General features: G+C 33.5%; 1 protein-coding gene and 1 pseudogene across 2 annotated transcripts; both read left to right on the forward strand.

Annotated features, from left to right (window-relative positions):
• Positions 1-16,363: 16,363 nt before the first annotated feature.
• Positions 16,364-36,094, forward strand: LOC120085608 (cycloartenol synthase). Of its 2 annotated transcripts, none has more exons than XM_039041678.1 (19): positions 16,364-16,702; positions 16,954-17,139; positions 17,394-17,483; positions 17,942-18,136; positions 18,215-18,299; positions 18,943-19,109; positions 19,998-20,186; positions 20,414-20,527; positions 23,302-23,424; positions 23,502-23,624; positions 24,274-24,372; positions 31,034-31,090; positions 31,176-31,222; positions 31,310-31,453; positions 31,682-31,859; positions 32,658-32,738; positions 32,893-32,976; positions 33,633-33,771; positions 35,745-36,094. In XM_039041678.1, exons 1-18 carry the CDS (start codon positions 16,478-16,480, stop codon positions 33,744-33,746), a joined length of 2,301 nt encoding a protein of 766 aa, XP_038897606.1. In that variant the 5' UTR covers positions 16,364-16,477; the 3' UTR covers positions 33,747-33,771; positions 35,745-36,094. The 2 variants fall into 2 exon arrangements, with proteins under 2 accessions (XP_038897606.1, XP_038897607.1); XM_039041679.1 differs by having other exon boundaries at positions 35,862-36,094.
• LOC120085609 lies at positions 24,387-31,020 on the forward strand (annotated as a pseudogene).
• Positions 36,095-72,089: the final 35,995 nt, after the last annotated feature.

Here is a 72,089-nt window from a genome sequence, read left to right on the forward strand (position 1 = left end):
TAGTGACAACCAAAGCTATATGGAGGAAATTCATTATATGTACGATATACCTATTGTTCCTCCACCAGCTCCTAGACGTATAGGACCTGTTCGGGAAGAGGATGAGTTTGATGAGGTTGCACATAATGTGGAAGAGTTGCCCCTATAATGCAGATGCAGAGTCAAACTGATTATATTAATCTGATGATGATGATGCCAGTATTTGGTTTAGGACATTATAACTCAGAGGCTGGTCCTTCTTCTTCATACGTGCATGGACATGGTCGGGGTCGTGGAGAGCATAATGAATATTTATATTATGAAGCGCCTGCAGAGGCAACAGAGCAACATCAAAAAGAACCCAAGCAACCTCAAGTTCGAAGTCGACGACGAACAAACCAACCCGAAAATCGACGATGTCCCTTGTGTTACCACATCAGATTTTCGATAATTATTTTTATATAAATAATATATTTAATTTACATTTTTTTTTATTTTTATGAGTTTTTTTTTTAATTTATTCTTTTTAGAGTTTAAATAAAATAATAAATTATTTTTAGAAATTATTTTTATAAAATGAAAAGTTTTTTTTAAAAAAAAGGAAGAAAGAAAGAAGAAGGTGGAATGTGTAATAATTAAAAAAAAAGAGAAATTTGTACGGTATTCTCGCTCTCGCTCACGCTCAAAATCTCGCTCTCTCAAACTCTCGCTCTCTCATAATCTCACTCTCGAATTTGATTGTGAAGTTCAGTGGCAAAAAGAAGGAGATTCATTAGCTCGTTATTTAGTCAGACTTGCTGAGATGACATAATCTGTTAAAATTATTCAACAAGCTTTGGAAGGAATTCCAGGGGGACCTTATGAAAATTTAGAAATACGATCTTTTGATAGAGAAATGTCTCCGGAATGATAATTAAATAGACTCAATAATAATGTTAGGAAGGGCAAGGTCGAGGTTTCAAAGTTCGACGTACAAATGAAAGGAAGGTCGAGGGTTCAAAATTCGACCTATGTCGAATTTTCAACCCTCGACAATAAACAATATTTTCCTAAATAGTTTATAAAAGGACAATATCCTTTTAATTTTCCCGTAATGTAGATGTCCATTATTAGCGTAGGTCACTTATCCATTACTCCATGTGTTGTGAATGTGTCTAAATATTACACACTACACTATTAGTATCTATATAATCTACCTCCTACTTGTCAAATTGCCTAACATTTAATGGATTTTGGAAGACACAAATACATTGGATAAAGTTCATGAAAATTAGAGAAAGTTGAGAATTTAGAGAAATTTCTTATTTTATATTTTGTTAATTTATTTTGACTTATTTATTTATATATTATGCTTACTTTATTTTAATATTTAGTTATTCTATTATTCTATTATACTATATTATATTGGTATCCGTGTTCTCGTTGTGCTCCTCAAGTTCACAACACGTTATCAGCAGAGCTTCTATAGTTTTCCTCACTAAAGATATGTCCTAAAAGTATGTCGATTTTTTTATTCGTTATAATTAATAAATTTAATGTTATTTTGCATGTTTAATATCTATTAAATATCTAATATAAATACAATATTTTATGATAGTGTTGTCATGATAAATCTCACAAAATTAGAATGTATCGCCCTTGGTATTAACTGCAATAATTATTTATTATGGATGCTTGATGTCGAAATCCACTTGGATCCTATGAGTGTTGGAGAGACTATTAAAGAAAGAAATACGACATTAGTCAGGACAAAGCAAAAGTATGATCTTCCTTTGTCATCATCTCCACGAGAGATTGAAAATGAAGTATCTTACATAAAAGATTCTCGTATCTTGTGGACAAATTTGAAAGTGAGGCATGATTATAAAAATAATAATAAATAAAAACAATTATTCTTCTTAAAGCTTGTTATGAGTGGATGCACTTGAGGCTACAAATTTCAAATCACTAAGTGATTACAACTCTACATTATTTAAAATCAGTTCGAAATTGTTTTTATGTGGAGATAAAATACTGATGTTGATATGTTAAAGAATACATTTTCTACATTTCATATCTCGAAATGCTCCTACAACAACAATATCAAGATAAAGGTTTTAAATAATATTCTGAACTAATTTCATGTCTTCTCATGAACGAACAAAATAACAAATTATTGATGAAAAATCATGAATCTCGACCAATCAAAACGACATCATTCCCTGAAGTGAATGTTGTGAATTTTAATAATAATCATGGTTGAGGTCATAGTCGTGGTCGAGGTCGTGACCGGGGCAGATGAAGAAATAATTATTATTTTCATGGTGGTCGTTCTAATCGTTCAAATTTCAAAAGAATCGCACAAAATGATGATCACAAAAGAAATGCTCCACAAGATAAGTGTAACACCTCGAATTTTGTTCTTATTGTAATTTCAATATTTTCTAGTATTATAGGGTATTTTTGAAATTTTGAAAAATCAAAATGTAATTATTGTGATTTAATTGCTAAGAAATGGGTGTTTCAATTTAATGGTTTAATCAGAGAGATAAGTTATGAAGGACTTTTAATGTCACAAAAATTAAATTTGAAATTAATATCAAGAATTAATTTCATTTTGAATTGAAAATTTTAAGGGAAAAAAATGGTTAAAAGTTGGAAGAAAGAGAATAAAATAAAGTAAGATAAGATATAGAATAAAATATTTTATTTTATTTTATTTTATTTATATTATTTCCTTTATTTCCTTTTATTTTCCCTTCTCTCTTATTCTTCTCACGCACGCCTGAACCCCCCTCCCCCCCCTCCGAGATCCTTGCTCCACACGCTGCCCAGCCCCTGCCGCTATCATGGTTGTTGTCGAATCTATTGGATTTAGGTAAGTTAGTGTTTCTTTTCGTTGTGCTTCAATATTTTGATTCGCCTTTGTTTGGATTTTGAAGTCGAGTTTTAGAAAAACTTGGAAGTCAAAGGGGCGTCGTTGAGGAAAGTTGGAAGTGGTTTCGTCTTTGGGTAAGCTTTTGGGCATTTAAATTTTGGTTATCATTGTGGATTGTGGTGGATTGGGTATTTTGGATTTAGGTCTAAGGATTTAAATTTAGTTGTTTGGGCTGGAATTGAATGGTTATATTCTTGTGATAGAACTGTTACCTTGAGTTGTTATATTATTTTGGTTGCTTGATTAGCTATGAATCTTGACATCGAGGTAAGTAATCTTACTACTGGAACTGCTCACGTGCCAGGCAATATAGTTATGATCTATTAAGAATTGTTGTTGACTGGATGTTCATATGTGCCTTCTCCGTTATGAGGATTTAAAAGACTAGATGCGCATAGAGATATTTGAGTGATAGCATGATTTGATATATTATTATTCTATGAGATTCTATTTGATCTGAGGATGATGATATGTATGTTTATGTTATAGAGTCATGTTATGATACCTCTGATGTTGCAATAGTAATAGCATCCTCACTATTAGTTAAAGAGGTTGTGTTTCATTTGGGATTCACTAAAGGTAGTGATTTCCTTCGGGATCCACCAGAGGTTGTGTTTCCTTCGAGATTCACTAGAGGTGGTACTTTCCTTCAAGATTCACCAGAGGTTGTGTTTTCTTTGGGATTCACTAGAGGTGGTGTTTATCCTTGAAATTCACCAGAGGTTGTGTTTCCTTCAGGATTCACTAGAGGTGGTGTCTCATTCGGGGTTCACCAAAGGTTGTAGGTCCTACAGGACTTACTAGAGGTAGTAGGTATACTTAACTACAGTAGGATGAAATTCAGATATTAATGTATATATGTATTCTATGAGAACTAGGGGTGTGCTTACGTCCCACCAGAGGTAGGTATCTAGAGGACTTAAATGTCTAGCCTGACCCCAGTAGTGGGGTTACTAACTAAGTATTTATACTCACCCTTTCTCATGTTTATGTTTCAGGTAAGGGCAGGGACGCACCGAGGAATGACAAGAGGAATCCATGAACGAGCCACTAGGGACCAGTTTTATGCTTCCGCTCATGATATTTAGATTTCTTTTCATGTTTTTCAACTTTTAACTTTGATGTTTGAACTTACTGTTAAGATTTGTTTTCAAACCTATTTATTATCATTTATGATTTATAGGTACCCTATCAGTTGATTTTAATATTTGAATTTAATAGAAGTCTTTTAAATTTACCTTATTTATTTAGCATTTATTTCACTATAAAATGGTGTCGTTTTAAGTTTCATGCATGCATGTGTTTAGTAACAACCTAGCTTGAGTCCTAGGAGGTCGGGTCGTTACAATAAAAGTTCAAAAAGTGTTGAAAATAAATACTTCTAATGCATAATGACTGGGCATTGGTCACATACCTATCATACGTCAAAACACTTAGTTGATCTCTATCACGCACCCCTAAAGAAAAAAGAGAAAAATGTGGAAGCATATTTTGCATACTAGGATAATGACATATTTGACCCAATCCATATGATAAATTTGGATGTGACGGACTTTTTTGAATCTTCTGAAGAGAAAATCTGCAAAATTGATGGAACATCAAGTAATTCCTTTGACTTTGAAAATATCTATACTTAATGTTGTTTTTTCTTTTTTTTTTATTCGTCTCCATGTTTTTTTTCTCCTTTTAGTAGATGTTAACATTTTTATATTCCAAATGTTGTTTTTCTTATTGTAATTATTTTATTTTAATGAAGAAACATATTTTCATATGTTTGATGACTAAAAAATTAGTAAATAATATCTATGTCTGGCAGACAGTGCAATTACACATACAATACTTACAAGTAGAAAATATTTTTTCAAATTGACAATGCTGGAAGCAAAAGTTAATACAATATAAAGTTTTGCAAACCTAATTAAAAGGGTTTGGAAAAACAAATATTATTTTGCCTAGAGGAACAAAATTTACAATTGACAATGCATTGTTCTCTAGTCAATCAAAGAGAAATTTACTTAGTTTTAAAGATGTACATTGCAATAATTATCATATTGAGACTAATAGAAAGAATAATATGGAGTATCTTTATATCATATCCACTATCTCATATGAAAAAAACGTATACTGGAAGAGTTGTTTGGTTTATCTTTTGGATTATATTATACTCATATACGAGTAATTGAAACATATGCAACAATGAACCTAAAGTTCATGAATCCAGACATATTTACAATTTGGCATGACAGATTAGGTCATTCAGGGTTTATAATGATGAGAAGAATTATTGAGAATTCAAATGGACACCAATTGAAGAGCTAGAAGATTATTCAATCTAATAAATTATCATGTGATGCTTGCTCTCAAAGAAAATTGATAATTAGATCATCGCTAGTTAAAATGGGAACCGAATCACCTGCATTTTTAGAACGAATTCATGGTGATATATATGGACCTATTAACCCACCAAGTGGACCATTTACATATTTTATGGTATTAATAGACGCATCCAACAAATGGTTACACGTGTGTTTATTATCAAGTCAAAATCTTGCATTTGTAAGATTACTTGCACAAATAATTAAGTTAAGAGCCCAATTTCCTGATTATACAATTAAGACCATTCATCTTGATAATATCGGTGAATTTACATTCCAAGCTTTTGATAACTATTGTATGTTAATTGGGATAAGTGTTGAACATCTTGTAGCTCATATTCATAGACAAAATAGTTTAGCATAATCATTCATAAAACGTTTGCAATTAATTGATAGACCATTGCTTATGAGAGCTAAACTTTCTACATCTATATGGGGACATGCTATTTTGCATGCAATGTCACTTACACATTAGACCACTATCTTATCATAAATACTCACCATTAAAATTAGCTTATGACCATGAGCCAAATATTTTCTATCTGATAATTTTTTATGTGCAGTATATGTTCCAATTGCTCCACCACAATGTACTAAGATGGGTCCTCAAAGGAGGTTGAGAATATATATTGGATATGATTTCCCATAAATTATCAAATACCTTGAACCCCTGAAAGTGATGTATTTATTGCACGATTTATTGATTGTCCTTATAATGAGACAAATTTTCCAACATTGGGAGAACTAAGAAGTTGGAAAAAGAAATTACATGGAATGCATCGTTATTGTCTCATTTAGATTCTCATACAGATAAATGTGAACTTGAATTTCAAAATATAATTCATTTGCAAAATACAGCAAATCAGTTACCATATGCATTTATAGATGCAAATAAAGTAATTAAATCACATATACCAGCTACAAATATTTCATCGAAAATTAATATCCCAACATAGTAAGTTGTCGTTAATGAGCCTGGAGCAATCCAGAAGCATGGTAGATCAGTAGGTTCTAAAGATAAAAATCATCGAAAAAGAAAAATAATTAATAGTAAAAAAGATTTGGTTGAGGATGTAAATATCCATGAAGAAATCCTTGACATGACTAGTGAGGGTGAAATACCTAAAGATAATAATGAGATTTCAATAAACTATGTCATGACAGGAAAAAGATGGAACCGAACTCATGTAGTTATGGACAACATTTTTACATATAATGTTGCTCTTGTTATATCTGAAAATGAGGATTCTTGACCAAAATCTATTGAAGAGTGTCGACAAAGAAAAGATTGGCTTCAGTGGAAATAAGCAATCGAGACATAATTAAACTCATTTTCAAAACGTTAGGTTTTTGGACCAGTAGTCAGAATACCAGAAGGTGTCAAACCTATGGGATACAAATGAGTATTTATGAGAAAAAGAAATGAAAATAATGAGGTCACAAGATATAAAACAATACTAGCTACACAAGGTTTTTCACAAAGACCTGATATTGAGTATGAGAAGACGTATTATCCGATGGTTGATGCAATTACATTAAGATATTTAATTGGCCTGACTGTATATGAAAATATAGACATGCATTTTATGGATGCAGTCACAACATATTTATATAGATCTCTTGATAATGATATTTATATGAGAATCCCAGAAGGATCTAAGATACCTGGAATATATAAAGCAGATTACTGAGAATTGTATTCAATAAAGTTACAGAGATTGCTATATGGATTGAAACAATCAAGACGAAGGTGGTACAATCGCCTGAGTGAATATTTGTTGAAACAATCCAATATGTCCATGTGTTTTTATAAAGAAATCATAGTCAGGATTTGCTATGATATATGTATATTTTGATGACTTAAATATAATTGAAACCCTTAAAGAGCTTTCAAAGACAATAGAATATCTTAATAAATAATTTGAGATGAGAGATCTCAGAAAAATAAAGTTTTGTCTTGGCTTGTAAATTGAACATTTAGCAGATTAAATATTTGTTCATCAGTCAACTTATACAAGAAAAGTTTTGAAAACATTTTATATGGACAACGCACATCCATTGAACATTCCAATGGAAGTTCATTTACTAGATGTGAAGAAAGATATATTTTGACCTCGAGATGATAATGAAGAACTTCTTGGTCCTGAAATATCATATCTTAGTGCAATTTGTGCACTTATATATCTTGTTAATAATACAATACCAAATATTGCATTTTTCAGTAAATTTATTAGCAAGATACAGTTCTTCTTCAACAAAAAAAAAAAAAAAAAAAAAACATTGGAATAGAATTAAGAATATACTCCATTACCTCCGAGAAACGATCAATATGAATTTGTTTTATTCAAATAAATCAAATTTTGATCTAGTTTGTTATGCAGATTCTGAATATTTATCTGACCCACATAAAACTATATATCAAACAGATTATCTGTTCACATGTGGAAGAACTCATATATCATGGCGATCGATGAAACAGACTATAACAACCACTTCCTCAAATCATGATGAAATTCTTACAATCAACGAGGCTAATCGAGAAGGTATATGACCAAGATCAATGACTCAACACATTTGTAGAATATGTGGTTTCTCTTTTAGTAAAAATCTTCCAACGATATTATACGAAGACAACACAACATGCATATTCCAAATCAAATGATGATATATTAAAGGAGGTAGAACAAAACATATTTCACCGAAGCTTTTTCTACTCTCATGATCTTGAATGACGACATCACTGTACAACAAATTTGTTCGAAAGATAACCTGGCAGATTTATTTACAGAGGCATTACCTATCGCAACCTTTGAAAAACTGGTGCACAATATTGGGATGCGGTGATATTTCAAGTGATGTTTCCACAAGGGGAAGTAAATATACTTTTTAAGAGTATCAGATTACATGAACTATATACTATTTTTTCTTCACTAAGATTTTTTTTCCAATGGATTTTTTCCTAATAAGGTTTTAACGAGATATATTTCATATATAATTGACATCTAAGGGGGAGTATTATAAATATGTTAAATTAGGTGCAATGTAGATGCACATTATTAGTGTTCATTGGCTATGTGTCACTTATCCATTAATCTATGTGTTGTCCATGTGTCTCAAGATTACACATTATTAGTGTTCATGTAACTCACCTCCTACTTACTAGATTGCCTATAAATAGTGGCATTTATTGGGTTTTGGAAGACACACACATTGGCTAACGTTCATGAAAATTGGAGAAAGTGGATAATTTAGAAAATTTTCTTATTTTATATTTTGTTAATTTACATATTATGTTTAATTTATTTTAATATTGATTTATTTTATTATTATATTATATTATATTTTATTGGTTTTCGTGTTTCCATGATACAACTTCACAACAAGGAAAACCATCTCATGCAGAAAAATTCCAAAATATGAACAATGAATGAAATAGATAAATTACACAATTCCAAACTTTTTTTGTTTTAGGAAACCACGCACAATTTTACACACATAGGCTAAATAATCATCATCATCATTATTTAAAAAAACAATTTATATCCGTAAAATTTGGGTTGAAAACTAGGAGTTAAAAAAAAAAAAAAGGAAAGAAAGAAAGAACGAACAAATTGATCTATAAAACTAGAAAATGTTTGTATTTAGAAAAAAAAATATATTGATTCAAATTGGGTTTTTACTGGAAAATACTAGATAAATCGAATCGAACCCATAGTTATATATACCTTAAAATACATGTTTGATTATTGTTTTTGGTTTTCCGTTTTTAAAAAACAAAAAACCAATAACATGTTTGACAATTGCTTTTTTTTTTTTTTTTCCGTTTCTAAAACTTAAAATCAGCATTTGATGAGCATTTGTTTTTGAGTTTTATACTTTTAGAATAAATATCAATTTTTATCCTTGTATTTTAGGAAGTTTATCAACCTAAACTTTAAATTAATAGTTGTATCAATTTAAATCTTAAACTTTGGGAGCAGTATCAATTTAAATCCCAAACTAATAATTTTATCAAATTAAACCCTGATTTTTTATAAGTATATTATTTTAAAGCCTAAACTTCATATATGTATCCAAATAAAATATAATAGAGGGTTTAAATTGATAGTAATGAAACTTGAAGATTTAAATTTATACACTTACAAGTTTAAAGTTTAATTTAATACAATTATTAGTCTATGATTTAAATTGACACAATTATGAAATTTAGAGTTTAAATTGATGCAATAAGTAGTTTAGGATTTTAATATGCATAATTGTTAATAACCAAGGTGAGTTAGAATTTTACCTTGAGAAAGACCAGGGCAAAATTTACACTCCAACACGGCAGCTCAACGTGAAAAAGAAAAAAAGAATGTGAGTTTGTTAGAATTTGGTACATTTTCTCTTCCATGTATTACATAATTTTTTAGTTCCGTTTGATGACCATTTTGTTTTTTGTCTTTGTTTTTGAAAATTAAACTTATGAATACTACTTTCACCTCTAAATTTCTTCCTTTGTTATCTATTTTTTTTACCAATGATTTAAAACCAAGTCAAGTTTTGAAAATTAAAAAAGGTAGCTTTCAATTTTATTTATTTATTTAAAATTTGGCTAAAAATTCAACTATTGTATTTAAAAAAAAATAGAAATCATTACAAATTTTTTTGATGAAATAGGTTTTATTTTAAAAAATAAAAAACAAAAACTAAATGATTATTAAACGACTTTAATAATTGTAATTTGATATTTATGTTTGTGCATGTTTGAAAGCCAAGTGGAGTGAGATTATTTTTTATTTATTTATTTTTAAATTTTGCTTGTTGATGAGTGTGCTGATGTGTTGCACTTATTCTGATAAGCTAACACGTGTTAAAGAGCTTATATCTATTCAGTTCTTTTATTTCAATAGTTAAAAGAATTATATTGTATATTTGTTGTAATATTATTCTATAAATACACGAATTAACCACAAATGAAATGAAGAAAAATAACAAAACTAAATATATCAATACGAGCAAATTACAATAATAATAATTTTAATTTATTAATATCTTTTGAGAAAAAATATATCATTTCATTAATGTTGGGTTATTTTCCAAAAAATACATTCAAACACACTCTCATGAAGAGTCATAGTTTTCTAAATTAAAATAACAATAACATCAATTTTAATTTATTGATATTTTCAGCTATTTTAATTTTGAATTTTTATTGTTATTTTCAACTCTTTTAATTTTGAATTTTTAAATATTTTAATAAGAAAATTTAAGATCTACTTGTTAAAATGGAAAATGATAATTAATGTGAAAATAAAGTGTTAAGGTAAGAAAATATTTTTGACATTATTTATCATTTAATTTTATATAAAAATAGAAATTATTATTGTGATAAAATAGAAAAATCAATAAAAAGAAAAATATTGTAGTTGTTGGGAATCTAGCATAGGCCCAATAGCATGATAGCAAGTATGCTAACCGCCAAAGCAAGAGGTATTTTTAGTAGAGATGTCCAACAAAATTCATGGGAAGGAGTCCAGGACCCACTACGAATGGAAAATGGGAGAGAGAGTGGGAAATTTTTTTCCTATTTACAATTCGGGGTCGGAGACGGGGAATATATTCCCCGACCCCGACCTCGTCCCGACTTTTGTATATAAATTATAAATTTATAATATATATTAATATTAATGTTGTAAACTTTGCTAAGATAATTGTGAAAGTTTTAATTATTTAAGTTTAAGAGTTTATTATTTAATTCCTTAGATGTTGTAATATTTAAGATAGGATGTTCTAATTGGTGAGTTTAATTTATAAAAATTATGAGAATTTAGCATTTTAGTTATATCTTTTTAAATTGAATGTGTATTTTTATTTTTATTACAAAAATTGATAATATTTTATTTAAATGAGAGTTGTATTGGATATGTTTAGAGAATTGTTAAAAATACATTTAATTGAAATAAAAAATTTGTTAAAAAAACGATGGTGAAGAAATTTTCCTCGTGTGGACATCTCTAATTTTCAGTGCACGTGTAAACAATGCATTTTCTTAAATAAATATTGTTTTTAAAATGTTTTCTTCCTTAACATTTTTTTTAAAAAAAAAAACTCAATTAGTTACCAACACATACTATTTTTAAAAAATTAAGGAAAAAACAAAGCCCATTTTGTAACCATTTGTTTTCTTCTTTTTTTTTTTTTTTTGAAAATTAAATATATTATTTCCAAGTTTCTTACCATGATTTGTATCTTTCTTAAGGTTAATGATTGAATTCCTAGTCAAATTTCAAAAAGCAAAAATAAGTGGAAGTAATAACAAAGAAAACTGTTTTTTTTTTCTTTTCAAAATTTAGTTTGTTTTTAAAATTATTGGTAAAAAATAAATAACAGAGAAAGAAATTTGAAGTGGAAATAATATCTATAGACTTAATTTTCTAAAACAAAAACTCAAAAATCAAATTGTTATCAAGCAAAGCCCAAATAGTTATTATCAAACAACATCTTAATTACTTATTTCTCCATTTCTTCCATTCAATTTAACGAATGTATCCTTGATAATTTAACTAATATCTCATTTGGTAACTATTTTATTTTTGAAAATCAAGGCTATGGACACTACTTTTACTTTCAAATATCTCTCTAATGTTATCTATTTTTCACTAATGGTTTAAAAATCAGGCCAAATTTTGAGAACTAAAAAAAATAGCTTTCAAAAAATTGTTTTTGTTTTTTTAATTTGGTTGAGACTTTAACCATTACATTTAAGAAAGATGCAAATCATTGTAAGAAATATGAATAAAACAAGCTTGATTTTTTTAAAAATAAAAACAAAAAATCAAATGATTATCAAACGAGTTCTAATTTATTTATTTAATTTAACCTACCAAATTACAACTTTTCTCCGTTGGTTACCAAATGTACTATTGTCCATAATTTCCACATTTATCCTAACTTTCTCATCTCTCCTTCTCGTTTTACTTTCCCCTTGCATTTTCACGTGAATAGTCTCCATCATTTTTTTTAATTAGTTTTTTTTTTATCTTATATTTCTTTTTCATTCCCATTATTTTATGGAAATTTTTCAAAAATAGTCGAATAAGAAAAATTATTTATACAAAATAATAAAATCTTAATTTTTTTTATAGAAGTTGATAGAAATCTATCAATGTTTATCAATGTCTTTTTATATATATATATTTGTAAATAGTTTGACATTTTTTTCTATCTATAAAAATTTTCTTTATTTTATTGTTTTTCTTTCATTATTTTTTCGAACCTTATCTTCCTCCTCCTAGTATTTTTCCTCCTTGCCAAAAACTTCTCTTAATTTCTTACCCAAGTTCTTCCATGTTTTGTTTAAATAATACTATTCCTACTCGTAGTTAATTGGAGACAATAATTAGAGATAAAATTCTAGATATGATTTATGAAATAGAATAATAATCTCAATCAATTAAAATAATATTTTTATCATGCACCATATATAAACCAATAAGATATTATTGCTATTAACTTTCTCTCTTGAGCTCAACAAATTCTCCTGCTTAAAATTGAAAACCCAACTATAAGTCATGCAAGATGTGTAAGCTAAGAAGATATTAGTATTATTGACATCTTCTCTTGAGCTCAATTAATTATTTTGTTTGGAGTTAAAACCTAGTATTTTTGTATGATTTTTATAGTTAAGTAGGCCATTAAGAATATTCGATTAACCACTCCTAAAAGTATCCCCAATCTATTTCATTGTCACTACGAGCAGACCGTTTCCATTTGTCACTACAATAACTTAGGATTCCCCTCCTTAAAATGAAATCAATAATTGCTGTTGGGAAATCCACACTATTATGCAATATTCCACTAATAGCCATGCACTTGTTCTAATCTGAAGGTCACTCTCTCGAGCTAAAACTTAGATTGAAAGGACAATTAATAATTGATCAAAAGATTAAAAACATTAAGCACACAACACGTGAATAATTTGATGCATGATATAAGTATTCTGATTGAATATTCAAAATTTTCAACACAAACATGCAATTTCTTAGGTCGAAAATGGAAAAGTATTTAGAAGGTTGTATCGAGCTTAGATAATTCTCATGCTCATAGTTAAAATCTAACATGTGTTGGATGGTACCAGCACATAGCGGAAGCGACAAAGATCGATAAGCACTCTAATTGATTAATTTTGGCAGAAACAAAAACATGCTCAAACAAAACTTAATGGGTTTCAAGACATACATTTAAAAAACATTTGAAATCTCGATTTACAGCGGCTAATTCCTCCAAACCTTTGTGCAGGCCACCACAAGATATTTTCTACTATTCTCTTGGGCTCTAGATTGAGTTGTGGGACTTAAAATAAGTTGGAATCAAAGAGAACTTGAAGAATACTCACATCAGCAACCCAAAGAAGAACACCTTCTTCAACCCGAATTTTCAGCTAAAATTCTGCTTAGAGTAAATGAAGTTTGAAGATAATGAATTGTTGGTGAGCTACTTGAAGATGGAGTTGGAAAATCCCATTTTCCATTTGTGTATTTTCTATTTCCAAAATCTAATTTGATTTTAAAATCATTTTTGATTAAGAAAAACAAAAATGATTAATTTACAAAATTAATTTTCTAATAAAATTAATAAATAATTATAATTAATTTAATATCCAATATTAAATTAATTTTACAAAAGTCCGTCCTCATATATTTAAATCACATTTAAATATAAATTCTCCAATTCCGTTTGATTCTAATTTGAACGTTTCAAATTAACTTATCACAATATTTTAGAGCTAATCCATTTCCGAACTAGTGGGGAGACCTCGTGGACCTATAGATCATAGGCTTCAACAATCTGAGATTAATCGGCTAAGTTCATTAGACTGATCTAACCCCCATTCGTTAACTAATGGGTCACTCCACTAAAACCCATAGTTGAACTCCCCTCACTGTAGATATATTATGTCCACTCGATATAACCATGATTAGTAAGTCAACCTTCACGGGTTGTTCATAATACAGCTGGGTCGATTCTCTATTTTACCTCCGAAATTACCTCTTGTTTCTTAAGTCCCTACTGATCCCCTAATGAACAATTGTGTGATGATCCAATTAATCAAACCGAGTCCGGTTAGTGAGAGGGCGAGACCCCTTGTTCAAGACCCAGAATAAGCACTTAAGGGAACAACCTTTCTACTATCCCTAAAAGTGGGTAGGAGCGAATTCTATCTTGCACTCTATGTCCCTACCTATCTATCCACTCTTACCCCTGAAAATGGGAGGTTATTGAGTCGGCGCTGTTGAGCAAACCTTCACCTATGCAAATCTAAGGATAATTCCAAATAAAGAGAAATTCATAGTTAGCTCAGGATTAAGGTCAAGTTACCTAGGTCATCGCTTTAAAATAGTCAGTCTTAAACAGTAAACATCATTATAAAGTAAAAGTTACTAGTTTCGTGGTCTGATCTCGTACAAACCCTTTTGCACAAGGACACCCCACTCCTCATGTCCCAACATGAACGAATTAGGATCACTTCGTTTGTAGTACTTTACAACTCTTTGTAACAACTACAGAACATACCGCATTTAATAGTGTTACCAAAATAAGATATCCAATCTTATTCATATACTATAGATCATTTTAACTATTTATTCGAACCTGATCCACCTTTATATCTCCACGTAAAGTTCAAGTACTCATCTAATAGTCAATAAACTTTTAGGTTTATTGGATTTCTATCAAGCAAAACATCTATTCAACAACACCTTATTGAATTTTGAGAATAAGTTCTATTATTTACAAATCATGAATTTTAAGACATAAAACCTAACAACATGTCTACATGATTTTTAAAGACCAAGTAAGACATTAAACTCATTCTATAAATGATCACTAAGTGAACCTTATACTTATATTTCAATTTACAAATAACCATGCAAATGTGTTTAAATTTCAGTTCAAACCTTTCAAGTCAAAACCCAAGTCAAAGATCATTTATAGATGTAACACGAGATTTTTATATTAAAATTAAATAAGAAATCCATAAAATTATAATTTCATAACTCAAAATCACCCTTAAAAACTAGGACTCTTATAAAAATATCCTACTAAATTATACCAAAGAGGAAAAAAAAACTCCAAAAGCATGTCACGTTTGTTCTCGTTGCAATCTCCATCATCTCAAGTTTTGAATTTCTTCTTAGTTCTAAAAAATATGTCTCAACAACTCCTTCATTGTACATAAAGTACCTTAGAGACTTCTCTCTAATTGGTATCCTTGAACATGCATGTTCAACAAATATTGTGGATATTTCGTCCATATGTCGTTTCAATATCTCTACATATCGGTGTTTTCCCTTACATGAATATCAAGATTTTCTAATGAGCTACCTTTTCAAATTCTCAAATTTTCTCAATTTTCAATCCAATGCTTTCATCTCAAAAGGAATTAAAATTTGAAAAAAAAAAAAAGAACACACATGTATATTTTAATCTGATTAATTCAATTTTTTCATTATTTTTTTACATCATTTCTACTTAAAATTAAATTGATGTGAATTTTGTTAGGGACAATATTATAATTATCGGATAAATTATGTTATTGTGCTAATACTTTCTAGATCATCTTGTTACTAAACTTATTTGACCTTCATTTTGTATGACATAAACTTTATTAACGAAATATTTGGTTCATAATAGTTTTTCGATTTTCATTATTATCTATTATTCTATTATCAATTGTATTTGACTTCTAATTATTGGTTTATATATTTAAAGTTATAGCATAAATAAGTTTGTTCTAAAATTTCAATAAAAAATTTCATAATATTTTTATAAACTTATATTATATCCATAATTTTTTTTCTTCAAAATATCCATCAATATTTAAATATATGTTAATATATTCCCAAGTAGTTAGAAATATTTACATGATAATGATATTTTCGTGGTTGTGCATTAACTTAATAGCTAAATTGTGCACCACAACCACAAAAATGATTCACTGCCAACACAGCCTTCTTTTCACTTTTTGGTCCGGAAAAGTTACGGGTTTTTCCATTTTCTCATGTTTTGGTTATCCACTTTAAAGTTGCGTTGCAGCAGACGTGTTTGACAGTTCTAGTGAGTGGCTCGTTGGCACAGTGGCTGCCTGGCTGGTGTTTTCTCGTTCATAAATACAACACAACAACAACTACCACACCTAAAGACTCATTTTACAATCCAACCAAAAATGTGGCAGCTCAAAATTGGGGCCGATACCGTACTTACCGATCCTTCTAACGCCGGCGGCCGATGGCTCTCAACCCTCAACAACCACGTTGGTCGCCAAGTGTGGCATTTCCATCCCGAACTCGGCTCCCCGGAAGATCTTCAGCAAATACAACATGCTCGCCAGCGCTTCTCCGATCACCGATTCGAGAAGAAGCATAGTACTGATCTCCTCATGCGGATGCAGGTTCTTTCACCAACTAAACATTAAGAGCTTTGGAATTTGATCATTAAACTTCCTTGATCCATGCCCCCTTTTACTGATTTGGCCAAAAACCAACTCTGCTACATATTTCAATACTGAAAACCACAAGTTATGGTGGTTTTTTAGTACAGGACTTCGAGAGGGTTTTGGGAACCTGGAGTATTTATTGTTTTTTTTAGCTACATTTTGGATCAGGGATTGTAGTTCAGAAGTTTCTGATTTTCCAATTGCAGTTTGCCAAGGAGAATTCATCCTTTGTCAATCTACCGCAAATTAAAGTTAAAGATAAAGAAGATGTGACAGAGGAGGCAGTAACGCGGACTTTAAAAAGGGCTATCAATTTTTACTCAACAATCCAGGCACATGATGGTCACTGGGCTGGAGACTATGGCGGTCCAATGTTTCTAATGCCTGGTTTGGTAAGAGAATATTTGTGAAGGAGCATTTGTAATCTATATAACTTTATAGAATATGGTGTAGCGTGTCTATGTTTAGAGCTTCCAAGGAACATGTATAGAAGGGCGTTAATGCCAAATTTCCCCATCACTTTCCCTCCCACTTGTACCACTAATCTAGATTTATATGGGAAAAGAAACTTTAAAGATGCAAAATGATAGCATTTTACTACTGCATTGTTAACCATGTAAATTGTTATGTTGGTTTATCATCACAGGTCATTACTCTTTCCATTACAGGCGCCTTGAATGCTGTCTTATCTACAGAACACCAGCGTGAGATTTGCAGATATCTATACAATCATCAGGCAAGATTTTTTTCCCCTTTTGTTTTTCCACGTTGTGGCCTAAAATCTTAATGGATACCTTTTCTGTTCAAATCAGGTGCTATTTGTTTTTAACCACCACCAGTCAAGAATGTTTCAAGCCATAGTAGCTACTTACCTAAAATTTAATATTTTACTAATCTTTTGACAAGAAAATGTAGCAGGAAGCAATTGTCCCGGCAAAATAGTTGAGGTGTGGGTTCGAAAATTCATAGATATCAAAAAAGGAAAAAAAAAGGAAAGAAATTACCTAACGTTTGTTTGTCCTACTTTTATTTCGTGATAATGATATATTACTGCAAAAGAACAATTAATATGTTTTGTAGATTGCTTATTTTCTAGGGTTATGGGGTAGAAACGGCCAAACAGAACTAATATGAAGATCCTTAGCATTTAGAAATGAGTTCAATAACTTAATAGGATGATTTATGTCAATGCAGAATAGAGATGGGGGTTGGGGTTTACATATTGAAGGCCCAAGCACAATGTTTGGTTCTGTGCTGAATTATGTTACTTTGAGATTGCTTGGTGAAGAAGCTGAAGATGGGCAGGGTGGTGTTGATAAAGCACGAAAATGGATCTTGGACCACGGTGGTGCAACTGCAATTACTTCTTGGGGGAAAATGTGGCTTTCAGTATGGTCTTGAGTCTCTGATTCCTTGGTATATGATCTAAAATCAACAGTGAATGTAATTAATGTTTGCTGATGACAGGTACTTGGAGTATATGAATGGGCTGGAAATAATCCACTCCCTCCAGAACTATGGCTCTTGCCGTATCTTCTCCCTTGTCATCCAGGTCAATCATCATTTTCTTTTGTTAATGAAACATGATCAGTTTATTCAAGCAGAAATACATGTTTTTATTTAAACGGTGATTCAAAGGACATCGTTCCACCCATAGTGGCTGCTTCCAATGTAATATTGTGTGTGTCTGTGTGTGTTTTCTTTTAACTTAAAGCAGCCTAACCTACCTATTGAAAGAGGACTTCTTTAGCAATCAACTAAAGTTTGGAGGAAACCCCATGGTCAGGCTCTATTTTTGCAACAGACAGAGAAATAACTCAAACTCTATTGCAAAATCCAAAAGCATTGTAGAATCTGGTGGATAGAAAAGATAACAGAAGTACCCCTTTTCACCAGCCATATGAGCATATCTTCTCTTCACTTAAGATCTCAATTTTCCTCTTGATTTGTTTACATGCGTGTGCAAGTAGAGTTTAATTCCTAAATACAATTTCCTTGTCGATTCATAACATCTTACACATGTATACATGTGGATTATCATATTATGTGACTTAGATATTCAATGTTTTACCATTGCAACATGAACTAGTTAAGTTCAATTCTGATTGCCCCTTTTTTATATCTTCTTTTTGATGCTTTTATAGTAATTTTATCACTTGTTCACGGCTGCTAATTCTTGTTGGTTTGTTTAATAGGAAGGATGTGGTGTCATTGCCGAATGGTATACTTGCCCATGTGTTATCTGTATGGCAAGAGATTTGTTGGTCCTATAACGCCTATAATTAGATCTTTAAGGAAGGAACTTTATCTTGTCCCTTATCATGAAGTTGATTGGAATGTGGCTCGCAATCAGTGTGCAAAGGTGGGTAAGAAAACGGTTGAAGTTCTCTCTGAAATGTTTACTTTTGACGTAATTTTGGTCTCTGCTTTATCCCTTTTTAAATTCTCAACTCCCTCCTAAGTGTTTGGTCTAGGTTTTGGGAATATATATATTTCGGTTCTTGGTAGATTTGGCATATCAGTGTATCATTCTTTAGAATTTCAATTTCTTGACTCTAAATTATTGGAAGAAACAGTGAAGCCCTCCCAGATATTACAAGATCTGTGTACTGCATTTCTATTTAAGGCTTATTGTGCATTGTCACAAAAGTTTGTTTTCAAAAGAATGTGACTTTGTCAGGATGCGACTTATTTGAGAATAAGCTGGAATATCTCTCTTCCTAGAGAGACCAAAGAAAGACTACAAGCGTTGTCCAAAGAACTTTGGCTTCGTCTTTGAACTATCTTTCCGTTTCATTTACCAATGAAAAGGTTAGTTGAGTTCTTGTAAAAAAATAATAACTACAATAATGGGCAGTCAAATGTCTCGTAAATGTGGATGTTTTGTGCAATAATTAAATTTAGCAATCATTTACAATTGCCCCTCATCCAATAGGTACTTTGGATGCTTTATACATGCAATTCTTTTCTCAAGAATCTATGAGTCCGAAACTACCTTTCTCCTCAGTGAACTAACATTTGCTTGGACTAGTTAATTAGTTATTCTCTCATATTTTCTTTAGTTGATTGATAAGACGATTACCTGGTGCAAATTTTTGGAGAAGATGACAATATTTATGTTCATATACAAATTATTTGGTGCATTGACTGTAATGAACTACACATGCATTCTGAATATTAATTTGTTGCCAGTTTTCTTTGAAGGATGCCGTTTTTTTATGGTCACAGTTTGCTTTGCCATTGTTGTTAGGAAGATCTGTATTACCCACATCCGCTGGTTCAGGATGTTCTGTGGGCTTCACTGCACCATGTTTATGAGCCTCTTTTTATGTGTTGGCCTGCAAAAAGACTGAGGGAAAAGGCTTTGCGGACTGTAATGCAACATATCCACTATGAAGATGAAAATACTCGGTATATATGTATAGGGCCTGTCAACAAGGTATGCTTTAGGGACTATAAATTATGATTTACATGAAATAACAGATTACTTTTTGGATATCGAAAAGACAATATGTATATAAACAAATTTTGTGGCCATCTACGAAGGTCTCATTAATGAAACAATTGGGTCAGTTCTTTTCTTCAGGTCTTCTACACCACCTAGATGGAATTCCTCGTTTTATCATTTTTTCCATGGAGGCTTGATTGTCTACTTCATTTGTGCAGGTATTAAACATGCTTTGTTGTTGGGTGGAAGATCCACATTCAGAGGCATTCAAATTGCATATTCCAAGACTCTATGACTATCTTTGGATTGCTGAAGATGGCATGAAAATGCAGGTTCACAATTAACGCCACATTGCCTCTCATTGACATTATAAATGCTATTTTCTCCTACTAACAGTTTTTCTTCCCATCATTCTCAGAATATGTGGCATATACATATGATACAATGGGTTTAAGAAAAAGACACGGTCTTTCATTTGCTCTATGGAAGTATGATTTGTCATTGAAGAAAGAAACTAAGAAAGTAACATGGAAAGGAAAGAAACAAAAGATGCACAGGGAAAAAAAAAACAAAAAAACAAAAACAAAGACTACGGTTCACTATTTTAAAAAAATATTGTATCACCCTTGATGAAATATAAAAGAGACAAGACGAAAAGAGAGACCAACACACCGTTTACGTGGAAACCCTAGAACAGGGAGAAAAACCACGATACAGATCTTTTTCTTATTATTAAATTGATAAATTGAATACAAGGGAACAGGGCGAATAAATAGACAGTAGAGAACCTTAGGGCCGAAGACAATTACAAAAATACCCCTAGGTTAAAATCCTACTTTCAACAACCCTAGAGGAATATCTTTCTAGATTAGTTCCCAATGATGCTGTTGAGATCTGACGGTAGTACCTCTCAAGTTGGTACCTGATACTCTAACCACAGAGTACACAAAGGTTGCTGTAGTGAGTTTTTAGCATGCTTCATTATGTCTTGACCATGTTTTATTAATCACAAGGTGCAGTAAAATGGAATAAAATCATCTGTAGGCTCCTGTAAGAAATTGTCTAGAGAAAGGACAGTATTTGGAGGCTACATCTCAATTTCTTTATGATAGAGAGAGAAAGAAAAGAGGACAAAGAAGATTGGACTGTGCGTTGCATTATTTTTGTGTAATGCAAATTCATACATGTATGGTGTCAAGTCTTATTATAGTGAATTGAGCGAGACTGTCTGTCTCTAAAATCTACCTAGATGGAGATAATGAGAGGATATCTCAAGACAACGATTTATTCGGTTAGAAAAATAGTGTGATTAGTGATGCAAACCGATTCAATTATGTAACAAAACTAAGCCAAGAAGATTAAGCAAATTAATTGACTTTTCCAAGTTCAACCAATATACTTTCCCAAATAGAAAACTAAACATATCTATCTAGGAGTTCTACATCGAGATAAGGCACTTAAAAACTCTCCTTTTAGTGACTTCCACAAGAAATCTTCATTTTCATGCAAGATTTTACAACCAATCGTGTTCTTGTCTAGATTTAACTCAAGAGGCGAAAACTAGATCATACAAAACTATTCCTTGGTCAAAATAATAGACAATGCAATTCAGAGCACACAAACATGTGTTAATCCTCGTTTCCGTCATGATGCGTTGCGATCCCAAGCCTTGAACGTTTTCCTTGGCTCTAAAGAATGCTTCCTCCACCTTCTAGGCTGAGAAATTATCAAATCTGAAACTTTTTTCCTCTGATTGCGCTTCTCAAAATCAGATGAGAAAAGAAGAATATATAGTTTCCTCTGCATTGCACAGTGTCTCGATGTGGCCCTATTTTTACAAAATTGCCCACTTTTTTTTTAATATGTAGCATTGAAACGCTAGGTGTAGCATCTCAACAGTACAAACGAAACTTCAATCTTGGGGGGTGCTTTGCGGCATTGAGCGACAGAAGATCCAAATCTGAAGCATCTAGTCACTGTCTTTTGGTACTTGTGGCTTGGCTGCATGAATTCATGGGTTCGGACATTTGAGACGTTGTCCTCTCCGAAATTCTTGCTATAGCTCTCCGTGCTATGACCTGTATGCTCCATATTGCTCCTCTAAGCTCCAAATACTCCTTGTTTGAATCATCAATTAGATTAGAATTGCTCGAATCCTACAAAATCACATGAAAGCTCCGGAATATGTCCCAAAGGCAACAATGACATAAATCTAGGGATATGCTATCAACAATGACATTCTTTGATTTTGAAAAAGTTCAACACGGTAGTTCAAACGATACTAGATTTCTAAAAAGCGCCTAATAGGCAATATCCCCAAAAAGATTAAATTTAATACAATACTAACAGATGCATGTAAGGTAGTTAGATGATATGATATTAAATCTACCTTCACTCATAAGCTTAAGCGTTTGGATCAATTGGTGATTTAAACATGGCATGGCATCGGAGCAGGTGGTCCAGGAGGTCCTATGTTCAAACTCCTACAATGTTATTTGTTCCCCAATTAATATTGATTTTCACTTGTTGGATCTTCTATATATTTCAAGCCTACAAGTGAGGGGGGTGGTAGATGATATAATATTAAATTTACTTTGACCCATAAACTTAACCTTGGCAACAATAGTCTTTAATACTTCAACAGTAAAGAGAGTAAAGACTAGAATTTCTGTGTTTGTCTGATTTTTTGTTGTCTGATCACACTCGAAATGATGTATCTACTTATCGTATTCCTTCCTTGGGAAACTTTCAAACTGTCCGTCAGCCCGCTTTTAAACTGTGGAATTGGTGTTTAAACCATTTCTCAACCCTAGGTAGAAAATCCGATAATACATTCTTCTTACCATTCAGATAATATGTGTACAGAGTCCCAAGAATACTGGAAAGTTAGAAGAGAAACATTGAAAAGGACAGAAACTACACAACTCTTATTAGAAAAAAACTACACATAATTCATGCAATAGGAAATAATCTCAGCCGATTAGTTCTGTTACAGAAAGCATGAGCTGCTTAAGATTTCTGAGCTTTCCTATTAGATTTTATCATCACGTAGCAACATCTGGAAATTCAGAAGATGTATCTTGCTGTCTATGTTTGTTTACTGTAGGGTTACAATGGAAGTCAATTATGGGATACTGCATTTGCCGTTCAAGCTATCATGTCAACTAAGCTTTCTGAAGAATATGGGACAACTTTAAGAAAGGCGCACAAGTATATACAAGACTCCCAGGTTCTTATTAGAAGAATTTCTTATCAACTCCACGCTCTCTTTGTTTGTGTATAGGTGTTCAGTTTTCTACTTTACAGGTCCAAGAAGATTGTCCTGGGGATTTACAAAGTTGGTATCGTCATATTTCAAAAGGTGCATGGCCATTTTCAACTGCCGATCATGGATGGCCTATCTCTGACTGCACCGCTGAAGGTTTGAAGGTATTGGCTTGTTTTTATATATTAATTTTTAACATAGTTTAGATAGGATAATACTTCTTCCCTGAAGGTGGGAGTTTTGTTTTTGTTTTCCTTCCTTTTTTCCTTCTCCCATCACAGACTTTCTATTCCTTCTCCCATCACAGACTTTTGGAGATAGAAGCTAAATATGCACTTTATCTTGCCTCCGACTCTGATCCTAATTTTTTAAATTTATTTTTTATATTATTTGATAGCTTAAGATTAATCCATATGTTGGTAATACTTGTAGACCTTACACAAGGCAATTGTCAATTATTTGAATAGTATAAGTTGTGAATTACTTCAATCAAAATGATCTTATATTTTGTTTCCCCAAAAAACTATGAATTTATATATTTTTTTGGTTTTATATAAAAACATATTAGAATGTAGAATATGTAAAGGAGAATGACAGTCCCCACTAAAACATAGAATGGGGAAGAATACTCATTTTTCATGAGGTGGTTTCTCATACCCACCTTGACTCATCTGTAAAGGAGAATGACAGTCCCCACTAGAATGGGGCAAAAGAATTTCTGGCATTGCCTCACCTTTTAGCATCCTGAACAAATATCATACTTGCTTGGCCATTGTTTGTTTTCAAAATAATAATATTTGTTTATTTTTGTAGGCTGTTCTTTTATTATCAAAACTTCCTTCAGAAATAGTAGGGAAGTCGATTGATGAAGAACGGTTATACGATGCTGTAAATGTCATCCTGTCCTTACAGGTAACTATGGTTAATATGTTTTTTCTTTTGAAATTATTATTATTAGGAATAACCAAGCTTTCATCGAGGAAAAAAATGAAAGAATTCTAGGTATGCAAGAAAGAAAGCCCGCAAGAATTGGAGGCTACCTAAAAGAAAAGCCTCCAATCAAATAAGACAAAACTAAGTGAATAATTAAAAAAAATTAAAAGATTTTTTTTTTAAACCGAAATGCACAAAGAAACATGGTACCTAGCAAGGGACTAAAAGTAAAAAAGATTAAGCTCCTTCCCTCTAAAAATTATATGCCCTTACAAACTAAGCACACAACCCTACTTGCCTGTTGCCACAAAGATTTTCCTCTCTCTCTCTCTCACATACACACACACACTTTCATTGAAGAAAAAAATGAAAGAATATATCCTATAGAATAATTACAAAAAAACTTCGAAATTGAAGCCCACTGGGAAACGTGAAAGCACACAAGGGACCATAACTCTGGAGGTTCCCTTTCAATAACCCTGGAAACCCTGCTGTTCCTCTCTCCCTGCAAAGCCCATAAAATCGTACACACATTGTCGAGCCAAAGAAATCGGCCTTTCTCCCCAAACGGCGGATTGAGGAGGAACTCCTTGATCATAGTCTTGGAATCTCAGCTGGTAGTTCTGCAACTGTGAGTGTGCCTTGATGTAAGTTGGTTCTGAATTTGGAATGATTTTGACTTTCAGCGAGGTTTACCTCCCCCAAAGTTCCACTCCAAGCTGTTGAACCTAATTGTCTATTTCTTAGCATTGTGTGTTAGTATTTCTTGACATTGACCATATGTTTAATATTTTTTCGCACTGACCATTTGTTATGAGTTATGACTGGTGAATCGTTGTTGTCTAATTGGTGGTCAGATGGGATTTACATTGAAAGATGTTTCTGTTGTTGATTGAAAACTCATGTTTAACGCAAGCTGAGTCACCACCAACCTGGTTTTTTTAAAAAAAAAAATATTTCTAGGAAACAACCCTTCGTTGAAATAATGAAAGAGACTAATGCTCAAAATACAATAGTAAAAACAAATAAAACTTGTCAAATACTCATGAACCTAAACAAAAACCAATCTAAAAATTAATCTGGTGGAAAAAAACAATCCAAGTAAGATAAATATCTTGAATGGAAAAGTTTCCAAATAATTTGGAGAGTGAGCACCAAGAAGAAGCTTTAACATGAGCAATTTCATTACGTGTGGACCAAGGTAGAAACCTGTCTTGAAAAATATGTTGATTCCTTTCATACCAAATTTCCGATAAGATGGCTTTGACTGCATACTAATGCTCCAATGCCAATTACAGAAAACAACTAACTAAACAAACAAATAGAATGAATTGTCCCCTGTGCCTAATTCAACTTCTTGTATGGATGCGTTTCCCTTCCAAAATAATAATAATAATGAAATAAATAAATAAATAAATAAATAATTGTGTGATAGATGGACTCCAAGTCTTGTCCTTCATTGTCTCCCTTGAATTGTGAAGTACTGATTCAAGTAAACAAGGTTTATGGCTTTATGTTTTTTTTTTTTTGGTTATAATTCTATAATTAGGATTTTTCATTCTTGTAAATATTTTGTGATATTTTCCTTTTGTGATATTTTCCTTTTCTATGTCTTGTACACTTGTATATATTCATATCTTTGGTGAATGAATGAATAAAGCATTTTGATTCTTTTTCAAACCTAAGAGTTTTACATGGTATCAGAGCTCTCTAAATAAACTTAGGGTTTTTGTGAACCTTAGGGTTTGAGAATTTAGAACCCATTTGTGTTACGTTTAGGGTTTTGTGGAGAGGTGAGTTTACAGTTTTGCTCACAGTCGCCGTCTTCGGTTTGTTCGCCGTTGTTAGCCACCGCCGGAAAAAAAAAGTTGTTTTTTTCGACACTGCCCAGTCCAAAGAGAAGCCCAGCCGCCGATCTACAAAAAATTAGTCGGTTGCCATCTGACCAGCACGTGAGGCTCACGCGCCGATCGTCCTTCTCTGCCGTCCATCCACGTGCCGGCGCGTGTAGGCACGTGCGCCGTCCTTTTTTGCTCGTTTTCTGTGGGTTTTCTTTAGTGTGGTTGACTCTTCTTGATGGTGTGCTTGTTTGGGATATATAGATATTCTCACTGCTTGTCAAGACCTCTCTTCGGTAAATTAGGGTTTGATTCTCTGCTGTCCGGTGTCTATTGTTTTTGAGATAATGGCTGATCAGAAACTAGTAGTCATGTCTGAGATTGTTCCTATGGTGTCAAAAGTAATTGAACACAAGTTGAATGGATCCAACTATTTTTCATGGAGATCAAATGTCCGCCACTTTATTAGGAGCATGGAGATGGATGATCACATCACAGAAGAGCCACCGATTGATGCTAATAAGAAGATTTGGTGGCGGGACGATTCAAGGATGCTTCTAGAAATCAAGAATTCTATTGACCGGGAAATTGTTGAACTAGTAAATCACTGCGAGTCAGTCAAGGAACTATTGGAATATCTGGATTTTCTTTATTCAGGGAAAGAGAATATTAATAGAGTGTTTACTGTTTGTAAGACTCTATATCAACCTGATCAAGGAGAAAAATCTCTTACAAGCTACTTCATGGAGGTTATGCACGGAATTCAATGCCTTGATGCCAATCAGTACGGATCCAAAAGTTCTAATGGCTCAACGTGAAAAGTTGTTTATCATGAGCTTTTTAGTAGGCCTTGCACCTAAATATGAGATGGCCAAAGATCAAGTGTTGTCAAGCTCAAATATCTCCTCGTTGGAAGAAGCTTACACTCGAATACTTCGTACTGAAAAGACACAAGCAGTTACATCATCTGATTCTAGCAGTGCTTTGATTGGGTGCACAAATGATTACAAAGGTAATAAGGGGATGAATCAAATAGCTTCAAAGGTCATCCAAATAACCAAAGATCAAATCCAGGAGGTATTGTTGGCTATTATTGTCATAAACCTGGCCATACGAAACGTGAATGCAGAAAATTGCTGAATAAGGGTCAGAAGATGCCATCACCCTCTGCTCATGTCGCCTCTACTCCTGATAATCTTGACAAGTCAATTACGATTTCTGCAGAGGAATTTGCTAAATTTCAGCAGTATCAAGAGTCATTGAGGGCATCATCTTCTACTCCCATTACGGCCATCGCAGAGACAGGTAACATTTCTAAATGCCTTCTTTCCTCCACGTCAAAATGGGTCATTGACTCTGGCGCTACAGACCATATGACAGGTAACCCCAGTTTATTCTCTAACCTTTGTACATCTACCTCTTCACCTAATGTCACTATAGCTGATGGAACCTCCACTCCTGTTTTAGGATCAGGAACCGTCCATCTTACTGAATCAATTTCTTTATCATCAGTTTTAAATTTACCACATTTCTCGTTTAATTTGATTTCGGTTAGTAAACTCACTCGTGATCTTCATTGTTGTGTCTCTTTTTTTCCTGGTTATTGCTTATTTCAGGATCTTATGACGAAATAGACTATTGGTAAAGGGCGTGAAATTGGAGGTCTTTACATCTTTGAATCACAAACACCTACGGCCATCACATGCTCAAGTGTGTCGTCTCCCTTTGAAGAGCATTGTCGTTTGGGTCATCCGTCTATCTTTGTGTTGAAGAGTCTTCGTCCACAACTTCAACATCTGTCTTCTTTAGATTGTGAGTCATGTCAATTTGCTAAATTTCATCGTTTGAGTTTGTATCCTCGAGTCAATAAATGAGCTAGTGCTCCTTTTGAATTAGTCCATTCTGATGTTTGGGTGGGGTTCTTGTCCTATTGAGTCCAAAGGAGGGTTTCGGTATTTTGTTACATTTGTCGATGACTATTCTCGTGTTAAGTGGTTATATTTAATGAAAAGTCGTTATGAGTTACTTTCTCATTTTCATAACTTTCATGCTGAGATCCAAACTCAGTTTAGTGGTGCTTTAAAATCCTACGGAGTTATAATGCTAAGGAATATTTCTCTCATACACTCAAGTCTTATTTAGATGCCCATGGCATTCTTCATCAATCTTCTTGTGTCGATACTCCATCCCAAAATGGAGTTGCAGAACGAAAGAATTGTCATCTCCTTGAGACAGCCAGAGCCTTGATGTTTCAGATGCATGTTCCAAAATCCTTTTGGGCTGACGCTGTTTTCACAGCTTGTTTCTTAATAAATCGCATGCCTTCTTCCATTCTCAAGGGTGAGATACCTTTTCGTACTTATGCCCTAAGCAAAATTTGTTTCCCATTCCACCCAAAATATTTGGTTGTACTTGTTTTGTTCGGGATGTTCGGCCTCAACATACCAAGCTGGATCCAAAGTCCTTAAAATGTGTTTTCCTTGGTTATTTCCATGTCCAAAAGGGGTATCGGTGTTATTGTCCTAGTCTAAATAAATATTTCGTCTCTCCTGATATCGTTTTTTGAACATACCCCATTTTTTTTCATCACCATCATTCTCTCTGAATAAGAGTCAGGGGGAGCATAAGGAAGTAGAGGATGATTTCCTTGTCCACACAGTTACTTCTCCCTCCGATCCTCTTCCTGATTCATCTCTCTACCTGTGGCTACCTCTTCTCTTCCACCCATCGTTAAGGTCTATACTCGACAACAACCTCCTTCAGTTCCATGCCCTGTACCAGAGTCTTCTTCGTCAATGGATCCAGAAACGAGTGACGATCTCCTTATTGCTCTTCGTAAAGGTAAACGTACATGTGTTCATCCCATTTCCTTTTTTGTTTCATATAACCATTTGTCGCCTTCCACATGTTCATTCATTGCATCCTTAGAGTCTGTATCCATCCCTAAAACTGTTCATGAAGCTTTATCTCATCCTGGTTGGTGTGCCGCAATGGTGGAGGAGATGACTGCCTTAGATGATAATTGTACTTGGGATTTAGTTTCTCTTCTTGCAGGAAAGAAGGCTATCGGTTGCAAATGGGTGTTTGCAGTTAAAGTCAATCTTGATGGTTCTGTTGCTCGGTTAAAAGCGCACCTCGTAGCGAAAGGCTACGCATAAACTTATGGCGTTGACTATGCTGATACTTTTTCTCCTGTAGCAAAAATGGCATCTGTAAGGTTGTTTATTTCATTAGCTTCAATCAATCATTGGCCTTTACATCAGCTTGATATTAAAAATGCATTTCTTCATGGTGATCTTCAAGAAGAGGTGTATATGGAGCAACCACCAGGGTTTGTTGCTCAGGGGGAGAATGGAACGGTGTGTATCCTTCGTAAATCCTTGTATGGATTAAAGCAGAGCCCACGAGCTTGGTTTGGTAAATTTAGTCAGGTGATTGAAAGCTTTGGAATGCAGAAGAGTAGGTCAGATCATTCAGTCTTTTTTAAGAGATCTGAGGGTGGTGTCATCTTGTTAGTTGTATATGTGAATGATATTGTGATTACTGGTGATGATGCTTCAGGTATCCAGTCTCTAAAGACCTTTCTTCATAGTCAATTCCATACAAAAGATTTGGGCATGTAGAAATACTTCTTAGGAATTGAGGTAATAAGAAGCAAGAAAGGAATTCTATTATCACAGAGAAAATATGTGCTTGACTTGTTGACTGAAACAGGAAAGCTAGGGGCTAAGCCATGTAGTACCCCAATGATGCCCAACTTACAGCTCACAAAAGATAGAGAATGGCTAAAAGATCCTGAAAGATATAGGAGGTTAGTGGGAAAACTTAATTACCTTACATTGACTCGACCCGACATTGCCTATTCAGTAAGTATTGTGAGTCAGTACATGTCATGTCCTACAGTTGATCATTGGGCTGCATTGGAACAGATTCTTTGTTATTTAAAGGCTGCTCCCGGACGTGGTTTATTATATAAGGATTATGGTCATACTAATATTGAATGTTTCTCAGACGCTGATTGGGCAGGATTTAAAGAAGACAAAAGATCAATTTCAGGGTATTGTGTTTTTGTTGGTGGTAATTTGATTTCTTGGAAGAGTAAGAAGTAAAATATGTGGTGTCATGTTCAAGTGCAGAATCAGAATATAAAGCAACGGCACAATCTGTGTGAATTGATTTGGATATATGAACTTCTTGTTGAGTTTGGATTTGAAATCACCACACCGACAAAGTTGTGGTGTGATAATCAATCAAGTAGCACTTCATATTGCGTCTAATCCAGTATTTCATGAAAGGACTAAACATATTGAAGTTGATTGCCATTTTGTACGTGAGAAAATTCAACAAAGGTTGGTATCTACAGAATATGTGAAGACTGGAGAACAATTAGGAGATAGCTTCACGAAAGCATTGGATGGAAGACGTATAAATTATCTATGTAACAAGTTGGGCATGATTAACATATATGCTCCAACTTGAGGGGGAGTGTTATAATTCTATAATTAGGATTTTCCATTCTTGTAAATATTTTGTGATATTTTCCTTTTCTATGCCTTGTACACTTGTATATATTCATATCTTTGGAGCATTCTGATTCTTTCTCAAACCTAAGAGTTTTACAAGTACTACACAAGTGTCTATTGAAAGTAGATGCTGAGGCATGATATATATCTTTTTCTCGATCCTTTTAATCTAAAGATGCACTATTTAGGCTTCTTTCAATCTGAACACGCTCTAGATTTTTATTCTTTAAATCCAAGTTCATTAGCGTTAGTCTTTAATCCAAATTTATTAGCTTGCAGAATACTGATGGTGGCTTTGCCACTTATGAACTCACCAGATCATACCGGTGGCTGGAGGTAAATACAATTGATTGTTATGGACATTATTTTCTCGCCCTCTTATTGTAGCTTGGGTTATTTATTATTTACGTTTGATTTTCAGCTGATGAACCCTGCTGAAACTTTCGGTGATATTGTCATTGACTACCCGTAAGATTTTAAAATGGCTCATGTCCATTGATTTAGCCTTCCTTTGTATATATCTTGAAATTGATGTTGGACCAATTGAATATATAGATATGTCGAGTGTACGTCAGCAGCAATTCAAGCACTTGCAGCGTTCAAGAAATTATATCCGGGTCATAGAAGCAATGAAATTGGCAATTCTATTGCTAAAGCTGCAGACTTCATTGAAAGCATACAAGCAACTGATGGATCTTGGTTCGTTTCAATTTCATTGTTATGTTTTTAAAGTTTAACTTGATACATTTGGTCCCATTATTCTACCTTTCATTTGCTCTATGAAAGTAGGAATTTCATCTTAAAAGAAGTATTTAGTCTCCTTGAATGGCCTTTCTACTAGAATAGTACTGTTTAGTGCTATACTATACTGGAGCGGTCTATGCTAATATTTTATGCATGAATATTGTCGAATTACTTACATGATAGGTATGGATCGTGGGGAGTCTGCTTCACCTATGGTGGTTGGTTTGGCATAAGGGGTCTGATTGCTGCTGGAAGGAGATACGAAAGCTGTTCTAGTCTTCGTAAAGCTTGTGATTTCCTAATGTCTAAGGAGCTTGCTGCCGGTGGCTGGGGAGAAAGTTATCTTTCCTGCCAGGATAAGGTTGTATGAAATTCCTCTCGCTCAGGAATGTAATTATGCTGTTTTTTTTTTTTTTTTTTTTTTTTTTTTTTTTTTTTGCTGATGCAAGCATATTATGGAATTACAGATTCAACCCGTGAACGAGGAGCAAATATGGATCTCGTTTTTTCCTCTCGCTTCTCGCTCCTTCCTCTCGCTTTTTTTTCTTTTTTTTCTTTTTAAAAAATTCTTATCAAATTTGCTTCATGCTCCCCTTCGGATTCTTCCTCTTGCTCCTTGGTCTTGCTCTCGCTTTGATTTACGTTCCAGCTTCCATCTTTAACTGAAGAAGAAGAAGATCAAGAGTGAGAAGGATTTTTTTTCCCCAAAAATGTTGCAGTCAGGAGGAAGAAGCAAAGAGAAGGAAGAGAGAATCGGGGTGATTTTGGTAATTTTGTTAAGGATGATGTAAGCAAGAGGCCAAAAAATGTTTGTTTTCAAAATTTAGGTCAAATTTTATTTGGGCTGTCCATACCATTTTCTCTGCTTTTATGTCATAAGTCATAACCAAAGTTTCTGAGTGAATGACCTTTGGAAATTTGGGCTACTTTTCATGTTATGAGTTATTGTAACCCACCAATTTTGCTGGATTACAAGACCGCAAATTTTCCTCTATCGTGCAAGCAAAAAGGTTCGTATTTGTAGGATCTGACTATCCTGTGACTGCCTGATGATGACTTGTATTATGATTTATTGATATATCGTTTCTACGATTGACCACAAGTATTATTCAAGTATTATGTATTCCTGTTTCACGAAATCTTATTATCATTTGAATAGGTGTACACAAATATCAAAGATGATAGGCCACATCTTGTCAATACTGGTTGGGCTATGTTATCCCTCATCGATGCTGGGCAGGTATTAAATATTGGTTTATAAGAGCTAAAACTATCATACATTTATCAAATTAATTGATTCTCCATGTTAGGTATAATTTGTTGTACTTCCTAAGATGTTCTTAAAGCTTTTGATATGTTGATGTTAACGATTACAAATTTTCTCATGTGGTTAGGCTGAAAGAGATCCAACACCATTACACCGTGCAGCAAGGATACTAATTAATTCTCAGATGGAGGATGGAGATTTTCCTCAAGAGGTAACTGGACTTTACTCTTTAAATTTTATTACTTTAAACTGACCAATGTAACCATAATTGGTTGGAAGTTGATTATGGAATTTGTTTTGTGCCTTGACGTTGATGGGATATAACTTAATTTTAGGAAAAATATTGATTTATATCCCTCAACTTTATGGTTGTATCAATTTACATTCTAAACTAATAATTATACCAATCTACACTGAACTTTTGTAAGTGTATCAATCTACACCCTCTAGAGAAAAGTCCCATATAAAACTTAGAATTGTATCAACTAAACTCCAAACTTTCATAAATGAATCAATTTGGACTCTTATTCAGAATTTTATTGAGAATAATCATACATTTACTTATTCATTTTATAAAATCGATATTGAAGAAGCTACCCGCACTTGAGAATCTAAATCTAAATTAATTGGTTTATAAAATTTAGAAGTTTAATTGACTGAAATTATAAGTTTTGTACAATTCAGTTCAACGAAATATGGAGGAGGGTAGGATTTAATACGATACCATTATTAGTTTAGAGTTTTGATTAATATAACTCCAAAAGTTTAGAGTACAGATTAATATTTGCTGTTAATTTTATAAAAGAATTCTCTACATTTACTGCCGCATTTCTTTATGTTAATTTGTAGATTTTGTTTTTTGTACAGGATATCATGGGAGTTTTTAACAAGAACTGCATGATTAGTTATTCCGCTTACCGTAACATTTTCCCTATATGGGCCCTTGGGGAATATCGCTGCCGGGTACTGCAAGCCTCTTAAAAAAAATGATGTTTTTATTGCCAATGTGAGTTACAAAAGTACTTCTTTAGATTATTGCAGATGCTTATGCTTTATTCTGCTCTTCTAACTTCTATCGCATGAATAATTTCATTTTATTACCCGATCAATTTGATACATCATTAGGTGATATATTACTATACGTCATTCTTAAAGGCTAATGATGCAGTAAACAATCAATGGAAACAATATGAAAATTTTTAATTAAATGAGGTGTTAAGTCTCTAAGTTTTCAAGATTATGTCTAGGTGTTTTAACTTTATAAAGTGTCTATTAAATCTTTGAATGGTTGAATTTGTTGCATCTATTTGAATTTTTATAAGTGTCAAATAGTTTCTTAAACATTCAAATTTGTATTTATTAGGTGTATAAAAATTAGATTGTGTCAAGTAGGTTTTTGGCCTATTCGACGTTTTTTAAAATTCAAATTTGACACTAAAGTTTAAAATTCCTATTAGACATAAATGCTATTTTATATCTAATTTATCAATTAATTTTTAAAAATCTCAAATATGTCTTAACACCTATTAATCACAAGGTGAAAATTTAAGAATTTATTAGACATGTTTTGGTGATGTCTTAGATACAAAATTGGAAGTTAAAAAGGCATTAAATATTTTTTTTAAACTTTAGGATCTTCTATTGCAAGTACATATATATATATATATAATTTACTCGGGATGTAGCTTTTCATGGACTCAGTTTAATAATTAATTATTATTATTATTATTATATATATTTTTTGTAACAATTATATCTTGAAGGCTTGTTTCTAAAAGGAAAAAAATCATTTATTTTTTTGTTTGCAAAAATCAAATTTATAACCATTTATAACATTATTACTGTTTTCTTTTTTAGTATAACAACTATGAGTAGGGGATTGAACCTTCGACCTCTAGGAATTAAGGTCGTGTCAATACTATTGGACCAAATTGCTCAATTTATTAGAGATAAAAAATTTATAATTGGAGTACATTGTTTTCTAGTCTAGAGTTAAAGAAACACTAGAGGGATGGAAAGAATAAAAGAGGAGATGAAGTTCTTCGATATACCACGTTAAACTGGGAAAAATCACCCCATTGTTTCAAATTGCTCAATTTAATTCCACTATAAATGCAAAGATGGAGATTGTTTTTGAAGGATAACAACGATGGAGAGATGCACTAGTAAGCAAAGAAAAAAATTAAGTTGTAGGGTGTGTTTGGAATACATTTTCAAGTGTTTAATTTAAAAAAATAAGTCATTCTAGAAGAAATTGGAGTGTTTGACAAATACTTAGAATAGTTTTTTCGGATGTATTTTAATTAGTTTTTATTAAAAGTGTTTAAATAAAAATGAGTTTTTTGGAAAATACTTTCTTCTTAAGTCAATCTAAATGGACCCTAGGTTTTTAGTTATACCAAGTGATTATGGTCAGCACGAGTCAAACTAAGTAATAAGTTAACTTATTTGACAAATAATATATGTTAATGATAAAAAAAATACGTGGTTTGAATTTTTTCTTGTATTATATTTAAAACTAAATAAATAATGATCATTATTTTTTTTATTGTAATAAAATAGTATGGTCTGTGAGGAGTCATTTTTAGCGGTGAATTGGAGTGTTTAATAATCATTCAAAATATATTTTGAAGTACTTTTAATATTTTTTATCAAAAGTATTTAAATAAAAATGAATTTATTGAAAAATACTTTTTTCTTAAGTTAATTCAAATGGATACAAAGTTCATGCGAAGCGATATGTGTAATGACAACTCCTAACCAAACATTCAGGGAATTTGTTTTAAAAGTTTTGGTGACAAAATTATTTGTTGCATAAAATAATGAGAAAGTATGATGGATGACAAAATTAATCAGGTATTTTACAAACATGTATTTAAAATTTGTGATTTCGCAGATATAGCAGAATACTCAAATTCAGACTATTGTTATTATTATTATTTTCATATTTTGATTTGATCCTTTTTAACATGTCTCCAGCTTTTACTTGATTGCGATCATTTCTTTCACCTCAAGTGCTGGTTTAGACTTCACCTAATCCATTCGATGTGTCGATCCTCACTGATTTTAATGTCATTTTTTACTCCTCTGGTGAAGCAAATTCCATTCGTGAGTCGGCGTGATTGAAGAAGAAGACGATCTGGATTGATTGAATCGACGTCCTTTTCGCCAATTTTTTTTTTCTTTTACGGATTGATTCCATTGCATTCGATCCCTACATTTGGAAACTCTCTCTCTCAACCTCTGTCAGGGTTAACATATTTATTGTACCTTTTTTTCCATTTTTGAAAAAGATCTTGATTCTAATTGATCGATGATGCCGAAATAAATACTCCTGGTATAATCGGTGTTTAATTAATTTTCATATCTTTTATATAAAAAGTGATATTTAATCGATAACTTGTGTTCTTAAATCATAACAGCTACCCAATTTTACTGCAACCCATTAATATTTTTAGATGCCTTTAATCATACATTTATTGCGTTTTTTTTTCTTCTCTTCATCAAAATAGAGCAATTAAACCTCTCTCTCTCATTTCTGTCCTATGACTTGACACCACCTCCCATGACGTGATCACTCACAATAGGAACATCTTGGTCATCAAACTGTTAATTTTGGCATTTCTACAAATTTTAAATTTTGGGTTATAAACTTAATTTTCATTTTATATTTTGTCAGTAGTGTAAGTGATCACTGTCAGATTGTAATAGAAAATTTTATGAATCCCATTTGAAAAGAACTTTTCTCTAATAGAGTTCCTTTCAATTCTAAGAGAAAAATGAAAATTTGATAAAGTCAAAGTGAAAGAGACAAAGAAGGGATGGGAACTATGAATGTGACCATCATGGCCCAAAAAAAAAAAAAAAAATGGTACAATTTGATGCACTCAAATATTTTCTTATTTGGAAAGATAATCACAAAATACTTGAAATCAAATAGTAATCAGATGACAATCACAAACTACTTACTATTACATAGCAATCACAAAGTATTTAGTATCAAATAACTATCAGATGCCAATCATATACAAATCACAAATTACTTAGTATCAAATAGCAAGATGAGTTGTAACTAATTTTATGTTGATTTTGATATTTTTGTAAATAGTATATTAGTGATATATCATATTTATATCTAATATATCAATAAACTGATATACTTACATATTAATGTGAGTTATAACTAGTTTTAGTATCAGATGGTAATTAGACAACCATCTGTATCATTGGCACATAGATAACTAATATGAAATAGTAATTAGACAATAATAAAAAAAATAGTAATAAAATAGCAATAAGATAACAATCATTATCAAATAGCAATCAAATATCATTAATAATCATCATCAAATAGTAATCAGATAACAATCAAATAATAATCTATATCATTGACAACTGGTATCAAACAGTAATCAAACAACAATTAGATAGATCAGTAGCAATTAGTGTCATTGACAACCAGTATCAGATAGTAATTATGTAGCAATCGGTATCATTGACAATTAGATAACAATCAATATCAAATAACAATCAAACAACAATCAGTATCATTAATAATCAGTATAATATCAATCAGATAACAATCGGTTTCAAATAACAATCAGACATTAATCAATTAGCAATCGGTATCATTGGCAAATAAATGACAATCATATGCAATAACACATTTTTAACTGTGAGGGTATTTTGATCATCCGACTATTTCAATTGGGTTGGACTTGTTAATTCTTTTATTCCTACAAACTTTAAATGGTTGGGTTATGAGCTTAATTTTCATTTTATGTTTTTGTCATTAATACAAGTGGTCCTTTAAAAAAAAAAAAAAAAAAAANTATATATATATAATCTTTGATTTGGTTTTCGCTAATTTGCCAGCAAATTTTGACAGAAAACAACGGTCTTTGTAAATTTATTATTAGTTTCAATAAAATAAACTTTTGCACCAAAGTAAAGATAAAACTTTTAATTATTTTGAACCTCTCGAGTTTACCTCTTTCACCTAGGAGGAGATGTGAGGAAGCAGATATCAACTTGTTAAAAAAAAAGCCTTAAAACTTGGACTTGATTTTTTTAAACGTTAACTTGTGATACCTGTGGAATACCTAATCCACACAAATATAACTTAAATCAACTAATAACCATGAGGTTCATATCATTATAATATCCCGTATATGCTTTTATTACACACTGGATTCTGACTCTACCTCCATTGAGGCTCAATAACTACAAATCAGACATAAAACATCATGCTCTTAACTTATCTCAGTGAAAATCAGAGAACCCTTAAACATATTCAAAATATTTCATTTAAATTCTCATTAAAACCAGAGAATATTTCTTACACAGGTTCCACAAAAACCAAAAATATCATTTAAGTAAAACATCTCAATTAAAACAAGAGATTTCATGCATAAATCTTTAATACTTAAACCATAGATTATTCATATATAGTTTCCATTTTAACCAGGAAAAATCATATTAAAACACCTCAATAAGACCAAAGGTTAAGATCATAGATTTCCACTCAAGTCCATAAAAAATGCTTAGTCTTTTAGAAAACTGTCATCCATCAGCTTCATCTTTTTGACTGATGAAGCTTATGAAGACCATACTCATAAAACATTCGCATTAAAATATGAGAATAGCATAACATAATATCTTAGTAACTCCAAAGATTAAACTCATTTAGTCTTATAAAACCATAAAAACATACTTTAATCTAGTAACAAACTGGCTATCATCAGCTTCCTCTCCTTAACGGATGATAACTAAATTTATTAAACTTTTTCATAAAATTGGAAAACATACTTGACCTGTGTCCTATCTTATCCCATTCCCATGTGTACATGTAAACAATTCCCAGCTAGATATATTAGAGTACGTTGACATTTTCATCATACATTACTTATTAATTCCTCTTTTGAGATCATAGATAAATCATACATAAAAGTCATTAAAAATGCTTTGGAATTACAACATACATATTAAAAAATCCTTTTAGGAGATTTGAAATTTTATCGAGTACACACATGTGTAATTTAACACACACCGCACATACACACATCAAATCATTTAAAAGATAAAGCTATATTCGAAATTTTAATGGTTATTAGTATCACAAGTAATTTAGTCCTAAAATTTTCTAGTCTATATCTATTTAGCCTTTAAACGTTAAAAAATATTTATTAGATCTTAATTTTTCAATTTTGTACTTAATAAATCTCTTAATTTTCAAATTTTTGTCTCGTAGTAGATATTTTAAAGTGGAGAAACCTATAAGACACGAAATAGATTGTTCAAGAATTTATTAACCATTCTTTAAAACTTAAAAGAACAAATAAACACAAAATTAAAAAATTTATGAACTAAACTTGAGATTTAAATTTTCTTCTACTTTTTTAAGTTCCAAAAGAATATCTATTTAAAGATATTTTAAAAGTCCATTGACTATCTTTCACAAAACAAATTTGATCACTAATTTTAACAAGTGCCCCCTTAGATCTGCTTCTGCATTACCTTTTTCTTTCCCAGTCTCCTCACATGCAGTCTAATTAATTTTTTAAAATAATAAAATAAATAAATAAATGCCGTTCCATTTATCTCAAATAAATAAATAGTGTTATCTCAAAATAATAAAAAATAATCATAAAAAAATAAATAAAATAGTGCCTAACTCTCTCTCTTTTGAAAAACTGATTAAATTAGAACTAGTGGTCTCTTTAATCCGTTTTTAAAAAAGTTGTATCCAGTCAATTATTAAACTTTAAAAGTCTTTAATATAAATTTAAAATTTCTTTTTCGAACTTCTCATTAAACCCCTAAACGTCCAAGTTTATGACTAATATATCCATTGAATTTATTTTAAATACATTAGATATGTCAAATACCTATTAAAAAAATCCAAAGTCGAAATATTCCTATGCCACTTTTAAAGTTTAAGCTCTTTTAGACACAAAATTGTAAATTTAGATATTTATTAAATAACCATCGTAAAAAATAATAAAATACAAATTTAAAAGTTTAGAAACTAAATCTCCTTTGAAAACTATCTGGGTTCTGTTTTTTAAAATTAAGCTAATTAATGTTACTTCCACCTATTGATTTCTTTTTTATTACATATTTTTTAATGGTGTTTTCAAAAATCAAGTAAAGTATTAAAATCTGAAAATTTAGGCCCATTTGGTAATAATCTAGTTTTTGGTTTTTGGTTTTTGAAAATTAAGTCTGTTTCCTTCTCATTTGATCTTACAATGGTTTGTATCTTTATCAAGTACAATGGTTGAATTCTTAGTCAAACTTAAAAAACAAAAATAAGTTTTTAAAAGCTATTTTTTAGGCCTTGTTTAGTAATCATTTGATTTTTTTTTAAATTTTTGTTTTTGAAAATTAAGCCTATTTTATCTACATTTCTTATCATGATTTACATCTTTCTTAAGTACAATTGTTGATTTCTTAGTCAAATTCAAAAAAACAAAAACAACTTTTTAAAAACATTTTTTTTTTATTTCTCAAAATTTGGCTTGATTTTTTAAACAATTAGCGAAAAGTAGATAACAAAGGAAGAAATTTGGAAGTGAAAGTATGTCAATAGACTAAATTTTTACAATTATTTTAATTTTTTTAAAGAAACACTTTAATTCATAGGTAACTGACGAAAATAAATTTTGAAAAACTATTTTGTTTAGTTTTTCAAAATTTAGGTCCGATTTTGAAAACATCCTAAGAAATAGTTATCACAATAAAGAAACTCATTTTATAACTTGATTGTTGGTTTTTTTTTTTTTTTTTTTTTAAAAACCCACAAAATTTATAAACAATAAAATTTTTTTTCTAGGACTCATAAAGAAGACCTTAATTAAGGAGAAAAGGTAATATTAATATTGTTTTGGTAGCAAATAATTTTAATAGAGATCTTGACCTGTTATACTTATTCTTCACTGAAGCCTTAATTAGTCAACCTACTCAGTCAATTTCATTTATTTATAAATATTATTAATAAAGAAAAAGAAGAAGACAGGAAAAAATAAAAATAAAAATAAAAATTGAAGGCCGGCGTTGAATGAGTGGTAAGATGCGTACTGAGTCAAATGTCCAAATCATTGGGTAATGGTTTATGATTATTATTATGATTATTATTATTATTATTATATAAATAATGGGGTTGGTAAATGCAAAATAATAGCACCAATGTGAAGGAAAACGAGGGGTAAGATTAAATACGCGGGAGGAATATCAATTTTTAATGTTTTATTTGTGAATTAGAATAATAACACAGTTTATTAATTAATAATTTTTGAATCACGAAAATACTCGTAGATTAAAAATTGATTAAACGAAAAATAAACATTCAAAACGTTGAAAGAAAATATTTTACTTTGTATCCAAAATTCTTAGATTCACGTTTTTTTTTTTTAAAATGCATAATCAACTACAAATAGTTTGTTCTTTTTTTCCTAAAAATATTCAAACCATTATAAAATATAAAGGAAAATTTCAAAAATAGAAAAATAAAAATAGAAAAATAAAGAAAATTATTTACCTAAAATAGCAAAATTTTAATATTCGAGGCTGATAGAAGTCTATTGGTGATAGAAACTAATAAAAGTCTGTCATTGATACTATGTGATAGATGCAGATAGAAATCTATAAATGTCTATTAATATATATATATATATATATTTACTATTTCTATAAGTAGTTTTAGATTTTTTTTGAAAATTTCGCAAATGTAAATTTGCAATCACTATAGTTAAACCTTCTACGAGATTGACACTAAGCTGTGAATGAAAATCTAATGATAAATTGATAACACAACAAAGAAAAAAACTATGAATTGTCCAATAAAAAAACTGAATGAATCTATCATTCACAAGAAATCTTTTACTTGTGAATACAAAACATACAAAATGAGATTTTGGAAACTCGCTATTCTGATCATTCATCCCAATCAAATGATTTTTATTTTTTGGGAAAAGTGAAGTGTAGAAAGAGAGATCAAAACGTAGAGAAGAAGAAAATGATTTGTGGGAAGAAACTTTTGAGTTGTTAAATAAAGGATAAACATGAAGAGCACAAGTTAAAAAAATGCACCAAATGGAAAGAGATGGTGGTAGATATCTCATGATAGGAATTTTGACAATAAAGGTGTTAAATCAACAAGCATTTGAATGGAATCATAATACTTTTTCCATTTTTTTTCCTTTTGTGAGTGAATGTTAAAATACACAAACACTGTAGTTAAAAAGGGTCTCCAAATAAAAATTTATGAGCATGTTTGAGGTTGATTTCTAAAATAAGTGTTTTGAGCTAAATTATTTAATTACTAATTAGTGTTTGTTTTCAAATATAGTGTTCCCCTTGTGATTTGAGTCTAAATGTGCTCTGAGTGGAGATGAAGAATGGTAATGAGTGGATAAGATGAGTGGAGATGGATGATGAATTAACTTCTCTCTAAGTAAGAAAAGTAGGCGATGCGTCGGAGTGGATGTAAGTACACCTTGTGAAATGCTTACAAGCTTTCCTAAATTAGATCCAAGTATAAATACTAACTTAGGTTTCCTGGTAAGTCCAAGGTCGAATGCAGGGATTCTAGAGTAGTTTAACGCAGATTCTGTTTTCAATCTAATGCAAAGTGTTCCTAAATTTGCTTAAGTGTAGATTATGTACACTAACCTAAATGCATGCATACGAGAAGAAGTAGAAGTTCAGAGGGAAAAAAAGGAGAAATTATGGATAAATGGTTCTAAGTACTGATGATATGCGTGATCCCAAGTGGGAGTAACAAGCTTGTGAGTATAGTGAAAGTGAGATGAAAATTGTATGGATGTTGGTTTACAAACTAAGTGTTCGTGTTATGCATTGGTGTTTTTGTTCCTTAGTTTAGATTTACTTCAACATTTCTCAATGTGAATGCCACATGTATTCCTATCTCTAGGGTGCATGCATTGATTACAAAGAACAGAATAAAGACGCAAGTAACTTTATCTCTAAACCTACTATGCGCTCTGACTTGATGCGTTTGTACTACAATTAAATGCCTCTCTTTATCTCTAGGGTGCATAACTTGATGCAACAATTAAATGCCTATCTCGAGTGGATTAACTACTTGGTAACTTCAATCAACTGATCAAGATGATTGACACATGGAATTCAAACATTCATTAAGTCAGAAAACTAGCAAACACAAGAAGATTTGAACGTAAACAAATAGATAAATGGTGAATGATCAATGATTGAAATAAAGATAGCAAATGTTTGTACAACAATTTCAGCTTAACAGAATGAAATGAGAGATGGAAATGAGATGTAAAACGAAAAAGTGAAGTCGTAGAGTCCAATTCTTGTTCTCTTTGGCTCGATTTTACTGCTTGTTCAACCAACTTGGTGAAGAACGTGATGAAGACTCCTCTTTTGAGCTTTATCTCCAACAGCTCTTTTTGATCAACGGTGAACATGGATCTTCCTTTCTATCCCGTTCTTGCAGACAATAGAATTGAGCTAAAGTACTAACTGGCTCTCTAAAATGTCTCAGTATCTATTTATGTACTAGCTAACTCTTTCTTCAGCAGCTAACTTCCTCTTTTATAGGCAACTCCAAGCAACTTGTTGACAGGACTTGCATTAAATTCCATAACTTTAGTCAACCGCCTGCCACCTCTGAGACATTCAGACGCCACCAGGAAGATGCCCATATCTGCAAGTGGTGATTTGACAGAAAAAGCATGGGCCAATGTAACCTTTCTACATCGAGCATCTTTGGATGCATAGCCCTTGCGTCAGCTTGGTCTGCAACACTTAGTGAAATTTCTTCAATTCCTACGTTGAGATGCGTTAGTGAAGCAGATTTTAACTAAAATTCTACTTTCGAATGAGTTAACGGTGTGCAAGGAATTCTATGCACTTTTCCTTAGAATGAATGTGTTTTTATCGATAAAGATCCTAATTGTTCCAACTTTTAAGAAACAATAACTTGTATTTCTACAAGTTATTACACCCACAAATTTTGAACAATGCTCGTCCTCGAGCATTCCTAAAATAATTCTTTATCATCATCTTAACGCATTGGCTACCTCTCATCATGTCTAACTTATAAATGTTTAAGGTTGGCATTTGAAAAAAAGAAATACAGGTTTAACCCTTATTTAAAGAAATATATACTTGATCTCTTATGCGGCAAGCCCTTTTGTCAAAACTCCTTTTGTTATCTAATCCAGAGCTTTTATTGTTATAAAAACTTATTCAATTACAAGTTATTATTTTAGGATTACCTATGCATCGATTTAGGTAACTTACCTTCGTTTTGGCTTACCCACATGAGTGTCATGCGAACATCCAACTATAAGCAAGTGCCTTTTACGACTTAAAGTCATATCTAAGTATTTATGCATTTAGAAATTTTTTCTTTATTGGGCTTAGATAGTGGAGTTGAGACACATTGGTCTTGGTTACTTAACTTCGTTTTGGTTTACCCCCACGGGTGTCATAAGGGCATCCAACTATAATTAAGTGCCATTTTCAATCTTAAATTCTTATCAACTAGAGCTTCCTCTTTGCGTTGATAGTGGGTTTTGCTTATTACGTCCAAAATTATTAGTGATTTTTTCCCCATTTTTTTAGTGATTAAAATAAGTTTTATAAACAAGAGGATGTATCAACTCGGACCTCCCCACCCCCAAATTTTGGAGATTAGTAAGGTCATCATTGTTGAAAGAGAACTATAAAAATGCCTTAGAATTTTTAAAAAGAAGGTTTGGGTTGAGGCTTGCATGTGTTGGAAATGAAGTATATCTTTTATTTAGAGAAGTTTTAAACTCGAGATTTTTAACGCCTAACTTGAACTTATAGGTTATCAACATTAGTCTTATCATTGAGGTATCAACGCGGAATGCAAGACAAGAAAAACAAGAAATCATAAAAGGAATTCTAAGAGACAAATGCAAAGATCATAATTGTCATGTTTCATTCATGGCTAAAGAAAAGTATATAAAATTCAAAACAAACGTAACTCATACAAAAGTCTACAAATTAAAACAGAAGACCAATACCCCCAAATTTTCTACGATGCTGGCACGTCGTCCCTGCATTTTGGTGCAGGGTCTTCATCCATGAATCTAAGTAGATTAACTAGGTGTTCTGGCAGAGGAGGAAATGTGAACATCCCCATCAAGACCTGGTTGATATACTACGCTGTGGAATTAAATTGGTATTGACTTCTTTGTGTTTGCTGGTGCAAGTAATCCCTTAGAGCCACGTTTTGGTGTTACAGTGTTTCCAGTTTCAAATGCAGCCTTCCATGGATGCGACCAATGATCTGATCTGGGCTTGGATGAATTTTTTAAGTTCATCCATATTGGCTTGAGGTATTTGGGTGGTGGTGGGGGGTAGTTGCGTTGGTTGGAAGAGGTTGGCTATCATGCATCTCCCCAACTGGGTCTTCATTGCGTTGGGCATTGCTAGTACCCAATCCAGTTGGTTCATAAACGGTTGTAGGAGGAAAAAAAGAGGAAATTATTGGTGAGCTAAAAGGGGAAGGTTGAGGGTTAAGAGTCTCACCAATTTGATCCTCATGCGTTTCATCTTGAGGCGTTGAATCGAGTGGGCATCGACAAGTGATGGCAAGGTTAAGGCATGAAGGGAAAAGTTTAGGTCCAAGATGTTAGGCTCTTCATGCTCCTACGTCAACTCAGCCTCAAATTCTTGTTCTTCTATTGAGGCTTCTTTTTTGTGTTCATTGTTAGAGACCTCGACGCGTCTCTTTTTTGTTGCGCGTTTGGAAGGCTGAGGTCTTGTTGCCTTAGGTTTTAGAGGTAGAGTCGGTTGGTTAGGCGAGCCACGAAGCAGACGCTTGATCATTTTAAAATCCATAAGACCCTCAACTTCTTCAAATTCATCCTCCAGAGGGATGCCTGTGCATTCGCACAACGCACATATGAGCCACGGGAAATAAAATTGGTTGCAATGCTTCCCCTTGACAACTTTAATTTGGTCCATAATGATTTTGCCAACATCAAGGGGGATACGCTGCATGATACAGTATATGGCCAGGATGCACTCCCTTGAGACAGTTTCATCATACGTTGTAGTCATGATCTGATTCTTGATTAGGTAGCCATAGGTTGGCGTCTGGAAGTAGGTTCGTGGAAGCCATCACCATGATTCCAGTTTGAGAGATTTTCCACGAACTCCCAGGTTTGGCCACTGTTCTTAATACATGCTTCAACTGGTTTGAAGTGGGTTGCTCAAGGATGCGATTTCCTTTTGTGTTAGGGTTATTCACGACGTTGAGCACCTGGTTGATTACTTGGGAAGAAAATCGGACCAACATATTCTCCACCAACGCCGCGTCCTTAGCTTCATCAAATTCACTTCCATAGAACATGCAGATGAGATGAGGCCAGATTTTTGTTGGACCTATGCATAGCTGACACCAACCCATTGCGTCAATGGTGTCAATGATGTATTCGGGCAGTGGGTTGCGTTCAGGGAAGAAGCCCTTCGCGACTAGGATGTCACCGAACTATTGCTTCCTTCCTCTTGCTGGCATAGACGTATCAGTGACTTTCTTCCATTTACTTCCTTCCTTATAATTTCTTGCCTCTTGGACCAATGCACTCACTTCTTCTTCAAGCTCTCTTTGAAGAATTGTTTTCCGTTATTCTTGGCGTCCAGGCCTATACCTTTCTAACCTGTGTTCCACTTCACTTGAATCAGAAGAGCTATCTTCTTGCCTTGCAACCACAGGTCCCGTTGCAACTTTATTTTCTTCATCTTCTTCAACAATAAATCTCTCCATCCTTCGTAAAATCCTTTTTGATGGCTCATCATCAACATTTGATAGACATGGTAAGGATACGTTAGGGCAGACTTCTCTCACCCTTTATTTATTGTCCTCTTCTTCCATATCTTCCTCCAACATCATCGCATAGCGATCTGTCTCATCCATTTCTTCTTCAACTGGACTTGAGGCGCTAGAAACTCTTCCTTGGCCAAGCTTCTTTTGAATTGATGCATTGGTGTGATTAGGACGCATCATCTAGTTCATTTCCTCTATTTGCCTTTGGTTGAGGCTGGCCAAAATTGGTCCGAAGAACTCTTGTTCATCTCTGCGAGCCAACTCATTGGGATCAACAGATTGTGGGGTATGTTCCAATGTAGGACTATTGGAACGTGGTGGGTTAATGAAAGGTTGCGACGGAGTGATAAATGGGGTGGATGTGGGAGTATGTGGCGAGCCAGGAGAAGAGATAGGGGTAGGCTGGGATGGTTGGGCCACTTCAACAGGGTAGATAGTGGCCAAAGGTTTAATGGAAAGAGGGACTATCGGACGCACGGTAGGCGATGGGGTAATTTACAGATGCTTCGGGTTGGGTTCATGTGTCGGGATGTTGGGAGTGATGGTTGGAATGGTAGGTGGAGGGGCTGGTTTCTTGTAGGGCTTTGTGACAGTTGATTTGGTAGGGTCTTTAGACACAAGCTGCCGCATTGGCTTTGAAGGTTATGGGGACTTAAGCTTTTTGGCTGAGGAAGTTGAAGAGTTGGGTTTTGGTTGGGTTTTTGAGGATGTGGACGGTCGTTGGCTTAGCTTCTTCAGAGTTGGTTTGGTGGACTTCCGGGCAGAGAAAGATGAAACGACAGGGGGCTTGGACAAAACGGTGGTTTTCACTGGAAGGGGTGGGGAGAACTGTGGCAATAATGAAACAGAAGAAGAAAATAAGCTTAGTGGAAAGTCTCCGACGAAGCTCAAAGATTCGTTTTGACTGTCTGAGGCGTCTGACATTATGCTTCGATTAAAAGGCTGAAGGGTTTGGGTAGATGATCGACGAGGATAAACAGATAGCGAGGGGATTTGGGAATTTATAAGAGCATAAGATCAGAGAGGAAGAAGGATGAAAAAGAAGTGACTAAGGGTTTGAGTCCCTTTTATAGGGAAACATAGAGGAGAGAGAAAAAGGAGGACATGGTTGACATGTGTCACAGAGGGTGACATCTGGGTTGCACATTTAATGCGAATGGGAAGAGACACTCCTTGGGCCACCCAAATACTCGAGTCATCCATATCCCTAGAGAACGTCTTTTCATCTTTCAATGCATGGGTATGTGTTGGCTTAACTCTGACGCCTCTACTTAAGTACCATCCTCAACTCTAACGCTAGAGTTGGCAACAGGGCCAAGGCGGGGGGAGGGGGGAAGGGGGTCCCTGTCCCCGGCCCCGTAGGGGAAGTTCACCCCATCCCCGCCTCTGTCCTCGCCATTTGAAGGCGGGAACTGTAGGATTGGTATGTCAACCCTAGAGGGGGGTGAATATGGTTTATTTAACTTAATGAAAACTTTTTACTAATGTAGGCCCCAATTAAATAAACTAATAGACTTTTTGTTAACAAGTAATTTAAACAATAATTTCATGCAAAATAATTCAACTCAAAATAATTAAGAAGTTAATAATACTACTTTAAAGTACCCAAATTGGTTCTCATAATAAGATTGATAATGGATGTAGAAATTCAAGAACAACCAATCAAAACAATCCAATATGAACAATTAATTTCAAGAACAAAAATTGCAATTAATTTCAAGCAATAAAATATAACAACAAATTCATTGCAAAACTAAAGAGGAGAGGGATAGATAAATTGAATTTTTTTTTATAGTGGTTCAGCACAACTGGCCTACATCCACTTCTCAAGCTCCTCTTGGGTATGTCACTATGAACTTGTCTCTTTACATGACTTAAAGTTGAACCGCTACAACATTCTTTTTTTGGGAACAAGAACGAACCCGATCCTTTCCACGGTTGAGGATCAAACCGTTGCAACAACTTTTTTTCACGGATCAAGAGCAACCCTTACAAAATATTTGTAAAAATAAAGGGCACAATTATAACTATCTCAATAGAGTGGATTTTTACAAGTTGTAGCACTCAATGAATCAGTTTTACAACATAAAATATCTCTCTCAAGAAGAAGATGAAAAGAAGAAAATTGAAGCTTGGAGAGAGAGCAACAATGGTGGCTTAATGAGTTATGGAGAATTGAAAATGATAAAAATTGTTATGTTAATTTAGATAAGAAGATGTGTTAAATAGAGAAGAAAAATTGTTGAAAACCACATTTAATTTGGGCCATTGGATCTTAGAAAAGAAAAATCAATGGTGAAGATTTTGAACCCAACTAGCCGTTAGACACAAACAAAAAAATAATATAATAATATATATAATCTTTTAAAATCATTTCTTTTAAAACCCAACAAAAAGCACATGACCATTATATGTCCAAAACTAGCCGTTAGAAACAAACATAAAATAATATTAAATTTATTTTCCTTTTAAATTCATTTTCTTTTTAAAACAATCCAAAGATCAAAAGCCCACCATGTGTCACTCATCTATTACTCCAAATTGCACCTTTCAATTTGTCCACTATGATGAGAAAACTTATGCCACGTCATTAGCTCGAGATTTTTCCGTTAAACTTGTTTCACCTATATCTTCTTTCTTTGAGCTCCGATTTGGGCGATTCAAGTTGCTTTGGAATTGTTGTTCCAAGCTCTATGCAATAGACACTTCAAAATACTTAAATTATCAATAAATAAAAACAGATTTGTTATCATCAAAACATTAATTATTAATTAATTAAATTAATTAATTTGAGGTTAAGGGCCAAAAAGCCAACAATCTCCCCTTTTTTGATGATGACAAACAAGTCAAGAAAAATGAAATCCAAATAGGTGTATGATATGAAATATGAACTTAAATCACAATTAACACACATATAATTTCAATACACTTGAACAAAGAATATATTCAATAACAACATGCTTTCATTTTTCTTTATTACCTCTCCTCCTTTTGGAATCAATAAAAAAAGGATAATTATGAAAAATAACATAAAGACATGAGATTTTTTTATTAAAAAAAACATGAACACATAATTTTGCATATTTCTTCTCCTATCAACATATCTTCTAAAAAGAAACATAACAAATAACATGTAAATTCAAGAGGCATCATAAAGAATCAACCAAGCTCAAGCTAATTCTATTTTGACCAATTTCACAAATTTCTCCCCCTTTTGAAATCAATTGTGCACTCCAAGCGACAAAAAAGATATTTATCACATAATTCAACTTGAGGGTAGATATATAAAATAAATTCTCAAGACAAATTTTTACTCAAAATACAAAAACTCCCCCTAAAATAATGAACAATATGCATAAGAGGATACAAACGAGTATTGCAATATGGAAAACAATTTCATTCAAACATGACATTCATATATAAAAGTTTAAAACTCAATCATCATTTTCAACAAGACTAATATCAATTCAAAATAACTTTCATTCAACAATTTAACTCATAGAATATGGATAATTCATGCTCAAAAAGCAATTAATAAAAGTTTAATCTATTCCATATCCAAAAGCATAAACAAGATACACCAATCATCAAAACAATGAAAATTCCATTGTAAAACTCAATATACTTTTACTTAGAACTTTTCAAGAAAGCATAAGGATAGAGCAAGCATCTAATTTGCCAAAAAGTCAAATCATAAGCAATAAGGATAAATGTCGAATAGATAGATATACAATCGTTTCTCATAGCATTAAAATCAATAATCAAAGTATGTCATAAGATCTCAAATTTTAACTATTCAAAACTATTCGAGAGATATAATTTCCATAAATAAACCAAAAAAATAATTATCTCAAGAAAAAAAAATAAAGATTACCAAATAAGCTATTTTCCTTTGTTGGATTCAAGCAAGATTTTTAGTTGCTCCAATTTGAATTAGTATTTAATTTGGAGTCTAAGCAACCAATTGCTTTTCAAAACCACACCTACAAAGAAAGCTCAACCAAAAGATTTTGGTACTCATTTCTTAGGTCCTTCATTGTTAGTGAGCAAAGACTTTGGAACCCATTTAAATTTAATTCCAATATTACTAGGATTCATTCTTTGTAAATAAGTATCAATTTTATGACCAATTTTGCCACAAGAACAACATTTAACATTAGGCAAAAAATTCTTTTTAACTAATTAATTTTGCACCTTATTTCTATTCAAGAAATTCTTTCTAGGAGCATTTTTCAATTTAAAACAATTTGGTCTAATATGACCTTTAACTCCACAAAAATGACAAGTAGGCACAAATTTTGATTTTGCATGTAAATCTCTAGTACTTACACGTTTAGGCACAAATTTTACACTATGCATACATTTAGATTTTTCATGAAAATGTTTAAGCACAAAATTTGATTTTTCATGCATAGATCTATCTTTTTCATGCTTAGACATAAAATTCACATTATGAGCACATTTTGGTCTAACAATGAATTTGTTTAGGCATAGAATTTGATTTTTCATGAATGTTTCTAATATTTTCTCGCTTTGGCACAAATTTAGTTTTAATAAAATTAGGTACATTAGATAAGACATTTTGAGAAATAGAGGAGGTAACCTTAACAAAAGTAATACTCTTAGAAGTAGATAAGAATTTTCATTCACATGGCCTAATCCCCTTTTATCATTCAAAGGTTTATCCAAGTCAATAATTTTATCTAATTTTTGCGCACATATAATCAATTTCTTTAGAATCTTTTGCAATTGTAAGCTCTTTATCAGCAAGTAATTCTCTCTCTTTAAGCATATGCAAAAGGTCATTTTCTCATGAATATCGCTTTCAAGAAATTTAATTTTGTTAACAAGAGAAAATTTATCTTTTTCTAAAAATGTATTGCTATCTTCCAAAGTAATAATTTTATCTTTCAAACTAACAATTTCATCTTTCAATTCCAAATAACAAGATTCAATTTTCTCATTTACATTCCTCAAATCATTCAATTCAACATTTATTTCACATGCTAAAGATTTGAGCTCACTATTTTCAATTTCAAGAAACTTAATTCTATAATTTAAGTCACATTTCTCATCACCACAAAAGTTATCATCATGCAAAACATCATTAGTTGCTCTATTTTTCAAACATGTATTTTCGTCTATCAAAGATTTATTTTGAATAGATAATATCTTAAACTTCTTTGAAAGTTTTAGATATTTAGAGCTAACATTTTCTAAATCATGTTGCATACTTACAAATGAATCATATAGCTCATCATAAGATAGAGATTTGTGACTTACATCATCTTCATCAATCTCATCAACAAAGTCATATTTCGAATGGGCCATCAAGCATAAAGAAGACTCATCACATTTTTCGTTTATCACTTCATGAAACTTTTCTTGATTATTAGAATTATAATTCCCCTTCACATTAAATAAACATTAGTAGTACAAGGAGAATTTTCTAAACTATACATATTGTCAAGAAAATTCCAAATATCATATGCATATTCAAAATGTAAGATTTTATCACATATTTGTCTCTCTAATGCACAATATATAATATTTATGGTTTTAGCATTAAATTTAAGCAATTCATTGTTCAATTCCAATTTATTAAATCATGCTCACAAACATACAAAACATTTAAATCCATAGCAAACATAAATATTTTCATTCTATTTTTCCATATATCATAATTTCTATTTCCATCAAAGAATGTGGTCTATCAACAAAATAATTTTCTAAAGTTGCCATAAGACTCTAGCAATTAAGCTTTCAATTAATTTTTCAAAATATCAATAAGATACTTCAAGTACCAAAATAATATTTGAAAAATAATTTACATACAAGAGCTACCTTCTCTGATAACAATTGTAGGAGTGAGAAACTCAAACAATGGGTATCAACCTAAAATGATTTTTGAAAATTTATATCACAAATAAGAGAGCAATCGACTTTGATAAAAATTGTAGGATCGGTATGACAACCATAGAGGGGTGAGTAGGGTTTATTTGACTTGAATGAAAACTTTTTACTAATGTGAGCCAAATTAAATAAACTAACAGACTTTTTGCTAACAAGTAATCTAAACAATAATTTCATGTAAAATAATTCAATTCAAAATAATCAAGAAGTTAATAATACTACTTTTAAAGTACCCAAATTGGTTCTCATAACAAAATTGATAATGGATGTAGAAATTCAAGCTCAACCAATCAAAATAATCCAATATGGACAATTAATTTCAAGAACAAAAAATTCTATTAATTTCAAGCAATAAAATATAATAACAAATTAATTGCAAAATTAAAGAGGAGAGAGATAGAGAAATTGACACCAAGAATTTTATAGTAGTTCAGCACAATCGGCCCACATCTACTTCTTAAGCTCTTCTGGGTATGTCACTACGAACTCAACTCTTTCCACGACTTAAAGTCGAACTGTTACAACGTTCTTTTTTCGGGAGCAAGAACGAACCCGATCCTTTCCACGGTTGAGGATCAAACCGTTATAACAACTCTTTTTTCAGTATCAAGAGCAACCCTTACAAAATATTTGTAAAAATAAAGGACATAATCACAACTATTAAAGTAGATTTACAAGTTGTAGCACTCAATGAATCAATCCTTACAATATAAAATATTCTCTCAAGAAGAAGATGAAAAGAAGCTTGGAAAGAGAGCAACAATGGTGGCTTAATGAGTTATGGAGGATTGAAAATGATAAAAATTGTTATATTAATTTAGAGAAGAAGATATATTTAAATAGAGAAGAAAAATTATTGAAAACTAAATTTAATTAGGGCCATTGGATCTTGGAAAAGAAAAATCAATGGTGAAAATTTTGAACCCAACTAGCCGTTAGACACAAACAAAAAATAATATAATAATATATATCTTTTAAAATCGAACAAAAAAAACACATGGTCACCATGTGTCCAAAACTAGCAATTAGAAACAAACATAAAATAATATTAAATTCATTTTTCTTTTAAATTTATTTTCTTTTTAAAACAATCTAAAGATTGAAAGCCCACCATGTGTCGCTCATCCATTGCTCCAAGTGGCACCTTTCAATTTGTCCACTATGATGAGAAAACTTATGCCACGTCATTAGCTCGAGATTTTTCCGTTAAACTTGTTTCGCCTATATCTTCTTTCTTTGAGCTCCGATTTGGGCGATTCAAGTTGCTTTGGAATTGTTGTTCCAAGCTCTAGGTAATAGACACTTCAAAATTTAATAAATAAAAGCAGATTTGTTATTATCAAAATATTAATTAATTAATTAACTAAAATTAATTAATTTGAGATTAAGAGCCAAAAAGTCAATAGGGACGGGGACGGGGAGTCCCAATTGGGGAAACGAGATCCCCACAGGAACCCATTCCTTGTTTTCCGTGGGGATTTCCCTATTAATTCCCCACTGATTCCTTATTGACATTTTTTTTAATTCGAGTAATTTTATTTAAAATGGCACTAGTCCATAAAAAATAAATAAAATTTAATATACTAATCTATTAAATAAACACAATCTAGAAGTTCACAAATCCATCAAATAAGTTTACAACTGAAATTAAATAAAGTTTGAATAAAAATTGGAAATCAATTAAAGGAAATGTCTTATACAATTACAAATACAACAACCACAATCATAAATTGCTCGTCTTTCTCTCTTCACCGAAGACTTTACATTAAAATTTTTATCCTTTCTTGACTTCATCTCATCCTTAATTGTGAGTATTATTCCTATATTTAAAATATAATTAATAAATAGTGTCACAAAAAATTAATAGACAACAAACTTTAAAAAGTGTCACAAAAAAAATAATGTTAATCATTGATCATACATCAGTCACCATTCCATCTTCAATAGAATTGTCTGCATCTTCTAAAACAACTGCTAAATGTTTAACCGTTTATTTTCCTGTGCTAGTACCTTATGTTGTCACATATTTATAATAAAAGAAAATATTTATTAATATATTAAATGCTAAAAAGAGGTAAAACAAAATAAACAAACTAATATACATGTCAAAACTTCAATTGTAATCCAATTTTGAGCGCACATCAAAGCCTCTATTATCTTCGGATGAAGTTTTTCACAATGTGGGCTTACAATCCTACCACAGGTACTAAAAGCATACTCGGATGCAACAGAATGACTAATATGTCTCTTGCAATTTCTTGTAAAATGGGATACTTAACCCCATTGAATTTCCACCAACTCAAAATGTCAAAATCAGATGATCGGGGTAAGACTCATCCAAAAATGCATCAAACTGTTGCTTCTTATTCATATTATTGGAATTTGATACAAACAAGTCATAATCATTAAAATCATCAAATTCTATATCCTGTGATGTTCCATCTAAATTTTTAGAGCGATAATCACCACCTTCACCTTCATGCTTCAGTTGATATTCTGTTTCCAAATCTAAACAATTAACTTCAATTTGTAACGTGGATCTAAAATTGCAGCTATCGCCATTACGCCATGAATTTTCTTCCAATACTTATCAAACTTTGAAATCATATTTGAAGTCATGTCTCTTTTCTCTTGAAAGCTGGAATTTGTCCAGTCAGAAATAGCCAATTTTAGTTTACAATTTTTTGGGAAAAAAAAGATTAGCAATAGGATATTTGGATCTAGAAAATATTTGTCACGTGATGAAATATTTCCAGTTTCTCACATATCTCTTTTGCTAATACCCAATCTTGATCTAAAGACAAATAATTGTACTTTGGTTCTCGTTATTTTAATCGATAAAAAACAACCTTGTACTTCAATGAAATGGCTAAATGTAGAATTCCACCTAGTACAACAATCAAGACTCAGCATCCGACCATCATAAACATTCAACTGACGAGTAGTTTCCTCAAATTTCTCCTTTTTTTTTTTTATATATATATACACCCAAAAACACACACTACTATGAACTCTTTCAATCCCATCTCATATCATTGCCAACCCATCTTTCACAATTAAATTCAAAATATGAGCACAATACCGTAAATGAAATAAACTCCCATCTAATATTAAGTGTCCACACAGACTATCAACAAGCATCATGGAGTCATTTGTATTACAATTATCTACAGTTACAGATGACAATTTTCGATCAATATTTCAGTCTAACAGACATTCCATTATTTCTTCATGAAGCATCTCAAAAGTGTGTGGAGAAGAGACATATATAAACCGAAGAGACATATATAAACCTGATTATTTTGTTTCGTAAAACCTAACTATCATCAACAAAATGTGCAGTGACAACCATATAACCTTTTATTTGGTAGTTGGAAGTCCACATGTTCATTGTAAGGGCAATTTTTCATTTGATCTCATTCAACAATGTCATGGTTTTCAACTTCTCAATCTCGTAAATTTTTAAAATCTCCTTCTTTATTGTGTTTTTTGACACCATTTTAAATAATGGTTGGATGACATTACAAAATTTCCTAAAACCTTCATGCTTAACTATTGAGAGAGAATATTCATGTTTAATTATCATCCTAGCTAATGTTTTTTTTTGCAGCTTCCTGATCGAAGTTATATAAAACCAATATATTGTTCTTCTCTTTATTAGGATTGAATAGGGATTGTCGTATGTCCTTTTGTCCTTTATATGGGCATAACTTTATATGGTCATGCAAATGTTTGGTTCCATTTTTACTTTCACCCTCTAATTTTAGTTTGCAATAATTGCAAACCGCCTTGTCTACTCCATTTATTTTTTGCTTCTTAAAATGGTTCCAAACAACCGATGTCAATCTCCCTTTTAAAGACCCCTTCTCAATATCCTCATCAAGAATAACACAATCATCGACATTCAAATTATCATCATTTATGGAGTATGGAGTTAAATTTGGGGTTGGATTTGGGATTAGACTTGGAATTGGACATGAAATTAGACTTGGAGAATCTTTATTTGTAGAAGGTGATGAAGACATTGTTTTCAACCTAGCAAAGTTTTAATGGCAAACATAATTCTTATTTTTTAAAATATAAGCTTGTGAATAATACCTTCTAGCATTCAAACAATAATTTTAAATTAAATCTTAACAAACACAAAGACTCAAAGAGTTCAACTTTTAAATAAATTCCAATAGTAAAGCACAATAATTTCAACATTAAAGAACAATAATTTTAACAAGCACAAAGACTTAAAGAGTTCAACATTTAAATAAATTCCAATAATAAATTTCAACATTAAAGCACAATAATTTCAACAGTAGTACAATAATTTTGACAAACACAAAGACTTCAACATTTAAACAAATGATCGTTTGTAATTTAGATTAAAAAAAAAACAGTTTTAGATCTGATTAAAAATTTGAATTTATAACAAAGATCTAATAATTTCAGATCTGATTAAAAGTAACTCTGTTCGTAACGTAACTTATCGTGGCATGGAGAGCAGTGAATGGTGGCAGGCTAACGACTAAATTAACGCATGTCTGGTAGTGAGTAGTTAACGGTGGTGGGCTAACGTCTGGCGGTAGGGGCTAGCGGTGGCGTGCTCTACTCGTTAGTCGATCGGACAGAGTGAGATGATTGTCGTTGGAGTGGAGCACAGAGCAGGGAGCTTGGTCTCTTCTCTTAGATGGAGGCTGCAAAATTAAAAATAAAAAAATGAAAAAATAAAAAGGAAATGATAGTTTAGGATTTTTATTTTTTAGGTTTGGGCTTGGCGAGTTGGGCTTGGGTTAGTTTTAAGTTTAGAGGAGTTTGGGTTGCAATATAATACAATATCAATTATATTATATATTATAAATATGTATTTAAAAAAATATAAAACTATTTAATCGAGGTCGGGGTTTAATCAGAGTCGGGGTTGGGGTCAGGGTCGAGGCAGGGATACCGTCCCCGTCTCTGCCCCCTTCCAGGACGAGGACCCAAAAACATTCCCTGGTTTGACCCCACCCCCTGATCAAACTGGGGCATCCTTGACCCGAACGGTTCGGGGCCTCACGGGGATCCGTCCTGCAGGTATTTTTGCCAACCCTATCTGACGTCTCTACTTAACAGTCATTTTTAAAATATGCAGAGTAGATAAACAACACACTTAAAAGAATTCAAAGCCAAACAAAGATCAAAGCAAGAGATAAGAAAAATGCATGATATACAGAAAGAAAAATTAGTAAAGCAGAAAAGAGGAAACATCCCTAGAATGTATGTCCGATTTGCACGTAGGGACACTTGATAGCACCAAAAATGTTTTATCTCCCTCTTCTTAATTCGGGATCATTAGGCTATTTAATGTGTCTAATTGTTGATTTTGTAGGTCTCGAGTGTATAAGAGGTCAAATGAAGCGTTTGGTACGAAAAGACAAAAAAACGGCCAAGATAGGAGCTAAATTGCACAAAAGGGGAAAGAAGGCCAAGGAATCACAAAACTGCCCTCAACCGAAGCGTTGCAATGCTAGAAGAAAGAAGCTACCTATTTCATAAAGAAACAGGGAAGTGTTGCAAAGCTATATGTAGCGTTTTGATGGAGTTAGCATGCAATTAGCGGAAGAAATCAGGTTCAATAAGCACTCTAATTCATTAATGTTAGCAATCTAAGTAAGCATGTTCAAGAACAAGAATAGGGTTTTCAGAAAACATACCTTTTAAGAATCCTTTTCAACTTCGAATCCGGTGTGAATTTCCACAACAACTTCTTATAGACCACAAATTGATCTTCTCTACTATCTCTAGGACTTTAGATTGGATTGTGGGATCCAAAATGAGCTTGAATTGTAGGGAATTTTGAGAGAAGAAAATCTGGTTTGGTGGTTTTTGTGCTCAAGTGATGAAGAACACCTTCTTCAACTAAAAACCAGGAAAAAACATATGCATGGCTGAAATCTCAGCTGAATAACACTGGTTTTTATCCAATCCATCATGCAATCTTATCGCATAAAAACTTGCCACCACCTACTTCAATCATCAAGTGGAATTGTGAGTATAAGGTGGGAAAAACCCACTAGCTTGGGTTTTTCAATTCTTAAATTTAAATTCAATTTTCTTTAATTAAATTTTAAAAAATATTAAATTAAAATTAAAATTGAATTTAATATTTGAATTTTCCAAAAATTCAAATTTCTAATTTTAAATAAAATTAATTCAAAAATTAATTTTAAATAAAATTTAATTAATTAATTAAAATAATTTAATATCTAATATTAAATTAATAAAATACAAATTCCACAATCATGAATCTTTATTCATGTAATTAATTCTTTTGATTCAAATTTGAACGTTTCAAATTAAACTCATTACTATATTCTAAGGTTTAATCCGTTTGTGCGCTAGTAGGGGGACCTAATGAACCTACAGATCATGGACTCCAACGATCCGAGATTAATTAGTTAAACTCTTTAAACCAAATGAATCAACATTCGTTAACTACAAAGTCACTCCACTAAAGCCCAGTAGTTGCACTCCCTCACTGTAGACATATTTCTGTCCACTTGAGTTAATCGTAATTAATAAGTCGACCCTTCATAGGTTGTACGTAATAACGATTGGGTCAAATGTCGTTTTACCCCTGAGATTACATCTTGCTCCTTAAGTTTCACTGATCATCTAATGAACAATTGGTTTGTGATTCAATCACTAAACCGAGTCCCTCTCAGGCCAACAAGAGGATGAGACCCCTTGTTCAAGACCTGGAATCTGTACTTAAGAGAAAAACTTCTTTACTAACCTTAAAAGTGAGCAGGAGTGAGTTCCATCTTGCACCCTATGTCCCCAGCTATCTATCTGACCTTACCTCTGAAATGGGAGGTTTATTGAGTCGGCGATACTGAGCCAACCCTCACGTATACAAATCTAAGGATAATCCCGAATAAACAGAAGTTCATAGTTAGCTCAGAATTAAGGTCGAGCTACCTAGTTCATCAATTTTAATTAGTCAGTCTTAAATAGTAAACAACGTTATAAAGTAAGAGTGACTTATTTCTTAGTCCGGTCATATACAAACTCTTTGCATAGGACACCTCCACTCGCTTGTCTTCACATGAACGATTCAGGATCAAATCATTTGTACTAAATATAAAGTAGGCCGCATTTGATAGTGTCACCAGAATAAGGTACCCAACCTTATTCATATACTAAAGACCATTTTGGCTATTTACTTGAACATGATCTATCTTTATGTCTCCACATAAAGTAGTATTCATATAATAGCCATGAATCTTACTTTATTGGATTTAGTCTTTACAAGTGCAATTTACATATTCAATAATAGTTTTAGTGAATAAACCTCAATAATATCTTTATTGCAAATAGAATATATTTAATATTTACAAATTGCGAGTTTGAGGACATACAAACCAACACATTGCAACGCTGTGACAATTGTTATATAGCAGAATTTCGTTCGAAATGTTAGGTCATAACGTCGTTTTCCATTTTTAGCTTGATTTTCCTTCTCCTTTCCTCCAATTTCTGTAATACCTTGTCACTTTTAGCATTATTGAAGGAGATTACTGAATTCAGAGCATGATTTGTGGCTAAGAGGTAAGAACTTAACTTGGGTTTTTAGTTTATTTCCATTCCTACTTGATTATTGAGATTTGGTTGTATTTTGCTGAGGATTGTTCTAGTTTATTGAGATTTTATCTTGTAATCATTCTGATAACTAGCAGAAATGCCAGTTATTATAAGCCTTTTATTTAAAATCATGAGGGCTAATAAGTAGAAAATAAGGTGATAATACTTAGAATTTGCGAAAAATCGAGTTTTGCGTCAATTAGCACCTAAATCCTCACTGACCCCAATATTATGCGTTACTCCATGCCAAAGTGTCTATTTTTGTAGCTATCGCAAGAATCAAACGCATGCGTTGGAAATAAGCAATCGAAGACAAACACATGCACTGAATGCAGGTGATCGCGAAGACAAACACATGCGCATGAAAGTTGCGGTGATCGTATGCGTCCATTGCATGGAAGTTGCGGTGATCAAGCGAATGCGGCGATCAATTGGAAATTTTGGCCACGGAGTGACAACCATAATAGAAGGAAGATCGCAAGATGGGTAGAATGCGTTGATGCTTTAGCTAAATTAAGCTCGGATGCATACCTTGGGAGTATCAACAAGATAAGACGACGTGACATTGCCCATACCGCGAAAAAAGCATCAGTAAGCCATAACGCAATCATGATAGCTCTCGGCGTTTAAACTCTATAAATAGCCTTTGGACCTTCATTTCAAGACATCCGAACTTTTGCCTCAAGGCAGAGGTTTGTGATCACAGATGAGAGCTTGAACAAAATTTTTAGTGAGAATTCTACATCTCCACAAACCAGACTGAGTGACAACCGGAGCTTTTGCCGGAGATAGAGCTCGAAAGAGACATCTCCACCATTCATCCATGGCACCACCAGCAGCCTTGACGCAGAGTCCTTCATTTTTCTTCTAATCTCTGTATTGTATTACATTTTAGCTTAAGATATTAAGACATTTTTTGATCAATGCAAATCTTGACTTCTTCATTGCCGTCTTCTTCATCATCTTCATCTCCATCATAATTTATCTTCAGCGTTTATTTATCAAAGGTAATCGCATGCTTAATCGTGTAGACTAGAGATAGGACACATGTAACAACCCATCGAGAGGTGTATGTTGTGCGAGTATAGTAAGTTAATCCTCTTTGCTTGGTGAAAGGCTGTAGCAACGCTTGTCTATGGGATGTTGCATTGCTTGTCTATAAGTTAAATAGTCGCATCTAACTGCCTGAGAAGGTAAGAGATGGAGCGCACTAAAGCAAAGTTCGCATTGTTCCTAGAGATAGGCACAATCTTATGCTCGACGCAACCATGCACTATAGAGATATAGTCATGTGGCTGACCACCGAGAGGTGTGCGATGCGTTAGTGCAATGAGCTAGGATTACTCGGGCGATTTAAGATAATAAACATTACTATGCGTTAATGGTTGTTGTGTCTCTACCTATTCTCATCGCAAGTCTTCTATTGCTCAATCTGTTTAGTTAGGAGTAGGAGTAGTGTGTAAATCCATTAAACTTATTTTTATTTTTTTTATTCATCTCCTCAGACGCATTGCTTCATAAGCATTATTGAGTGACAAGTCCCTGTGTTCGACCTCGGATTACCCGAGAAACTTGCGTTCGTGTTATACTTGGCGCGAGCGTAAGAAAACTTGTGATAGGAATGTATGGTCATTGCATACTAGATTAACACATCTTCATTCAGACGCATGACCTCAGACGCATGGGTGCAAACGCATAAGTCATGTCCAACGCATGATTGCATGTACAACCCCATCTGTCCCTAATAATAATCAACAATTTTCCTCCCAACACATTCTTCAATCTATCTTTCATGGATAAACTGAAAAATTAAGCTATGATGGTTTGATTGATTGTTTTGATTAGCCCTAATTTGTAATTGTTAGGTAGCTAATCACCTAGAGAAAAATGTTAAGTAAGTTTGTGAAGTTAAATCGAGATCCCATTTAATAAGCATTACTTTCTAACCTAGATTGATCTCGCTAAAAAATTGATTAGACAATGGAAATCGATTGTTTGGCTTAACGTTTTCCTTAATCTTAATGCTTGTTGATTTGTTGATTAGTAGAGGATTCTTGCTAATTCTTTGAATTAACTCGTTCTTAAGGACCACTGATTAGGATATTAATTGAGTAGGCTATTTTTTAATTGGAAATTCTTGCATTGATCTTTCGAATAAATCCATAATAGAATCGAAGGGGAATGGAATAAAGGAAATCAACCCAAGCTAGGTGTTTTGCTCGATTAATTGTTTTTACACAAAATTCACTCAACTTACTCCGCACATTTTAATTCACTAGCACACTTTAATTTTCATGCAAATACATAGATCATCTTCACAAACCCCTGGTTACTTCCTATAAGTTTCTAAATTGAGAAATCTAAAACGGCTCTCTGTGGATTGACCTCAGACTTTTCGCTTGTACTACTGGTTAGTATGAGTTGCTTGTTCGGAGATTTATAAATTTTATTTGGTCAGCAAGGGTTTATAAGTGACGATAGACCTGAGCTTTGACCAAATTTGGCACTGTTGCCGGGGAGCCAATTGATTTCTTAATTTTTTATGCTTATAGTGCCTTTCTTGCTAATCAATTTCCTTTTTTGATGCGTGATCAATACTTCCGAAGGCTTTAGATTGTTCTATTTTGTAGAAATTTATCGGGAGGAGCAAAGAATTAGGAGAGAAATGTGACAGTAATTTGCACTTGAAAGAAATATTCGTGTTGAGGACACACTGGAAGAAGAGTCTGAAGAAGAAGGTATACCTGAAAACGCACTGATAATCATGGTTGAACATCAGAAAATGCTTAGAGAGCTCGTAACACCTGACTTCACTCAACAGCCTCTTTGCGTTTTCTATCTAGAAATGATAGGTAATTTCGAACTTCAGTCTGAATTAATTCACTTACTCTTTTCCTTTTCTATTCTACTAAGTGAAGACCTGCACAAGCACTTGAAGGAATTTTATGTGGTGTATGATGGCATGAGACTAAATAGGGTCTCAAAAGAAAATTAACATGAGGGCATTCCCTTTCTCGATAAAGGAAGATGCCAAGGAGTGGCTCTATATTCTTCCACTAGGGTGCATCACATCCTGGGAGGAGTTGCAGAGTCAATTTTTGAAAAAGTTCTTCCCAGCATCTTGAGCTTCCAGTATCAGAAAGAAGATCTACAGTATCATGCAGTTCGATGGAGAGATGTTTTATGAGTATTTGGAACGATTTAAGAAACGTTGTGAAAAGTTCCCCCACTATCAAATCTCAGACCAGTTGTTGATCTAATACTTTTATGAGAGGCTGATGTAGATTGACAAGAGCAACATAAATGCAGCTGTAGAAGGAGCCTTAATCAACAAAACCCTTACTGAGGCAATGAAACGGATAGCAACCATGGCGGCCAACTCTCAATAGTATGGCACAAGGGCTTCAGTCAGCATAAAATCAGCTAGTGAGGTAAGTGAATTGCAAAAAGAGATATTTGACTTGGTTTATGTTGTGAAGCAGTTAGCAAAAGGCAAAAAAGAGTCAGATCGCTGTTGTTTGCCAAGTGTGTCATGGAACGGGACACACAACTGACGTTTGTCTGAGCACTCCACAAGGGGAAATACTTGAGGTAAATGCTAATGGAGGCTACAATTTCCATGGGTAAAGCAGATGGCAAGACCCATTCAGTCAGACCTATAATCCTAGGTGGCAAGATCACCCAAATTTCAAATGGGACGGATAGAGCGAGCAAGCTCACCATAGTCGTGGAGTTTCATCTAGCTCAGGTATGTCCATGGAAGATATTGTGAAAAGTGTAGTTGATCATTCTCTTAAATTTTAGCAGGACACAAAAAACACCCTCAACTCTTTGGGGACCCAAGTCTTTTAATTAGCTACCTCAGTGAGAAAGTTCGAGAGACAGTCTGAAAAATTCCCTTCTCAACCAGAATCGCACTCGAGGGATAATGTGAGTTCAATAACGCTTATGAGTGGCAAGGAGTTGGAGCTACCTGTTGAACCAAAAAGGCCAAAGATAAAAGAGTAAGAAAGCACTTCTTTAAATTCTGCAACAAAAACACTATAAGATAAGAAAATGAGAGTACCTGTATCCTCTAACCCTTTTCTTTCATTAAATTCTTATGTGCTTAAAGAACCTTTTCCTTCCAGGGTTGCAAGACTTATGACATGCAGATATGCGTGTCATCTTAGTCCTTTTACTTAGAATTATGAAGATTGTTAGGAAGAAATTGCGTCGATCGTGCTAGGAATTCATGAGAAAAAGAGTTTGCGTCGATTAGCATGTCGAATCTCAACTAACCCATTACTTTGCATTAATTGTGCATTCAATGTTCTAGTTTTGAAGCCAATGCAGGAAATGAACGCAAACGCAAAAACTGGACCATCGCATAGACGACCGCATGTGGAGAAACACTCCATCGTAAAGGCAAATGCATCGATCAACGCATGGATATTGCGGTAATCAGCCGTATGCATCCATCGCATAGAAGTTGCGTTCGTCAAGCGAATGTGGTCATCGTGTAGACTTGCGATATTAAACGAATGCGGTCATTAAATGATTATGGCTATGCGACAATGCAACTAATGGGATCAACGCAAGGTAGGTGAAATGAATGCATCAATACATCCACCTCGAGAAAATCCAAAGTTGATACTGACATTTCACCTACCATGCCGTTGGTGGCAGAGGTTCAGAAAAGACTAACGCGTTGAACGTCAGACTCAGAGCAGTCCAATTAATGCTTTTGGCGATCCAAACTCTATAAAGAAGCCGATAAGCAGAAATTCAGATCATCCTGGGAGGATCCTTCGATCCGGAGATTGTCCCTCAACCGGGGATTTTCCCCGCGATCCAGACAACTGCGCGAGAAGATGGCTGAGAGTTCTTCACCTCCTTCATCCATTCTGAATGACGATCGGAACCTTCGACCGGAGCTAGATCTCGAGAGAGTCAGCTCCTCCACCCATCCATGGCACCACCGACAGCCTTGATGCACATCCGCTGGAAGCAAAGTTTTGCTTCCAGATGGTCATTTCTTTTTCCTTTCTTTTCCTAAAGTGTATTGTATGACATTTTGAATTAAGCAATTAATACAATGTGTTTTTCAATGCATTTCTCTATTCCTTCGACTTCTTCTCCATCTTCTTGCTTAGTATCTTTACTTTCATTGCAACACTTAGTGGGAGTGCTTGGGTATTGCATACTTAGTCATGTAGATTAGAAATATGAAGCATGAGGCAACCCACCGAGAGGTGTGTGTTACGCGAGTATGTGAGTAATCTTATTTTCTTAGTGTGAAGCTGCTGCAACGCCTGTCTATAGGCTAATGCCTTACTTGTCTATGAGTGAAGTCAGCAATAATCAACTGCCCGAGAGGGTAAGTGGTTGGACGCATTAAGCAAGGTATGCATTGTTCACTAGGGATAGTAACAATCTTGGGTCAGCGAAGTTTATGCGATTGTCTTGTATTATGTATGCTTCATTCGTCCATTAAGGATACTCGGGAGGGTAGTCTAAGGACAGGATCTAAGCTTGGGAAGGTCAGGTCAAAATCTAGGCTTGGGAGAGTCAGATTAGAACACATAATACAAGAGATTGGCGTTTAGGAATGAGCACTATTTGTTATTAACGCATCACATGCATCCTAGAGATAGGATACGATTGAATGCGGTCACCGCAGCATTGTGTATATTTTGCATCATCGCATAGGATAAGAGTAGAGACTTAGGAATAAGCTCTATGGACACTTTGCGTTCAACACATGCGTCCTAGAATTAGGAGCACTGCATTTCCATTGGAAAATGACTTGCTGTGTATGGTTGTAACATGATCGCATAGTCTGACGCTGACTAAGGTTGCCCTTGCGGTCACTCTTAAGTTTTGCAATGAAAACATCTCTGCATTTTATCTATTTTTCCACACATTTATTCCATATCAAGGTTTGTCACATCTCTACCTTTCATGCATATTCTCATTGCGTTGTCTGATAGATAGGAGTAGGAGTAGGATTAACGTAGCAATATCCCCTTCATTCTTTTATTTATACCGCCGTATGTACAATCACCACAAACATATAGTTACAATTCCCTGTGTTCGACCTCGGATTACCCGAGAAATTTATGTTCATGTTATACTTGGTGTGAATGCAAGAAAACTTGTGGGAGAACGCATGGTCATCGCATACATTGTTGGCGCATTTTCATTCCAACGCATGACCATCAACGCATGGCTATCGACGCATATTTTAGGAACATGCATCGCATAATGCGTCCACGAGATTTGGTTATCGAGTAAAAATTGACTTCTAATTTCCGTGCATCAAGTTTTTAGTGCTATTGCCGGGGACTTGACAACTAAATGTTTGTTGAATTTTGTGTCTCTGCGAGCAAACTTTTTATCTTGGGTGTATTGCAGCTTGTGCGACCAGGTTACAAACAATATTGAAGTGTAGGCAATGCGCTGAAAGTCAGTATTGACCCCAAGGTAGAAGGGCAATCAGTCGTAAAAGAGTCGAAGGCAGTTCTAAGCTCATGACGGCCGTATGTGCTAAAAAATTGTCGGAAGCTCCAATGGTCAAGGCAACTTGACCCAAGCAGTTGAGAGTCATCTCATGCACGGAAGACTCCTTGCGGTGACAACACTCTTATTTTTCCAGGGACGTCTTCTACTTTATCTTTACTTTGCTTTCTTAGTATAGGTTATTTCTATTTTATTGTTATTTTGGATATATGGCTGCTTCCTTGGTTTTGGGTACGTTTTCTCTTATAGGTGCAACAATAAGTCTCTTCGATTCGTGGTTCAACAGAAGAATTCCTTTCACCCTTCAACGCAAGGTTTCAATCACGTGGATTCCAACGCATGAGCGCATGCGTTGTTCCGCCTAAGGTCTTTTCTTGTTATCTTGTGTGCCTTATCCTTTTGAAATCCTTTCTTTCCCGATTGCGTTGTTTTGCAATGTTTCTATGATGGTATGTATAATTCACCGCATTTTCTAACTAATCAATGCAAGGCATTATTTACTTTTATTAGCTTCTTCAAATTTTGAAAGTTTTAAGTTTTATCTTGCGCAAACCTGTGTTCAAACATTTATTATCACATTCTTGTAATTTTGTTTTTAGCTTTGTGGTGAGAACGTTAACAACCTCTAAGTTTGGGGGTGGCAGTGGTCTCGGAGAATTGCATTCATTTGAAAAAAAAAAAGAAAGTTGAAGTGAGATTTTGGGGATAATAACTCCACTGTCAACACAATGGGAAAACCCATGTTGATAAGAGTTAAGCTGTGAAAGGCACTTGCTCGAAGTTGGATGTCCACATGACACACGTGGGGGCAAGCCAAAACGAAGGCAAGTCACCAGGATCAGCGCATTAGTGCAACTCCTCTGTCTGGCGCAAACCAAAACAAACGAGATAAGAGTTGAGTTGAATATGGAACGCAACCGAAGTTGGATGCCCGCATGACACACATGGGGGTAAGCCAAAAGAAGGGCGTAACCAGGGTCAACGCCGCATTTGGATAAGTCATCGCAAAGTTTTAAAGTACTTTTTGTGAATGAACACAATCTCAGAAGCTAAACACAAAATTGCGATCAATGAATATATTTTTTTTTTTTAGTAATGGCTTGCCGGATTAAACTTAGAAAAGATCTTTTTGAAGAAGCGGCCAAAGTGGAAGAGAGCATTGCGGTGATGGTCAAAGGTGCGTGTAAGTTATATTCTGAGAAGTTGGTCATCGTAAAAGAAAGCATGAAGGCGAGTTAGAATTTCTTGAGTATAACGCATGCTTGAGGACAAGCATGATTTTAAGTTTCGGGGTGTGATGACATGCCTATCTGCATGTCATCTTAGTCTTTTTACTTAGAATAATGAAGGTTGTTATGCAGATGCATCGATCGTGCTAGAAATTCATGAGAAAAAGAGTTTGCATCAATCAACATGTCGAATCTCAGCTAACCCATTACTTTGCGTTAATTATGCATTCAATGTTCTATTTTTGTAGCCAATGCAAGAAAAGAACGCAAATGCGGAAACTGGACCATCGCATAGACGACCGCATGCAGAGAAACACTCCATCGCAAAGGCAAACGCATCGATCAACGCATGGATGTTGCGGTAATCAGCTGTATGCGTCCATCGCATAGGAGTTGTGCTCGTCAAACGAATGCGGTCATTGTGTAGACTTGCGGTATTAAGCGAATGCGGTTATTAAATGATTGCAGCTGCGCAACAACGCAACTAATGGGATCAATGCAAGGTAGGCGGAATGAACGCATCAACGCATCTACCTCGAGAAAATCCAAAGTTGATGCTGACATTTCACGTACCGCTTCGTTGGTGGCAAGAGGTTCAGAAAGGACTAACGCATCGAACGTCAGACTCAGAGCAGTACAATTAATGCTATCGGTGATCCAAACTCTATAAATAGAAGCCGATGAGTAGAAATTCAGATCATCCGAGGAGGATCCTTTGATCCTTAAATTGTCCCTCAATTGGGGAGTTTCCTCACGATCCAGACAACTGCGTGAGAAGATGGCTGAGAGTTCTTCACCTTCTTCATCCATTCCGAATGACTGGAGCTTTCGATCGGATCTAGATCTCGAGAGAGTCAGATCCTCCACTCATCCATGGCACCACCGACAACCTTGACGCACATCCGCTGGAAGCAAATCTATGCTTCCAGCCGATCATTTCTTTTCCTTTCTTTTCTCATATTGTATTGTATAACATTTTGGAATTAAGAAAGTAATACAATGTGTTTTCAATGCATTTCTCTTTTCCTTCGACTTCATCTCCATCTTCTTGCTTAGCATCTTTACTTTCATTGCAACACTTAGTGGGATTGCTTGGGTATTGCATACTTAGTATATGGATTAGGGATATGAAGCATGTAGCAAACTACCGAGAGGTATACGTTGCACGAGTATGTGAGTACCCTTATTTGCTTAGTGTGAAGCTACTGCAATGCCTGTCTATAGGCTAACGCATCGCTTGTCTATGAGTGAAGTCAGCAACAATCAACTGCTCGAGAGGGTAAGTGGTTGGTCGCATTAAGCAAGGTATGCGTTGTTCACTAGGGATAGTAACAACTGTAGGTCAGCGAAGTATATGCGATTGTCTTGTATTATGTATGCTTCATTCATCCATTAGGGATACTCGGGAGGGTAGTCTAAGGATAGGATCTAGGCTTGGAAAGGTCAGATCAGAATCTAGGCTTGGGAGAGCCAGATTAGAACACATAATACCAAAGATAGGCGCCTAGGAATGAACACTATTTGTTATTAACGCATCGCATGCATCCTAGAGATAGGATAGGATTGAATGTGGTTGCCTTGCTTTTATGCATTTTGCATCATCGCATAGGACAAGAGTAGAGACTTAGAAATAAGCTCTATGGACACTTTGCGTTCAACACATGTGTCCTAGAATTAGAAGCACTGGAAAATGACTTGCCGTGTATGGTTGTAACATGATCGTATAGTCTGACGCTGACTAAGGTTCCCTTACGGTCACTCTTAAGAGTTGCAGTGAAAACATCTCCGCATTTTATCCATTTTTCCATTCATTTATTTCATGTTAGGGTTTGTTGTATCTCTACCTTTTATGCATATTCTCATTGCGTTGTCTGATAGATAGGAGTAGGAGTAGGATTAACGTAGCAATATCCCCTTCATTCTTTTATTTATACCGCCGCATGCACAATCACCGCAAACATATAGTTACAAGTCCCTGTGTTCGACCTCGGATTACCCGAGAAACTTGCGTTCATGTTATACTTGGTGTGAACGCAAGAAAACTTGTGGGAGGACGCATGGTCATCGCATACATTGTTGGTGCATTTTCATTCCAACGCATGACCATCAACGCATGGCTATCAACGCATATTTTAGGAACATGCATCGCATAATGCGTCCACGGATTTTGGTTGTCGAGTAAAAATTGAATTCTAATTTTCACACGAAGGAGCCCATGGGAGACAAGGATAAAGAGCTATTGAAGACATTCAGGAAGGTGGAGATCAACATACCTATTCTTGATGTTGTGAAGCAAATTATCAAATATACCAAGTTTCTCAAAGAATTGTGCATAAGGAAAAGGTAAGCAAAAGAGAATGAGTGGATGGTGGTAAGTCAATCCGTGTCTACGATCCTTCAGAAGAACTTGCCTAAAAAGAAAAAGATCCATGTATGTTCTCCCTACCTTGTGTTATTGGAAAGAAAAAAATTTGAAAGAGTTATGTTAGATCTTGGTGCATCCATAAATGTTATGCCATACGCCATTTATCAATAACTAAAATTAAAAGACTTGACTGAAACTGGTGTTGTAATTCAATTAGCTGATAGGTCTTTCATTCACCTGTTAGGAATCATGAAGATGTCCTAGTGCAAGTTAATGATCTTCTTTTCCCTGCTGATTTTTACATTCTTAAAATGGAAGAACCCAAGTCCATTTCATCTGCATTGATCTTACTTGATCGACCTTTCATGAAAACAACCAAACTAAGATCGATTTGGATGAAGGTACTTTGTCTATCGATTTTGACGGTGAGGTAGTTAAATTTAACATTTTTGATGCTATGAAGTCTCCCACCATTGGGCATGTATTGTCTTTGTGCTAAATTAATGTGTTTGATTATCTTGAGCAAGAAATAGTTTGGGATGTCTATGATGGTGATGAAGATGATTCAGGCGAATTGATCTTACTAGAGGAGGTTTCCACTTTATCCATGACAGAAACAGTACGTATGCTTTCTTGTTCCAAGAATGATACATCTGAAGTATGTCTATCTAGAAGAAGCTGAAACTTTGCCCTTGATTATTTCGAAGAGCAAGAGGAACAGTTGGTGGAAGTCTTGTAAAAGTACAAGTTGGCCATTGGGTGGGCGCTGGCCGACATTAAAGATAATAGTCTTGTTATGTGTATTCATCAGATTTGTCTTGAAGAGGGAGCTAAGCCTTGCCAGCAACCTCAGCGGCGTTTGAACCCTCGCCCGAAGGAGGTTGTCATGAAAGAGGTCTTTAAACTCCTCAATGCATGTATTATCTACCCTATTGCTTATAGTGAATGGGTTAGTCTTATACACGTAGTGCCTAAAAAAACAGGTGTTATTGTAGTTAAAAATAAAGAGGGTAGTTTAATTCCAGTAAGAGTTCAAAATGGATGGAGAATGTGTATAGACTTTAGAAAGTTAAATGTTGTCACTAGAAAGGACCACTTCCCCATTCCATTTATAGATCAGATGCTTGAGAGGCTAGCTGAAAAGCCTTTCCTCTATTTTCTTGATGGTTTTTCGGGTTTCTATCAGATCCCATTTAACCAGGAAGATCAATAGAAGATGACCTTTACATGCCCCTATGACACCTTTGCTTTTAGAAGGATATCGTTCAGGCTATGTAACGCTCCTGACACTTTCCAGCTCTGCATGATGAGTATCTTCTCTGAATTTATTGAAAATTGCATGGTTTTTATCGAAGATTTCACTGTTTATAGAGACTCATTTCATGATTGCTTGTCAAAGTTGTCTAGAGTGCTTGAACAATGTATTGAGTCTAACCTCGTGCTTAATTTTGAAAATGTCATATCGCATGGAATTGTAATAAGACATATCATTTTTGAGCATGGTATAGAGGTTGATCCTGCTAAAGTTAATGTTATTGTTAAGCTCCCTTACCACAAAAATGTGAGGGAAGTTCAATCTTTTCTTGAGCATGCAGGTTTATACCGCAGGTCTATCAAGGATTTTAGTAAAATTGTTCAGCCGATGACCTCTCTTCTTCATAAAGAGGTGGCTTTTAAGTTTGGTGATGAATGCAAGGCAAGCTTTGACGTGCTGAGGAATGCCTTGTCATGTGCTTCAGTTATTCAAGCTTTTCGTTCGGATCTCTTCTTCGAGATCATGTGTGGCGTGAGCGACCATGCTGTTGGAGTGGTTTTGGGCTAGAAGGTTGATAAGAAACATCACGTGATCT

This window comes from Benincasa hispida, chromosome 9 (genome assembly GCF_009727055.1).
Source record: "Benincasa hispida cultivar B227 chromosome 9, ASM972705v1, whole genome shotgun sequence".
Lineage (NCBI taxonomy): Eukaryota > Viridiplantae > Streptophyta > Magnoliopsida > Cucurbitales > Cucurbitaceae > Benincasa > Benincasa hispida.

Excerpts from the sequence above, each read along its gene's own strand:
- LOC120085608 (XM_039041678.1), top strand. The coding sequence starts at position 16,478 with ATGTGGCAGCTCAAAATTGGGGCCGATACCGTACTTACCGATCCTTCT. Across the intron at positions 23,625-24,273 it reads GCACCGCTGAAGGTTTGAAG|GCTGTTCTTTTATTATCAAA; the intron begins GTATTGGCTTGT and ends TTATTTTTGTAG. Across the intron at positions 32,977-33,632 it reads ATGGAGATTTTCCTCAAGAG|GATATCATGGGAGTTTTTAA; the intron begins GTAACTGGACTT and ends TTTTTTGTACAG.